The sequence below is a fragment of the Lissotriton vulgaris genome, chromosome 10 (assembly GCF_964263255.1).
Source record: "Lissotriton vulgaris chromosome 10, aLisVul1.2, whole genome shotgun sequence".
In the NCBI taxonomy this organism is placed as follows: Eukaryota; Metazoa; Chordata; class Amphibia; order Caudata; family Salamandridae; genus Lissotriton; species Lissotriton vulgaris.
In genome coordinates, this window is record NC_141698.1 from 651,439,937 (window position 1) to 651,512,025 (window position 72,089).

Below are 72,089 nucleotides of genomic sequence, written 5' to 3' on the forward strand. Positions count from 1 at the left end.
CCCTCCACGACAAACAGCACAGGCCACAGGCTGCGGTGGAACGGGGAGATAAGCGGTGCCCTAGGACAGTAAATGCAGTTTTACTAATGTGCCCACAATTAAAACAATATACTGTGTGAAATCGTACTCATTAAGCAAACAGTACAAGTGATACAAACGGCGATTTTAAAATGTGTACACAGAACACGTACACAGAACATAAAAGATATTGTTGTCCACACAAGACCACAGAAAAAACAGGGGACAATCAGAGGACATTATGGGACCTGCTGACAGTCAAGGGACACTATCCATATGGAACTTGTAATGTTTGCCCGCTTACAGCACTTACCAAAATGCTCCAATTGAAGAACCAACAGTGGACACAAAAGAGACACACCAATTGTAATACAAAAAAATGTGTCTACATGGTGAGATGTTCTTGTAACCTACTGAACATGGGGATGACTTCTAGAGCGGTAAGCACAAGGGTGAATAAGCACAGTAGCAACATCTGGTGCATTAGGAACACAACCAAAATGAGCAGGCACTACATTGAAAAGGGACATACACCAGACCAAGTCAATTGGACCATCGAGTCCAATCCCCTTTAGACAACAAAGACCCTTTTCCAAAACGAGCAAAGATGGGTCCATCACATCCAAACGAATGCCCAGGGTCTTAACGATGAAATACCTTGGATTGAGGTACTATTGAAACCAAACTCTTGACATCAACACCACCAGTGCAACACTACAGTGATGACTATGTTAGCAGACCTCTCAATTCTTAAAAACACTATGAAAATATTCAAGTTGCACTACCCACCGCAAAATGATGCACCAACTGTAAAAACTGACAAAGAGGACACTGATGTGCCGCAAATAACACCAATAAATGCAGTAACCTTTTATTGTTATTCATTAGTCGGCCAGGGATACTTTACTTACAAACATCTTTAGAAAGAACCCACCCCAAGATGGTGACCGAGATGTTTCCCATGCGCGCCACACTAAAATAAAATATACATATAACTTTATGCACAATACATGCATCGCCTCCCTTTGAGAAATATCACCATGTCAGCTACACATAAAAGCTATCAGCACACAAATATCCAACACCCCGAGAATATTCCTCATACGAGCTTAATATAGAGTATACCACTCTAATGTGGCACCCTTATTAACAACAAAAACTTGCCAATCTATCTATTGATTAAACAATTAACGCGCCACCCGGAAGCAGGCTACTACTATAAAATAAGACAGGGTTTTCACTTCTCCACCGGCGGAGACAGCGAGAGGCACACAGGTGACACAAACCAGATGCATCAGGAGAACAGTGAGTAACTAAGAAGTAGGATCGGTCCAGGACAGATCCTGCACATGGCTGCACCCCCTCTCTTCATTTGAAAAAACCAGTTGCGGGTAATACCTTAGAGCCTTAGGAAGCCCTTCAAAATGTCACATGTGGTTTTCTGTTTTCTTTTTCATTACAGCTCTCAAGTGACCCTCACTGATCTCATGAGATCTTACCCTACCTACTAAGGTTTGAGATATATTATCTATGTATTTGTGCATATAAACACAGCATCTCGAGGTTTGCTATCAATGGTGGGGCCCAACAGTATTAATTACCTAGATTTAAAAGGTTCACGAGCCTACTGGATAATAGAACCTTTTCACTGTTGAATTTTTTTATTTATTTATACAATTCACATCTACTTGATAAAACCAAGGCATGTTTACAAATAAAAATACTGATACAGAGAGCAACCCTGACATCATTCTCTCAGCACTAATCATTGATCTTATGTGTCTGTCTGTCACTTAGCTATAACTTCCCTTCTAACAATTTCTAGAATGACCACAGCACCTTTAGCTCACAAATATATAACACGACAGTTAGTAGTAATGATAACGCTACAAACTACAAGCACCTTGCCCTCCAATGGAGAACCCAGACCGTAGCAAAACTTCCATTGGTATAGATACCCTAATGGTAAACTGTATCTTTGTTTCTTGACTCTTTCAGTTTCAGAAGTTCTACTCCCTTCATTTATCCAAGGACACACGTTTTTCGGCCAACTGTAGATACAACTTTCTCACTCGGTCCTGACGAAGCGCCCTGGATCTCCCCCTGAGACCATTAAAACGCAAAACATGTTGAGCAGAACATATGTCCACCAGGGACATATAGTTACCCAGCTACAAAGGGACTTAATACCCCTTAAAGCAGCACCATACACTTTGTTTTAATAATGACAGAGGGATCATCTTAATAAAAATGTATCCCTCTCCCTCCAGCCATTTTTTAATACACCTTCTAGGACTTCACTGCCACTTACATTACGGTGCAGCTGTCTCTAATTTTGGCAGCCACACCATTTGATTTTTGTTTTTAATTCTGGCACCAGGAAGCATCAATAAACTATGGTAGGCTTACCTATTAGCTAGTTATAAACTTCCCCCACTGTTTAGACAGCACTGCAAGACTAACACACAATCGCTCACATTGGATTTTAGTAATACCCCTTTCCTCATTAAAACATCCCCGAGCTCCTCCCTCGCAGCGAGGGGGTTGTAGCCCGCCTCACGGCTAGGTTTGTGACCCGAAGAGGTGTCCCCATGATGATGCATGACACCTTTGGTGTGTGAGGGAAACCGTCCTTAAAGGGGAAACCTCCCCCCCCTTTTCTCACAGCCCTGTTTTTTCCATGTTTTCCTCTATCATTGGGACAGCCAGTAGCCCATTGCTCGGACCCGATGGCTTCTAGTGTTATTTGATGTCTAAATTGGGGAGAGTGCCCTCGCTGGTCCATTAAATCTCCTCCAGCCCCCATTGTGTATTGCAGGGGTCCCCAAACCGGTCCTGGAGGGCTGGATCCATGCCAGATTTTTCGGATATCCCCATTGAGATACATGTTCCTTTTTTAAAAATCTGGCATGGATCCGGCCCTCCAGGACCGGTTTGGGGACCCCTGGTGTATTGTATACTTCTTTTCATTTCAATCACCCCAGGAGCAGACTAAAATGCCTCGAGTGGCCTGAGCTAGGCTTCTCAAGTGGCTCGGATGTGATGCTCCTTAAGAACCGGTGCACCTTTACATATGCCATGTGCAAAAGGGGTCTTGAGGGCCCAGTGCCGAATTTATATGGAGACTAGCAAGGGGCAACCACAGTAGAGCGGACGCCTGGCAAAACGCACCTACAGAATTACATTTATCGTTAGCGATGCTAATAAGGAGGAAGATGAATACCTGTAATGAAGCAGCAATAAATTAGTATCGGACTGGACCTAAAACCTTTAAAAATTAAATGGATGTCCAGCCTCTCCTGCTGGCCCCACAGTGCTCTTTGTTAAGCAAACGAGTACAACAATGGCAGGAATTTTCCCGAACTCAGTTCATTACAAGAGATATGTTCTATCTATTTTAAATTGTTTTTTAAATGGTAAAATGTAGTGGTATCTGAGGTGTCGTGAGATACAGTATTTTGCCTCGGGAGTGGAAGGAAGTGTACTTTTGACTCCATGAGCAAACCGGTCAGTAGCCACTATAGTGTGATACGGGAATATTGTGAACAGAATATCATCTGACACACGATGGTCTACTAAGAAATGTTAATCAAAATATTGCCCCAATGGATTTAATAACAAAACATCTGCAGCCAATGGGAGAATATTTTTTAAACGATAATAAGGATGCAATAATTATGTGAGACCATATTTTATACACAACATTTTTGAAATGCAACTGTATTAATACCAGACAAAATAACAATAATTTGTTTCTTGCACAGTGCTTGCTGCCATAGTTGTGTGGCTTTGTAGTGCAAGAAATAGGAGTTATTCTACTGAAAATCAGCTATACTAGATCTTGCACCTAATGCAAGAAGAATGCAGGGGCTATATATAATTCTGCACATACTATAAACAGTTAAAGATAAGAAAGTTTTTGGAACAGAGCACACATGTGCTGAATAGATAATGGAATGAAATCCGAAGTAAGTTGCTCCTAATAACCAAAATGCACAACCAAACTCCTTCATCATTGGCATAATCACGTAATGTCATGGAGTCGTTTTTCTCTCCTCAAAAGAAGAAAGACAGCTATATCACCAGAACGTAATATTCTTCCTTACTTTTCCCACCAAAAACGACATTCGTTTTCAGAATGTGTTTATTTTCTATATATAAATGATGCTCTTTCCTCATTGTGTTATTTTTCGACTATCTATATTATTCATTTCCAGGTGGGTGGGGGTGGGATGTTGCATGTTATAAACAAGACAGGTGAGCACACAGTTTGTATTTTAAGTACTCGTGTCCTATTGCCTTCATTTTACTTGTTTAACATGTTACATCAGGGAACCTGCGTATATTCAAACAGAGTTTTAGATCTGTCGAAAGTCAACTTACCTGAGTTTTTGTTGTACGACCTCATGTGTATTTTTATTTATGTGCATTTTCTGTGTTTGTGTGTGTGTTTTCTAACACTCACCTGGGTACTGTCTGTGGGCATAAGGCTGAAGTTGTGTGCATTTTTCTCTTTCTGCATCTAGACATATCACACAACAACACAGGACACACAACAAGACCAGGCATCCGCGATGGGATGCCTGGTCTTCACCTTGGGGATGCCCAGTAGGGGTTATCTCGCAGGGAAAGCCAGGACGGGTTCCCAAAGCAAGCGCTAAGAGACCTGTCGGTGATTTGGCGCTATATAAATCGAATATAACATAACATAACATCATAGAACAAGATATGGTAATTGCAACAAGGAACCTAAAACAAACAAGATCAGTTGGCTTACCAATGCTTGTTTGCCAATGGTGAAGACAACTTTAATCCCTCGGTCTGCTGTTTTGAATAATTGGGTTGTTATGACTTACAACATTGCACACCAACAGTTTGTGGTGATGCAAAGGGAGCACACCATGCCTATATTTGTTACTTTCCTTCTTGGACTCTGAGATTCACACCTCAAAACTGGTATTTTGGAGCGCATTGAGTAATACACATAAAATAGCACTCATGCACCTCTTTTGACTTTTTGATGTCAATATCTGTCTAATATTTAATTGTGATTGACAGTTTCATTTTAATTATCGAGTTCGGATTCTGTATTTTTGTTTCAAGGTTTAAGATGTACTGTATTTCGCATGTCTGTCAAGAGACTGAATGAAGCCAGATTATTGTAGTTAGTATTACCATGATGATGATTAATATTATTATTATTTGTAGTAATAGAAGAAGTAGACCATCATTATGGTTGTAAGACTTTTTTTCTAGGCATCATGAATTTGAGTTTGGATGGCAGTAAATCTGCTTTCTGTTGTGATGGAATTTTATCTCCCACCAAGGTGGCAGGAGGAACAGCTGTGATATTTAAAGTTCTGTGCTCAGGTGATGGAAATTCCTCTGCCTAAGTTACTGAATCTCCCATCAAAAGATCCAATTAGCGGAGAAAACTCTGTTAAAAAAAATCTACTAATGGCCATTTCCGCAGGTGCGTGTGGGTACTGGCATAGCACCCCCAAAGTGTGATTACACTGTGATATATGTCTCAATCAATCAATCAATCGATCAATAAATTTATAGAGTGCGCTACTCACCCGTGAGGGACTCAAGGTGCTGGAAGGGGGGGGAGCCGCTACTGCTCGAAAAGCCAGGTCTTGAGGTGTTTCCTGAAGGTGAGATGGTCCTGGGTCATTCGTAGGTGTGCGGGGAGGGAGTTCCATGTCTTGGCTGCCAGGTAGGAGAACGATCTTCCTCCAGCGGTGGTTCTGCGAATCCGTGGGACGGTGGCGAGGGCGAGGCTGGCAGAGCGGAGCTGGCGGGTGGGAGTGTAGAACGAGAGGCGGTTGTTGAGGTATTCGGGGCCCATTTCGTGGATCGCTTTGTGTGCGTGGGTGAGGAGCCTGAATGTGATCCTCTTGTTGACGGGGAGCCAGTGCAGGTTTCTCAGGTGGGCGGATATGTGGCTGTGGCGAGGGATGTCGAGGATGAGTCGTGCGGAGGCGTTCTGCATGCGATGTCTAATGCCCCTAAAGTGGTGGGGGCTGTTTTCTAGCAGGCTACGGACACACACAACAATTACCATTTTTGTAAATACTGCTTCCCTTTAATGGTAAATATTTCTTAGAATTGTCTATTATAAGGAGGTGGATCCCCCACTCTACATAGAACAACTCACCCAGTACCCTATAGGGTGAAGTTACTTCTGTACCATCATGGAGTGGGTCACACAATCAGCAGCAATGCTGCTAGGGGTATATCTAACTTTATCCACTCTGTAAAGAAAATCTGTTATTGTTTTGGTGGATTTATCACTATTACCCTCTTCCACGTCAAGGCCAGAATTCAAATAACAATATAATCCAATACACGTGGAAACTCGTGAGCCTACTCTGCTTGCCCTGGGACTATAGCAATGTATGGAGAACGAACACATTGAAAGCACTACACAAACTCACAGGCCCTGTTAAACGGACAACAATGAAACTGGAAAGGTAAAAGGGGAGGAATAACGAGCCGGCAAAAATGAACAAACATGAAGCAAGCACAGGCTAATGGAAGAGAAAGTGTAACACAATGTCGAAATAGGAAAAATTATAATTGGTTAAATTGTACACAACAAATGCTGCGGGCCAGGTTCATATTGAACACATGCAAGGAAACAAAAACTTCAACAAATGCAAGGAAAAAAAATACTTCAAAGAGAGCAAAATGTGCATTTGAAGAGCAAAGGGGCACTGAGAGTTGTAGGCATGGTTTTTAGGGCTGTAAATGGGGTAATACGAGTTGACAACTCAGTACGTGGAAATGGGTTCTGGTTTAGGGCTCAGCCCGTGCACCTGTGAATCAGGAATGCCTGTATTTGAGCTCCGGCCTCTCTACCGGCCATCTTTCTCGTGTCATGATATCTTCATTTTTCCTAATGTGTTATGCCACTAAAATGACCTGCAGATTTCAACCCAAACATGGCGGAGGACTCGGACTGTTTCCAAATAACCTTTAACTGTAGCGACTCCTTCACATGGAGAAATGAATGTTCAGTGAAGTAGAATTTTTTTTTAATGATTATAACATCTTGCATCTTGCTTCTACTTCTATCTTTTGTTTAGCACCTCATGGGTGATTAGCACCCATAGCATATTGGTATAATATATCAATGTGAGGGCTGCTTGTTCTCACTAGAGCCTCTGTTGAGGGCCTTAAAAGTTTCGCTTAGGTTTGCTCATCACCCTTCCTCTGTGGTATTGCCAGAATTTTCTGCATAATCTATCATTGCCACAGTGTGTGTGTGTGCGTGTGTGTGTGTGATGGGAACTGAGGGGCATATTAGCAACAAATAGCGATATTTATCGCTAAATGCGCTTGGCGCATTTTTTTTATCCCTGCCTATCGCCGGATATTATCACAGAGATAACATGCTAGTAGGAACGTTTATCTCTAATGCGATAATATCCGGAGATAGAGGCTCAATGCGTGAATATCGCTGAAAATCCAGCGATATTCAGGCATTAACTCTAATGGGGACTTAACCTGAATATCCACCTCCCATTGGATAAACAGGTTAAGCCATGGTCTGAGCAGGCGTTAGTTTCTGGCGATAATCGCGCTTAGCGCAAATTTTTTAATCGCACAGCCTGCCTTGCTAATAGGTGATAGCTGTGTTAGCGACTGAGTCGCTAACAGGTTGGGTACGCCCACATTGCATGTCATTAGCGATAAATATCGCTGACATGCAAAGTGGTGCCCATACCGGTCGCTATCGCCAAAAAAATGGTCACTAACTGCTGTTAGCGACAGCTTGCTAATAGGGCAATAAAATTATTGCCGCTTTAGCGGGAAAAAGTCCAGCTAAAGCATCGATAGTGCCCTTGCTAATATGCCCCTGAGTTCTTGGAGTTATTTTATGTCTCGCACGGTAGACTTGCGTAGTTGGTGCTTGGTTTCTGGCCTGGTTGTCCTTTGCAATCACCAGCCAGAGAAATACTTTACCTTATAGGAGTAGAGGAAGACTTTGGGGGTCTGAGGATCACGAACCCAGTTAAAGGATTAGCCTAGTCAATTATTCACTCAGCAGATATTTCCTATCTAAGGATTAATCCAGTCAATAATCCACTTATCAGATATTTTCTACCTTCTAAGGGAAGTGTACAGTTTGTGCTGTTGTGTTGCCACCTGAACTGTGAACGTGTGCTTGAGCTAAATTTGTGGGCTTTTTGTTTCTGTATGCAGGAAGCTTTTGAAGGAAAGAATTGATGCCATTAATGCATGGTTTACGTTGCCTTTGAAGAAACCTCTGTCCCTTGCCACTTGTTGCTTAGTAGTGAGATGTTAACATGAAGCTCGTTAGCGAACTGAAAGTCAGTGCAAACCTGGTCAGTGCATCTGTATGCATAGTCCCCGTTACACAATCAGACGAGTAGTTTCACATTAAGGAGCAAAGAGCCAGATGTACTAAGGTAAGTGTTTGCGATTACCAAATGGCGAAAATTTGGTAATCGCCAACAGCAATGTATGTTTAACAGATTTTGCGTTTTCCAGTGGGTTGCAAATAGAATTACCTCATTAATATTCATGAGGTAGGGCCCAGGTTGCGACCTATTGGGATTGCAAAACTCACAGGGATAGTGGCTTGCTAGGGTCAGCAGACTGCCAGGTCTGTGATTGCTTTTCAATAAAACAATGTATGTTTTTTAAATGCAGTCTATTTTCCTGTAAACAAAAATGGGATGCGTTTTAAAATAAAATACTAAGTTTTCTTTTAATTTTCTAAAAGTAGGCAGTGGTCCGTGGGACCAATGCCTGCTCTTAAAAAATGTTTTCCAAACATTCACGAATAGGAAGAGGTTCTTTGGGGGCCCCTTCCCATTTACGAATGGGTTACCACCTACTTGAAGTAGGTGGTAAAATGAAAATGTTTTGCAATTGCATTTTGGTCACAAAACATTTACAGATAGCACTGCGATTCGTTATGAGGAAGGGACACTCTAAACACACCATTTCATAATACTGAATCGCAAACCCAATTTGTGATTCGGTAATAGGTTATTGAATTACAAATTGGGCCTTTGTACATTAAAAAATTCATTCTTTTCGTTTGCAAATGGCACTATTCGCAGAATCGGGCTTTTTGCAAACGAAAAAAAGCTTTGTATATCTGGCCCAATGGTCTTAGTCACATTACACCACTGTGAGATCAGGGAGTGACATGCATGAATATAAGTCCTTAGATCTTTCACTTGGTGTTCTGCATTACAACAGAGGGTGCTGTGCTGGCTACCTCAGTACCAAGTGCTGGTAGCTCAGGGTGTACCCATCCTACGCCCCTTTCACCTTTTTTGAGGACTTGTTGTTGAGATTTGAAGACTGTGGTGCATATTAACAAGGCCAGGCGATAATTATCGCTAAAAGCACTTAGCGCTAGGATAATTAACGCCAGCCATCTCTGAATTTTATTCCGGAGATAGCATGCTATTGGCAACGCTTATCTCCAAGGCGATAAAATTCAGAGCGCAAGCTGCCAATTGTGAGATTATCACTGGAAATACAGCGATAATCCCACAAGGTTTGGCGATAGCTTGCTGATAGGGATAGACATACTTAGCCATGATATCCACCTTACATAGGATATCATGGCTAAGTCAGAAAAATACCAGACGTAAAAAAGCAGCGTCACCGCGGTTAGCGCTGCTTTTTTTATCGCTTACAGGGTTAGCGATATCCTTGATAATAAGAGAAATGTCACTTAGCGACATTTCCCCTATTATTTTACTCTGCAACGCCCCCTTTGCATCTCATTAGAGATGCAAGGGGAAGCGTAGAGTAAAAGGGTGCTAACATGCGAATTTGCGTGTTAGCACCCTGTTGCTGATAGGGCGCTAGTTTTATCTCTGCTTTTTTGGCTTTTTTTCTAACTAAATAATGTATATTAATCAACAAATAATTATTAATTTATCAATTAAAAATAACGTACTTCCCACCCTTCCCACCATTTACAACTATAAACACCACAACACACTCCTAAAGCTAATGACACAATTACCATAATTAATTTCCCATTAAATAATTAAAATTAGTTAACAACAAATGAATTAATTCATGATAAATTACATTACACATTTAATGCTATAACATTGCAACTAAACAAATATTAATAAATAAAAAATATTCAATAAATGTAATATAATTAAATTACTTCCCACCATACCCCTTTAAACCCACAACCAGAATATGGAACTAAAAATGAAAAATTCAAATAAAAAAAATTAATAACTACTAAATTGTTAACAAATATAATTAAAAAAAATCTTATAAAAAAACGTCCATCACATACATATAAAATATATACTAAAATACATAACATTAATTAAAAATCGATATTTTTAACAACGATATTTTTGCAAACGATATTAAACACTTCAATATTTTCAACATTGATATTACTTACCTAAAATTGATATTCTTGACCACGATATTTTGTCTGTTAATATTTCTGACCCGCAATATTTTTACCTCGATATTTGTGCAAGTCGATATTTTTGCATCAATATTCTGTCTCTGCACCTGTTCCCATAGGATAGATTGGGGAGTTCTCTTATAACATCTTTAAAAACATAACTACCCCTGGGAACAAGATAGGAAAAGAAAGTTTGTGATGACTGAACTCAGAATTTTAAGGTGCATCTTTAGTGTGGATGATTTTTACATTCTGTGTCTGAAAATACCACTTTTAGAAAGTAGTTTATTTTCTTGCTTAGCCATTCGGTGTGCCTCTGCTAGGATATGGATTGACTGTCTGGGTTTGGAGTGTCAGGGGCTGGGGAGGAGCAGTGGCTCCAGAGAGCCTGATGAATCAGGGCTGGGCTGAATAGACCTGGGCTGCATTTAGAGTAGGTGGAGGAGATTTCCTTTGACCTGAATGGGCCTGGTCCGCCTTCCATAATGCTGTCTCCAACTCCTGCCAGGCATCTGCACCAGAGAGGACAGAACAGGTTTTGGCTGGGCACAGACACTTTCTGCCTTCAGAGAACAAAGGCATTTACTGTAGAAAAAGAGGGGCTCAGACCCCATAACTTTAGACTACTTTTGGAATCAAGAGGAATCTTTGCCAAAGAGAAGAGTTGGAGAAACTGAGGAGAAGTACTGCCCTTGCTGTGTGTCTGGGGTTGGCCTGCAGTTGCTCTTTCTGCAAGGAAAGGAGAAGGTCTTTGCTGTGTTCTGTGTCCCCTGCTTGAGGAAAGTCTCCAAGGGCTTGAGTAGAGCTTGCCTCCTGTTTTGAAGTCTCAGGAAAACATAGACTTCACCCCCAGCTCCCCTGAACTTCCTTGATGGGAGTTCTGACCTGCCAGGAGTGCCTGTGACTGTTTGGGGGCTTCTGGAGGTTGTTTCTGCTGCTGGAAGCTGAAAAAAACGTAACAACAAGAAAATTGATGCATTGCTCTTCTTGCAACAGTTTTTCTGATGCAACGCCGTGGTGCAAGAAGAATCTCCCCACACGCCACTGCTGAAACTGACGCAGCGCCTGTCGCCACTGCAAGAATCAACGCATCGAGGGATTGCAGCTGAATAAATCGACGCAGCACCACTCGACGCTGCCGCATTCCAGATTTCCATGCAGCGTCCCTGTGCAGCAAGTTTTCCCCGAGTCATAACCCGCGGATCGGAGTCATCTCAGAATCGGCGCATCGCTTCCCCTGAGTCCAGCGGAACTGTCGCATCGCTTCCACAAAGGTCTCAGGAATCAAAGCATCTCTTTGTTTTTGGACGCTTCCCATTGCTGTGGTTGTTTGGCTTGGTGAATTTTGCCGCAACGACAGGTACTTTGCAAGAAATAACACATCTATAGTTTTATATGGACTCAGTTGCTAAAACCTTTTGAAAGTCATTTTTCTTAATACTTGTATGTTGGATTTTTGTCGTTTTGGTCTTGTTAAGTTTAGATTAAGATGCTTTATTTTTCTAAACTGGTGTGGTGTCCATTTGTGGTGTTATCACTGTGTTACTGTGAGTGTTGGCACAAATACTTTACACATTGCCTTTGGGATAAGCCTGTCTGCTCGTGCCAAGCTACCAGGGGGGTGAGCAAGGGTTATCTAAAGTGTTTATCCCCCTTACCCTGACTCGAAGCAAGGGTCCCTATTTGGAAAAAGGTACCTACCTCTGCCAACTAGAGACCCCCATTTCTAACAACTTGAAATCACAAAACATTGTTAAATGTGCAGTAATGCACATAGTGCACATTTCTAACTGCTTTTACATGAAACCTACCAACACACCAATTGTCAAACACAACACAAAGGTGCACCCCTTTATATTAAAACAAGAAATAACTGGTCTGTATCCTTAGAGTTTTTCTTTTAGTCTCTTCTTATATTCACAATATTCTTGTTTTTTTTTAAAACACAGCTGATGCGTTTCATCCAGTAAAGGACTTCTTCGGGGCATGAAGGCAAGAAACCGGGCACTCTCAATAAGTATCATCGTCGGAGTATCCGCTGTGGGTAGGTTTGTAAGAAGTATTTACACAAACTTATTGCAGCAGGAATGAATATCACGGAGATAGGTATTCCTCTTTAGAAAAAAGAGAGAGTCCAAGGTATGATAACACCTTACTAAACCATTTCAGAGGCCACACCACGATAGACCAGAGACCGTCTTTGCTCTACAGGAGGCGCTTTTGGTTTAGATCATAGCCGTACTGAGGCTGATAGGGTGATCACTTCTGGCCCTCCTTATCGTGGTGTGGCCTCTGATATGGTTTAGTAAGGTGTTATCATACTTTGGATTCTCTCTTTCTTAAAAGAAAAGACTAAAAGAAAAACTCTATGGATGCAGACCAGTTATTTCTTGTTTTACTGTTAAGTGGTGCACCATTGCGTTGTGTTTGAAAACTGGTATAATCCTGTATTGGATTGCACCGTGGCAGTGCATTAACAGTGTGCACACATGAGTGATGTGGGATTCCAATTGAATATATAATAATTAGGGATAGCGGGTCATGTGCAAGGCCTTTACAGGGTACACTGTCAACAGCTTGTTCTTCATACTACCAACACACCAGTCTAAGAAGGAAAGTAACACTTTAAAAGGAGGGCACAGGAACTTAGAAAACTTCCTGTGAATGAAAAAAGCTAAAATGTGTAAAATGGATTTCAGTAAGACTATACAGTAGAAGGTACACTACAGCCCACATTTACAAACTTACTTGTGGATGCTTGCATAATACAAAGTGGTGCTTCTCGACACAATGCAGAACAAACACTGGTGTAATCAGCTTTTGGGTGCAAAGGGATTTTTGCACTGAAAGGGGCTGCAAGTGTAATACTGAACCACCACTGTATTGACTAGTGTGAACCCTCTGATAATCTGTAAAAAGTGGATAGTAAGGTGTGGCAACAGCACAAACACCCCTAGGAATCCATGCAGAGCTAGATTAGCTAAAATCATGCAATGTAATGTGGTCTAACTTTGTGTGTAATCTTAGCGCCAAATGAAAATAGTTGGAAACACTGGCCAAAAGGATATTTCAATGAGTAATTTTCACAAAATTCCACATATTGTGTGGTGAGCTATCTGTGCACAGAGGTATAATGGAGGGTGTGCTTTGCATACAGAACTGACTCAAGTCTGCTCTGTTTTGTGTTGTTGTCAGAATCTCACTTTGTATTTCTGCAGGAGTGTCAGGATGACATGAAGTTAATTCCCAACCTCACTCTTGCAACAGGAAACCCAACATTAGCCAAGGTTTATCAAATCCGAAGGGGAAGAGGGGATGGGAAGAGAGAGAAAACAATGTACCATGAAGGCGTCTCTGGAATGCAACTGTCTATGTCTGCCGAGTGAGGCCCTTCCTATAGGAGTAAGTAAGAGTGTATGAGAGACAACCAATGTGTCTATATGTGCATTACAACTTTTAAACAATCTTACATATGTATACCTTAATGAATCCTCTCTCAATCCTGTTGATAGATTGGAATAGAAGGCCCACCAGTAAGCCAGTGCTGCTCTAAAATTAAAGACAACATATAAATAAAGGAAAAAACAACCCACCAGGCACTGAAGGTAAGCCTTATTGATATTTGCTACATACCTATCATTAGATTGTGAGTCAGAAAATGTAGGTCCCACCCAGGACTCACAGGGCATTACTTAGGGCATTCATTAATTTCATGTTAGTCCGCTAGTAATTATTTTTAACAAAAATGTGGATCAAAAGAGGAGGCAAAAATACAGGACCTTTTCTATAGAATATGGAAATTGAAAACTGTTCCTCCAGATATAATGTCCAGCACATTCACTAATTAGCCTTTGATTTTAATTTCAGTCTTTTATGCAGGAGTAAATATAGCCATGAAATCATGAAAGTCTCCCTTGTTTAACTTGGAGAGCTCGGAATGTCAGATAAGTACATTTTGAAACATTTTCACAACAGCGCTAAGCACGTTAGCTTTGCTTTATAGTCACCAATACTTTAAATTTACTTTTGTTGTCTTTTTTCTCTTTAGGTTCTTTTGTTAGAAGTAATGTGCAAATGTCCGCGTAACTTTACAGGAAACGTTAGGGTGAAAATGAAGAGAAAAGTTGACGCCTTAGGAAACCCAACTAAGAATGCCAAGGACGACTCAGTACGGAGGGGTGACCCGGAAGTAAGGTGAGCGAGAGACCAACAGCAGGAAGCTGCAGGCACGTAAACACTAGGGGCCAGATGTAGGTAAATCTCATTTACCGATTTTTAAATACCGAATTTTACCGATTCGGTATGTCAAAATCGGTAAATGGGATGTAGGTACCAACATCTGTATTTTTTACCGATACCTTGAAATTCGGTATTTACCGATTCGGTAAATACCGAATCGGTATTTGCTATTGAATCCTATGGGCCTTGAAGCCCATAGGATTCAATTCAAATACCGATTCGGTATTTACCGAATCAGTAAATACCGAATTTGTCAAGGGTGCAGGGGGTGTCACTTTGACACCCTCTAGCACCCCCAAAACGGGCATGTGTGCAATGTGGCACACAGACATGCCCTAAGGGCACGTCTGTCTGTCACATGGCACATGTGTACATGCAGAGATGTGCATGTACACAGGAATCGGTATTTTACCATGGATTTGTATTCCATGGTAAAATACCGATTCTGAAAGCCATGTGCCAATGGAAAATTGGCTACCCACATTGCATTTTCGGTAATTTTACCGAATCGGTAAATTTACCGATTCGGTAATAACGATTCGGTAAAATTACCGAATATGTCCCCCTACATCTCCATAGCCCTTTACCGATCGGAAACGGCCGAAAATCGGTATTTTCGGCCGATTCCGATCGGTAAAGGGCTACCTACATCTGGCCCTAGAACACCAGGCAGCTTCTTGCTGTGTCTGCTCGCCTGTTATGTGTTTCAGCTCTGCCTCTGCCGTGCCCCCTGGCCGGATCCCGGCAGGCCTGACAGTTGTAGTGCAAGTGTAAATTGTATTGAATATTTATCATTGTTCAAACTAGTTATTATAGCTTGTTCATGACCAATGACATCAATGTTGTGCTACATGTAGCAAATATTGTGATGTATAATTTTTTGACATTCATCCTCATAGTTTTGCATTGTATGAACTTTGGTAAATCTGAAATGCAAAACAATAACAATGGTGCCGTCTGGAAGGATTTAAGCCTAAGCCTAGGCCTCCTATGTATCTAACCCAGTGTCTGATGATGTCAGAAAAGGGGTTGCGTGGGTAAAAGATGTATAACTCCTCAATATCCGCCATGAATAGATTAGCCAGGTCTGGAGCGAAGCCAGCTCCCATGGCTACACCTTTCGTTTGAAAGTAAAATTGGTTGTCAAATTGAAAGTAGTTCTTACTTAGTGGTAAGTCAGTAAGTTATGTTATGTTATGTTACGGAGAGTTTTGTATAGCACTCAGCTACTCCGTGGAGTGTCCTGGCACTTAAAACCCTCGGCGGTACAGATGGGTGGGGAACAGAACAGAGCACCTACTGAACAAAGAGCCAGGATTTAAGGTCCTTCCTCAATGCTAAAAGATTGCAATTTGTCCTGAGAGACAGAGGCAGAGCGTTCCCCAACTTTGGTGCCAGACGCTTGAAGGAGCGGCCGCCACACCAGGCACGCCGAATCGCTGGTACAACTGCCAAGGCCAAAGTAGATGACCTGAGTGACCTAGATGGCTGGTAGAACAACATCCGTTTCCAGATGTACAAAGCACCTGTGCCATGAAGTGCCATAAAGGCCAAAGCAAGCTCTTTAAAAACAATGCGCTTTCTAATTGGAAGCCAGTGGAGGGTATTGAGAAGATCGCTGGCACTGGCTCTCCGATTAAGGCGGAAGATGGCACGCGCAGCAGAGTTTTGGACAATTTGCAGGTGAGTTAGGAGGAATTCCGGGAGGCCAAGATACAGCACATTGGCGTAGTCCAGGCGAGAGCCTATCAGTGCCTGCACAGTGACTCTTCTGTGGTCCAGCGAGAGTAGGGGCAGGAATTTCCTGATCATCTTTAGAAGACCAAAACATTTGCCCACTAGGCCCAGAACCTGAGGTTTCAGAGAGAGGCCATTGTCAACCTGTACTCCAAAATTTTTGGCAACCGCCGTGTCGCTGGAAGGGGGAAATATGGCCGCGGGCCACCATGACTTCCACCTCGGGTCCGGAGGGCACCCTAAAAACAGCACCTCAGATTTATCGGAGTTACACTTGAGGCTGTTTCACTGAAACCAGTCGAATACAGCCTCCAGACAGCCTCTGATGATCTCACCATCACAGTCGGAGCCCCTGTCACACGAGAAAAGGAGCTGGGTGTTGTCAGCCTACGACACGATCTGAGCTCCATGGGCCTCCGCCAGTGCCACCAAAGGGGCCATATAAATGTTGAAAAGCGTTGGGCTCAAAATTGAGCCCTGGGGAACTCCCACCTCCAGTGGCAGCACCGTAGCAGAGAACGGGGGGGGCCCAGACCGTTTGTTGGTGGTCAGCTAGATAAGACTCAAACCAACTATACACCGACCCCCTCAGACCAATCTCCCGGAGTCTTAAAAGGAGACGGCCATGGGGGACGGTGTCAAAGGCCGCCGAGAGATCCAACATCACAAGCATCGCTTTGCCCCCGGAGTCCAAGGTTTCCTTGATGGCCTCCGTGACTTCTAGCAGAGCTGTCTCAGTGCTCATGTTAGATCGGAAACCCGACTGCGTATGGTGCAGAATATTATGCGTCTCCAGAAAGGTGGCAAGGGTTAGATGGAGATGTTTCTCCACAATTTTCGCAAATGCTGGCAGAAGGGAAATGGGTCTATAATTTGCATGGGCCGTGGGATCCAGAGTGGGATTTTTCAGGAGTGGCAGAATAAGAGCCTGTTTCCAGGGCTGTGGCACCACCCCTGTGCTTGGGGGAAAGGTTGAGCACCGGATTGACTACGGGGTTGATCACATGAGCAACTTTTGCAAGCCATTTGGCAGGGCAGGGGTGAAGAGGGGAGCCTGATTTTAACTTCGTAAGAAGGTCCAAGGAGGCCTGAGAAGTGAGGGGCCGGAAGTTCAAAAGAGAGGGCCCCTCAGCGTCTGAAGATAGTATAGGTCGAGACGCTTCCTGGGCTGTGACCACACCAACAGCAGAAAAAGAAGCCTGGATGGATTGAATTTTACTGGCAAAGAAGTTAGATAACTCAGTGACCCAAAGCTCAGAGTGCGAGCTTCTGGGGGTACACCAGGAGGGAGAAGTGAATTCCTTCACTATCAGAAATATTTCTTTACAAGAGTTAGTAGCTGCCTCAATTCTTCTTGCCAAGTGATACTTTTTTTCTGCGGTGATGTCATGATGGTAATCTTTGATGGATTCTCTATATGCTACCTTAGATATGGAATCATAATGCCGACGCCATGCCTTTTCTGCTTTTTTACACTGCCGCCGCTTCTCTGCCAGAGCTGAAGAAAACCAAGGAGCAGATGCTCGGGAGGAATTTATACGGTCGGCTAGGGGTGGGGCCAGTACATCAAATTGCTGAAGCAGCCAAGTCTGCAGGTGCTCCAGATCAGTCTCTAGAGCGCCTGTCCGCTGGCACGGGTAGGAAAGTAAGGCCGGCGCCAGCATGTCTGGAGAGACACGATGGAAGGCTCTGACATTCTGCATTTTGCGGGCATGCCCACTAGAAGAGACTTTTTTGGAGTGAGTGATCTGAAAGTCCACTAAATAGTGGTCCGACCACAGAACTGGCATGAGAGTGGAAGTGTCAATCGGGATGGTTGAGAACACTTGGTCCAGTGTATGACCCTTGATATGTGTAGGGGCCGAGATATATGGGATGAGTCCCAATGAAGCAGTGGTGTCACTGATCTTGATGCTGTCTGCTATATCCTCAATATCCATATGGATATTGAAGTCACCTAGAAGCAGGCAATGCTGTGATCTTATGCATAGTGCAGAAATTACGGAATGGAGCTCCTCGTGGAAAGAGCCTATAGGGCCTGGAGGCCTATAGACCAGGAGCCCCGAACATGACTGGTATGGAGACAGGGAGAGAGAGAATCCCAGAGTCTCGCATCCGTGAATGTCATCCGTGTTTATAATTGAACATGCAAAGCGCTTATCCACCACCATTGCAACCCCACCGCCCCTGCCTTTGGCTCGGTCTTTCCTGAAGATGACATAGTTGGGGGGATCGCTATGGCTATGTCCGGGCCCGAACAGTTACCCAACCACGTCTCAGAAAGAAAGAGACAGGTGGGCTTTATGTCTGTCAACAGATTGAAAACGTCCAGTGCATGCTTCCCTAGGGACCTAGTGTTTAATAGTACACAGTTACTTTTGTTGGGTATGGACTTGGGAATAGAAATGGAGCCTTTGCCTGGTAGCCATCTCAGGGCAGCGTCTTTTGCCTTTGGGTAGTTTAGGAAAGACCGTGCAACAGTTATTCACCTTGTCTTTAAGAGCTAAGAGCTCATCCTGGGTGTATGTTAGCATTCTAACCAACTCACCGACCCCAACCCCGCCCTCACCCGTCTGTCTCCGATACGCTGACGGGCGCAGACTAGCTTTCTTTTGGCGCTACTTAGGCGCGCCCGCTGTTCGCGTCTGCTTGCCGGAGGCAAGGTTGCTTCGTTTTAAGGCATCGCCGGTGCTAGGCAGAACCACTAGTCTGCCACCCGGCGCGCCTGCCTCCTCCCAAGATGTCCGCAACAGGCGCGAAGCCTACACGTCCCAGCACCCCCTTCAGCACCAAAATCGGCTGACAAATGGGGGTGGGGTCGCACACTACTCACACACCGGCGGAGTGGGGCGACACCGCCGGTGTGTGAGTAGTGTGCGACCCCACTCCCATTTGTAACTTTAAAGCTCCCTTGAGCAGCGGGCTGACGAGCCTGGGATCCCGCACCTATGCGCCGGAGTGGTACTATACCTGGCAGATATTGGCAGCCATCGGCAACCCCAGAACACTGCCTATCCCTGCTGATGAGGGGTAATACCCCGAAACACGTGTCCAGGGATGGCGAAGACAGCGAAGATAGCAGAAGATCGAAAGATGATGCATCGCAAACACTTTCCTACATTGACCAGAGTCCTTAGGGGCGACACCACCGGTGTGTGAGTAGTGTGCGACCCCACCCCCATTTGTAACTTTAAAGCTCCCTTAAGCAGCGGGCTGACGAGCCTGGGATCCCGCACCTACGCGCCGGAGTGGTACTATACCTGGCAGATATTGGCAGCCATCGGCAACCCCAGAACACTGCCTATCCCTGCTGATGAGGGGTAATACCCCGAAACACGTGTCCAGGGATGGCGAAGACAGCGAAGATAGCAGAAGATCGAAAGATGATGCATCGCGAACACTTTCCTACATTGACCAGAGTCCTTAGGGGCGACACCGCTGGTGTGTGAGTAGTGTGCGACCCCACCCCCATTTGTAACTTTAAAGCTCCCTTGAGCAGCGGGCTGACGAGCCTGGGATCCCGCACCTATGCGCCGGAGTGGTACTATACCTGGCAGATATTGGCAGCCATCGGCAACCCCAGAACACTCCCTATCCCTGCTGATGAGGGGTAATACCCCGAAACACGTGTCCAGGGATGGCGAAGACAGCGAAGATAGCAGAAGATCGAAAGATGATGCATCGCGAACACTTTCCTACATTGACCAGAGTCCTTAGGGGCGACACCGCCGGTGTGTGAATAGTGTGCGACCCCACCCCCATTTGTAACTTTAAAGCTCCCTTGAGCAGCGGGCTGACGAGCCTGGGATCCCGCACCTATGCGCCGGAGTGGTACTATACCTGGCAGATATTGGCAGCCATCAGCAACCCCAGAACACTGCCTATCCCTGCTGATGAGGGGTAATACCCCGAAACACGTGTCCAGGGATGGCGAAGACAGCGAAGATAGCAGAAGATCGAAAGATGATGCATCGCGAACACTTTCCTACATTGACCAGAGTCCTTAGGGGCGACACCGCCGGTGTGTGAGTAGTGTGCGACCCCACCCCCATTTGTAACCAAAATCGGCTGACTTGGTGACGTACACTCAAGGCAAGGCAGCGCAGCATAGATAGCACAACAATGAGGGGTGAGTGACAGATTAAAATGAATGAATAAGTTGCAAAGGAATGAACCAGGTTGCTACTTGTCCAAGGTAGACCCTATGACCCTGACAGCCTCCCTTTGGGGTATATTTGTGTAAATTATCCAAAGTCATCCAAATTTCTGCATTGTCAACCAAGTCTACGTCTTTAAACAGTATGGTCTAGGCTTGATGACATACGTTTTGAGGAAAAAGTCAATGTTTGGCACAAGGGTTCTAGGATGGAACCACACCCTGAAACTATATGGCGACCTGGGGGGTTTCATCACCTCTTTTAAATTTTGGGGAGGGAGTAAATGACTAGTAACCTTTGATTGTCTGTGCTAGGAAGGCATTGCTCATTTTTATTTTGAAAGTCTTGTTCAATTCCTTTGTGTGTTAGATCCCCTATAGTAATCTTGATTTTATTTGTGGAGACTAATGAAACGCTCATATAGCAGGACACATGTCATGCATGTCAGAGTTAATAAAAGAGAATAAAGATCATTTCTTCTCCTGCCTGGATGTAGATGTAGATGTAGATAACCCCTCAATTATTTCCGCTCCTACCTTGATCTCTAAATCTTCTAATCAGCACACAAGTAAAGGTATTAGAGGTAAAAAACAGAGGCACAAAGGGACTTGATTAAGCAGCTGCATCAACAATCCAAAATAGTTGAATGTGTTATAAAATGGGGATTAAAGCTAGCTTGGGCAAGTCTAGTGCAGGCTGCTGAATCCAAGAATAATACCCTATTTTGGAAGACTATTAACAGCCCCTTCCGTAAGGATATCTCGACCCCTTGAGAGCTCAATTTTGGTAGATGTATGAGTGGACCCCTTTCTCTCGATTTTTGCACCTTCAATAGATTTAGATCAAGAGGAAGAGTTGTCAATGGCCATAACCCAAATCGGTATCACTTTCAGTCTTAAAGAGATCCAGAGACCCCCTGCTGAATCGGCACCGGGCAAAGAACCTGGTCTAGACAAAGTCCCTATTGATGTGTATGAATATTTCCTGGATCTTTGGGCCCTCCTGCTTACAATTGTCTGTAATGTAGTTGGGTTGGGCAGAGTACTGCTTACTTTGTCTGAATCCTTAATTATCCCTATATTGAAGAAAGGTTCCAAACAAGACCCGAAATGTTACAGACCTATTCACTGCTTGACTCTTCTGCAAAAACATTAGGTGGGGTCTTATTGGAAATACTAAAGGACTGGGCAGAGGAAAATAAAATATTGTAAAGGGCACAGTACAACTTTAGAAGGGCAAGGGACTTAGGGTCAGTGGAACAATGTCTTAAATGAAATATCCTAATGGGGAAGTATCAAGGGCCGAAGCAGGCAATTTCTACATGTGTTTCATGGACCTAAGCAGTGCTTTCGATATGGTGAATTATAACATACTATGGAAATGTATGACAGCTTTAGGGGATCCAAAAGACATCTTATCATTACTTGCCTGAATGTATAGCAAACTAACTGCAAGAGTATGGTATGGATTGCAGGGCGAACCAACTAGATCATTTATGCTACACAGAGGAGTAAGACAGGGGAATGTTTTAGCCCCATTTCTTTTCTCAATATACATTAATGCAGTAGTTCCGAAACTGTGCGACGCAGCACCCTGGTGCGACGCAAAAACCATCCAGGGATGCCACGGCTGCAGCTGCTGAGCAGAGTGCATCGTGAATTACACCGGGTTCTGGAGTGCAGGCCCAGTGCGTTGTGTCTGGTGACCACTAGGTGGTGCACTTGCTGCCTTTTGAGGACGCACCGGAGAGCAGGAGGCATTAATTCAGTGACCGTGGAGCTTTCAACAACAGCAACTAAAAGGGGCAGAGAGGAAGAGGAATGCCTGACAATTAAAGAGCTGTGGTTCATTTAAATTCATAGAGGGGGAAAGTGCGAGCAGTTTTTGCCCATATTTAGCTTAACAAAAGTGAGCAGATGTTTTGATTCTCGCATTAGAATACAACAAAGTAGGTATTTTGAGAGTTCATTTTAAAGCCTGCAGTGACCCCTGCAAGAGAAATTGGTGATGTTTAGCTGATGCAGAACATGGTAAAGATATAGGGGTTCATTATGATTGTGGGGGGATCGCCACCGCCCGCATGGCGGTGGTGATCCGCCCGCAATAATCCTCCGCCTACTCTGAATTCTCCCCCGCCACATTACCATGGCGGAGGGGAGCCCAGCAGACATAAAGACCATCCGCCGGTTTTCCGCCCGGTCAAAGAGTCGACCGGGCGGAAAAGCTCCTAACATGGTGGCGGTGTCTTGGAGACACTGCCATCCATATTAGGATTATGGCGTGGACATGCCTTTCTGTGGCGGCATTACGGCCATGGAAAGGCAGGTGGGAATTGCTTGTGGGGCCCCCAAGGACTCTGGGAGGTGGGGGTGCACATGGTTTCCCTGCACAACATGCCTTCCTGGCATTGTGGCGGGTGGTGGTGAGTGCACCGCCCGCAACAATGTCAGGGATGCAGGATGCGCCCGCAACTGTGGCGGGCGCATCCTAATGGCCCCATAGGACACCCACCCTTATGGCGGGCGGTCCCATTTCGGGATAGGATGGCGGTCGGACAAAGTCCGCCCACCATCCTAATGTGCCCCATAGTCTTTAAAGTGTAAACATACGCATTTTTAAATCGTTTTTCCAGCTTGCCTTTCCATGTCAATTCTTGCTTGCAGGAAACTGGTTTGGAGGAGAAATATTTTGTAGGAACTGAGAAGTGGGCAGTTATCACACCATAGAGTTTCTTCTTTAGACAGGGGTCGTCCAATGAAGTCCAGGATCTGCCAGGAGATATAACTGACATGGTATCTCAAAGCTGGCTCTCTTGTTTGTGCACTTGCTGACTGGGCAAGTGCACCCACTCCCCAGTCCCTAAACCTTCTCTTTTCTTCATATCAGTCACCCCTATGGTAGGCCCAAGGGTAGGGTGCATTGTAAGCATAAGGTAGGACAAGCCCTGGTGTGTGTGGCATGTCCTAATAGTGAATTACAGCCATTTTCGTTTTTCTCTATTGCAAGGCTACCTGTTCTCCATAGGCCTGAATGGGCTGTTAGAGTTATTACATTTTATAATCCTAATTGTCTCAGAGAACATGGTAGAAATTCGAGTTTAGTATGCCTGAACTCAGAATAATAAAATACATCTTTTAGTAACGTTTATTTTAATATTCTGTGTTTGCAAATACCACTTTTAGAAAGTAGGTATTTTCTTGTCTAACCATTCAAACTGCCTCTGCTAGGTTGTGTATTCCTATGTCTGGTTTTGTGAGTGACAGGGCTGGGTAATTCCAGGAGACAGGCTGAGTCACCCAGTGGTGAATAGAGAGATCTGCATCTAGATGGCAGGAAGGAGTTGCAGCTGAACCTTGAATAGGGCTGTACCTGCTTTCTACAATGCTGGCTCCACCCCCTGTGGAGCAGCTGATGTCTCTGCCCTGCACACTGAAAGAAGAGAAGGAGTCCTGTAAACAAAGTGCTCCAGGACTGTACTTGCCTTCCATAATGCTGGTTTCACCTCCTGTGGGGTGCCTGTCTGATGTTTCTGCCCTGAACTGTGAAAGGAAAGGAGAATTCTGGTAAACAGATTGTGTCAGAACTGGTTTGGACTGGGCAAAGGCCCCTCTCCCCTCAGAGAACAAAGGATTTTGGGGTATAAATATTGGGACCCTGATCCCATGAAATTAGATCACTTTTGGAGTACAAGAAGAAACCTTTACTGAGGAGAGGAACCTGTAAAACTGAGGAGAGACTGTAGTGCGGCTTGTGGGAATTGGCCTGCAGTGGTTGCCTTACTGCCAAAGGAAGGAGAAAGGAACTTTGTATACTTTGCTTTCAACTTGTGAAGGATCTCCAAGGGCTTGGAAAATAGCTTGCCTCCTGCTGAAGTCTCAGGGACAACAGACTTCAACCCCCAGCTCCCCAGACTTCTTGTGGAAGTGCCTGCTTCTGTTTTGGGCCTTCTGAGGAACGGCGTGTTGCAAAGATCTGGAAGCACGACTCAACGACTCAACTCAATGTCGCAACTCCAAAGTAGGGTGTCGCCGCTGCAACTGTCGCACCGCACCGCATTGGAGAGAAGTGTGTCGCAACGACGAGGAAGCATGTCGCCCCCGCTGCTGCTGCCGTCGCAACTCCAAAGGAGGGTGTCGCCGCTGTAGTTGTTGCACTGCACCGCATCAGGAGAAGAATCTCGCAACGAGGTCTGAGTGTGTCGTCGTCACTGTGCCTGTCGTCGCAACTCCGAAGGAGGGTGTCGCCGCTGGAACTGTTGCATTGCACCGCATCAACCAAGAGCACCTCGCATCCCCGAGAAGCGCGCCGCCGTCGGAGCTGCTGCCGTCGCATCTTGGATGTCGTCGCTGTAGTTGTCGCATTGAGCACAAGCTTCACGCATCGTGCAGAAGAGCGTCGCCGCTGGAGCTGTTGCTTTCGCATCGTAAGGGTGTCGCCGCTGCAGTCCACGCATCTAACCGAGGACTTCTCACATCCCCAAGAAGCTTGCTGCATCTGGATGATCTTCACGTCTTTATTTCTTTGTATCTGAACTTTGCCGCATTTCCCATCACTGCAACATTGCTTGTCGTGGAAGCACAACGCAACCTAAGGGACATTGACGCAGAGTGTTGCATCTAAGAACTGAACTGAACTAAGCTTAAATCTACCATCTTAAAGTTATTATAGTGTGTATTTTTGTTGTTTATGGTCTTGTGGTAACTCTATATAAAGTCTACTTATTTTTTATATAAAACCTTTGTGGTGTCCATTTGTAGTGTTGTCACTGGGTTACTGCATGTGGTCACAACTGCTTAACTTACAACGCCTCTGAAATAAGCCTTGACTGCTCGTGCCACGCTACCTAGAAGGTAAGCCGGGGTTATCTTAGGAGTGTAATCCCCTTATCTTGACTAGAAGAGAGGGTCCCTATTTGACACAAGTACCTACCTGTGCCAACTAGAGACCCCCAAATCTAACATTGGTGGTGGCGGAAGGATTCTGGATTTGCATTTTTGACTCATGTACAGTGACTGGTGAACACTACTTAGTGAGTGCAGACCATAATGATACCACATACTTTTTGGTAGATTCCTTTTTTGATTTTTGTTCTATTTTTGAAAGTTGTCTGAGACAGTTGTAGTAGAGAGAGCAGAATCCATAGCCTCTGTTGATCTTGAATGGGAAGAAGAGAAATTGGAAAGCTACAAAGTTGCATACCTGAAATTCTTTTGCAAAAAGTTCAATGTTTCCACTGCTGGATTCAAAGAGAAGGAAGAATTCTACAAGGCGCTGGGGGCCTGGGTAGATGCAAGGAAAACTCCTGAGATTGAGGAGGATGTCCTGTCAGTTGTGCACCAAGAAGGGCCCTTGGGCCCAGGAGGCAGGAAGGCACCTTCCCCCGCAGGTAGCATTGGTTCTAACAAAAGTCTGTCTCCTGAGGAGTTGGAGGACAGAGAGAGATCATGAAGGCATGAAATGGAGATGACCAAGTTCAAGGTGAATAGGCAACTAGAATTAGAAAAAAAGAAGGTTAGATCTTGAGGAAAGATAATGCAGTTTGAGCATGAAAAAGTTTTGAGGGAGTTGGAGTTTAAAACCAAAAGTTTAGAAGTTACTCCTCTGGTGGTAGCGTACTGTCAGTTCATTCAGAAAGTAGAGTGTATATTCCCAAGGATGTGGTGAAAGAGTTTTACAAAAATGATGATATTGGTCAGTGGTTCAGAGATTATCAGGTAGCCATGTCTTCCCACCGGGTCCCTGAGAGAGATTGGGGAGCGGGGTTGTGGGGAAGGTTCCTTAGTGAGGGGCGGGATAAATTGCCTTCTGAAGTCCACAATTCATACAGCCACATGAAAGATGCATTGATGTCTAGATATGGTTTGACACCTGAACTCTACAGACAGAGGTTCAGGAAATGTAAAAAGCTAGAAAACAGTACTTGGGTTGATTATGTCACTTTCTTTTGCAGAGCAAAAGGATGGTTGGGTAAAGGGCAGCAAGGTTAATGATTTTCAAGGTCTCTTTGATTTGATTGCATGGGAGCACTTGTCTGATAATTGTTTTCCAGAGCTGCGCCAGAATCTTATAGATAGCAAGCTGACTAACCCTAGGAAGCTTGCTGAGGAGGCAAACCACTGGGTGAGACCCCGGGTCCACAAGGGTCACATGGGAGACTCAGCCAAAGGTGGGCAGGGTCCCCGGCAGAAGAGTGGGGGGGACAAGGGTAAACTGAAGGAGTTCCGCAAAGGGCCCCAAAGTAGTCCCCAAGTGAACCCCGTGAAAGGTCCCCAGCCTCCCCCTGATAGAAAGCAAGGATCCCCTACAGGTAGTCCTGTTCCCCAGGGGCCCCTGACATGTTACAAGTGTGGTGATCTGGGTCATAAGGCGAATGATACCAGGTGCCGCCTGTTTGGTAAACAAGCACCCACTAGTGCTACGCCCCAGCAGATGGCTAGTATAGCCTTGGGGGAGAAGATTGATGTCCAAGGTAACGGATGTCAATAAAGTTTTCCCCTTTGGGTGAACTTAAGAGCAAACCACAGTTTTATACTAGACATACAGAGAATTCACCCACTTTAACACAATAAGGAGCAGTAAATGTTAAACATGAATCAGTCATACAAAAAAACGTATACATTTTATTTAGGTAGATTTAAAAGCAATTTAAAAAACAGAACATTGTAACACATCATAAATTCATTACATAAAAAATGGGACAGTACAATAATTCCAATTAAAAAGGGGAGAAAAAGAACACCAGTTTCAATGAATTGATGAGATTTACTCCAAGTTGTATATTAAATTCCACAATTATAGGAGTTTCTTATCTCTATCACTTAGTGCTTCTCCACCAAAAAGTGCATTGACGCGTTTCGGTTATGGCAAATGAATGTTCAAGGCCAAAAACCTTCCTCAGGATTAAAATAATAATATCCCACTTAAACCCAATATCTGAAAGTAAAAATACACAAAATAAGATATACAACATATGACTGTCTAAATTCAACATAAGGACATGTTATGCAATACTGCTCCTCAGAACAACTAACATTCACTACATACATCTGTGGATTTTGGTTACATAAATTTTCATTATACATTCAAAGTGTCACCAGGACCAACATTTCTGGTCTTAAACCCAAATCATCTTTTACCCCCACGCTGGCGATGGTTGGTAAAAAACATAGAAGCTTTTGAGACTGCAGTGGAAAGCGATATCCATAATATAGTGTGTAAAGCAAAAAAAACAAATGCTTATAACATCAGCATACAAGAGAGATCTGCCTTAAATTCCTTAAAAGATGATAACTCCCTTACTATTAAACCGGCGGACAAGGGAGGAGGGATTGTCCTTTTTAACACTATGGATTACGATAGAAGGATGTATGAACTCCTCGAAGTTAAAGAACACTATATACGCATCAGTGGCAGTAGTATTGCTAAAGTATCTAAAGACTGCTTAGATCTTTTGAATGAAGCCAAAACTAATAACTGGATATGCGATGAGGAGTTTAAGTTTCTTAATAACAGTGAACCCAGAATTCCGGCTATATATGGCCTACCAAAGGTCCATTAGGACCCAGTGGATCCTCCTATGAGACCGATAGTGAGTAGCATTGATTCCCTCCTTGAACCGATTAGTAAGTACGTTGATCACTTCCTAAGACCTATGGTTTGTGGTCTCAAGTCCTATGTGAGGGATTCTGCCCACATGATATCGCTGATAGAAGGAAAAAAGGTCTGTGGAGAGACTCAGTGTCTGGTTACCCTAGACATTGAGTCTCTCTACACTAACATTCCCCAAAGGGATACAGTACATGTCATCGAGGAATTATTAGAATCCCAAGATCTGGGCAGAGCAAGTAAGGAGTTCATCGTGAGATGTATTGAACTCATCCTGTTTAATAAATTTTTTTTATTTAAGGAAGACTTCTTTAAACAACTGAAGGGTACCAGCATGGGGGCCACATGTGCCCCCAGTCTGGCATGCCTTTACGTAGGAGCATTTGAGACCAAACACATTTACAATGAGTTAGCGCCTTTTTATGAGAATGTAGCGGGCTGGTACCGCTACATTGATGACATTTTTTTGTGTGGGAAGGCTCAACAGACATGCTGGAAGACTTTCTTAGGTGGCTGAACCTTGGTGACTCGAATCTAAGATTTACGTCATCTAATAGTACATCCAAAGTGGACTTCTTGGATATTACCATCAAAGATGCAGAGGGCATCGTGGAGGTTGAACTCTATACGAAACATTTAGCCAAAAATACCCTATTGCATTTTACAAGTTTTCACCCCAAAACTCAAAGAAAGAGTATCCCATTTAGCCAGTTTCTGAGACTTAGACGGAATTGTTCCAATTTAGATGATTTTTATAAACATTCTGAAATCCTGAAAAAGAAATTTAGAGATAGGGGTTACCCTAAAAAACTCCTTTCACACTCCCTGAAAAGGGCTAGGTTTTATGACCGGGAGGCACTTGTCAATAATAAAAATGGGGAGAAAAGAGAGAAGGAACCACGCAAAAAGATTGTCTTTGTCAGTCAGTTTTCAAATGTAAGCAATCAAACCAAAAAAGTCTACTTATTTTTAATATAAAACCTGTGTGGTGTCCATTTGTAGTGTTGTCACTGGGTTACTGTATGTGGTCACAACTGCTTAACCTACAACGCCTCTGAAATAAGCCTTGACTGCTCTTGCCACACTACCTAGAGGGTGAACAGGGATTATTTTAGGAGTGTAATCCCCTTATCCTGACTAGAGGAGAGGGTTCCTATTTGTCACAAGTACCTACCTGTGCCAACTAGAGACCCCAAATCTAACACAGACCCTTTACTCATTTATCAGAATTAGCCATTATGTGAATATTATTAAGATGCAGACTATGCACCTTTTCACTCTCCTTTGTTTATGTGTAATTCGGAAGGGGGTGCTCTGTATTTTACTTATAATTTCACTTTGACATAATTTGCGTTTACTTACACCTGAAAAATGTTTTTAAAATGTTTTTGGAGGGTGATCCTCTCCAGGCCACTCCACAAACACGGCATGGTCTCGCTGTAGCCCCAGGGGACACATTTTCTGTCACACTCACTACAGGTGGTGACAATATATAAAACAGAAGGTGTTCTCAAACTTAAAGAAAACACTAAATTTCATCTGCTATAAAACCTTATTATGGATTAAAAGAAGCCACATGTATTTTGCATAATTCCACCCACTCACTTACAGAGAACAACTTAGATATAATCCTTATTTTCACATTGAAGCCTACCAGACAGCGCAGCTGTCTGTTTTGCAAAAGACATCTTGGGGACATTCTAAAAGCTTCCCTTTGAATACATTCCACCTATTGCTTACCATTGGCTTTGTAACTCACATTTGCTTGCTTTCTATTTACTAACGTTTTTTTTAGGCTGTCTAGCTTGAGTTTGTCCCTCTAGTGGAGCATTGCCTCTTTACTGTATCCTTCCGAGTGCTCCCTTCCTGTAAACAGGCGTCTAAATCTTGTTCTTATCTTCTCACATTTGCTGTGCATTTAAAGACACAGGTCAAATTTCAGGCTCTGTCTTGCAGGGAGCTTTTAGTTCAATCTTCTTTTTCTGACTTCAAAGTGAGAGGATTTATGTGACAGTCTTGCTGTGAAAGAACAGCTTTTTTCTAGCATGCAACAAAATTTAAATGTTTGTAAATAAACTGTGCAGATACTTCAGACTATATCAGAATTAGGAAAGCTCAAATAAAGCTCATTTTTTGGGATTCTGAAGTGTGGTGGAAACAAATATTTTAATACGATAAAAACAAATCAATACACTAGATGATAAGATCACCACACATTATTATTTGTGTGCTGTATACTTTTATCAGTAAAACTGCATGTCTGTGCAAATAAAATGGTCATTTCAATTGAAACTGTGTTGTCTGTAATGGCAATGCACTACCACACCATGCATACTTCCCTTTACGTGACTCCACTCTACTCTGCACTACTTTAAGCCACTGCACTTTACTCTATACCTCTCCACTCTACGCCACTCCACTCTGCGTCATTGCACTCTACTCTGAACCACTCCACTCTGTGCCATTGCACTCTTCAATGCTTCACTTTACACTCCTCTACCACCACTCTACTTTATGGCAATGCACTCTACGCCACTTTGTTCCACTGCACTTTTTGCCACTGCACTCTATACCACACCATTCTAGGCCACTCTACTCTGCACTACTCTACTTTGCAAAACTACACTCTGCTACTGCACTCTACACCAATATAGTGTATGACAATACACTCTACTCTGTACCACTCTACACCAGTGCACTCCAGGCCAATCCACGCTATGCCAATCTACTGTTTGCCAATGCCCTCTACTCCGTGCCACTCCACTCTATGACACTGCACTCTACGCCAATTTAGTATTTGCCAATGCACTCTACTCTTGACCACTCCACTCTACGCCACTGCACTCTACGCCAATCCACTCCACTCCACTTTAATATACTTTGCACCACTACAGTCTAAGCCACTCTACTCTATACCACTACACTCAATACAACTCCACTCTGCACCACTCTACGTTACTCTGAAACAATCCACTTTATGCCACTCTACTCCACTCTTTGCCACTCCACTCTATGCTGTGCTACTCTACTCTACGCCACTGCACTTTACGTCACTCCACTCTGTAGCACTCTACTCTATGCCACTCTACTTTAAACCACTGCATTGTACACCAATGCACTCTACACCACTCTACTCTGTACCACTCCACTCTACGCCACTCTACTTTAAACCACTGCACTGTACGCCAATGCACTCTACACCACTCTACTCAAAACCAAAGCACTCTACCGCAATCTTCTCTGCGCCACTGCAGTCTACGCCACTATACTCTACTCTGCAACGTTCCACTCCACGCCACTCCACCCTACTCTCCACCACAGTACTCTACACCACTGCACTCAACGACAATGTACTTTACGCCACTGCCCTCCAGGCCACTCTTCTCTGCACCACTGCTCTATGTGACTGCACACTGAGCCACTGTAGTCTACTATGCACCACTCCAAACTAAGCCACTGCGATATTCCAATCAGTGACACTCCACTCCATTCTACTTTACGCCACTCCACTCTACATTATATCACTCATGCTACACCACTCCATTCTTTTCTATGCCACAAAGTTTAACCCATGTTGAACAATAGCCACACTGGTGTACAACATTGCCAGAAACACATTGGCAAAGCCAAAAGCTCTTGCATAGGCGAGACCTATTGCATACATGCTAATAGACTGGATGCAGCAAGAGTCTCTCGATGTTTGAGCCCAAAAATTGCTTTATTTTGGCAGTCTCCCACCTGAAATTGCCTCTGCTTCAATGGAAGTCAATGGGGGGTCTTGGGCCAGAACTTACCTGAAGGACGCACGCCACACGCAGCCTCTGCCCCTGGGTCCAGGAACGCTGTAGGTCTCGCCGCAATCACCATCCCACGGCGGCTGGAGACTACAGCTCCCAGCGGGCTTTGCGTGAACTTCCGGTTTCCCGCTGCCTGCGCGCCCGGAGGCGCTACAAAGGCGGGTCAACCCCTCGGTGGAGCGGGGGTCTTGGGCCAGAACTTACCTGAAGGACGCACGCCACACGCAGCCTCTGCCCCTGGGTCCAGGAACGCTGTAGGTCTCGCCGCCATCACCATCCCACGGCGGCTGGAGACTACAGCTCCCAGCGGGCTTTGCGTGAACTTCCGGTTTCCCGCTGCCTGCGCGCCCGGAGGCGCTACAAAGGTGGGTCAACCCCTCGGTGGAGCGGGGGTCTAGGGCCAGAACTTACCTGAAGGACGCACGCCACACGCAGCCTCTGCCCCTGGGTCCAGGAACGCTGTAGGTCTCGCCGCCATCACCATCCCACGGCGGCTGGAGACTACAGCTCCCAGTGGGCTTTGCGTGAACTTCCGGTTTCCCGCTGCCTGCGCGCCCGGAGGCGCTACAAAGGCGGGTCAACCCCTCGGTGGAGCGGGGGTCTTGGGCCAGAACTTACCTGAAGGACGCACGCCACACGCAGCCTCTGCCCCTGGGTCCAGGAACGCTGTAGGTCTTGCCGCCATCACCATCCCACGGCGGCTGGAGACTACAGCTCCCAGCGGGCTTTGCGTGAACTTCCGGTTTCCTGCTGCCTGCGCGCCCGGAGGCGCTACAAAGGCGGGTCAACCCCTCGGTGGAGCGGGGGTCTTGGGCCAGAACTTACCTGAAGGACGCACGCCACACGCAGCGTCTGCCCCTGGGTCCAGGAACGCTGTAGGTCTCGCCGCCATCACCATCCCACGGCGGCTGGAGACTACAGCTCCCAGCGGGCTTTGCGTGAACTTCCGGTTTCCCGCTGCCTGCGCGCCCGGAGGCGCTACAAAGGCGGGTCAACCCCTCGGTGGAGCGGGGGTCTTGGGCCAGAACTTACCTGAAGGACGCACGCCACACGCAGCCTCTGCCCCTGGGTCCAGGAACGCTGTAGGTCTCGCCGCCATCACCATCCCACGGCGGCTGGAGACTACAGCTCCCAGCGGGCTTTGCGTGAACTTCCGGTTTCCCGCTGCCTGCGCGCCCGGAGGCGCTAATAAGGCGGGTCAACCCCTCGGTGGAGCGGGGGTCTTGGGCCAGAACTTACCTGAAGGACGCACGCCACACGCAGCCTCTGCCCCTGGGTCCAGGAACGCTGTAGGTCTCGCCGCCATCACCATCCCACGGCGGCTGGAGACTACAGCTCCCAGCGGGCTTTGCGTGAACTTCCGGTTTCCCGCTGCCTGCGCGCCCGGAGGCGCTACAAAGGCGGGTCAACCCCTCGGTGGAGCGGGGGTCTTGGGCCAGAACTTACCTGAAGGACGCACGCCACACGCAGCCTCTGCCCCTGGGTCTAGGAATGCTGTAGGTCTCGCCGCCATCACCATCCCACGGCGGCTGGAGACTACAGCTCCCAGTGGGCTTTGCGTGAACTTCCGGTTTCCCGCTGCCTGCGCGCCCGGAGGCGCTACAAAGGCGGGTCAACCCCTCGGTGGAGCGGGGGTCTTGGGCCAGAACTTACCTGAAGGACGCACGCCACACGCAGCCTCTGCCCCTGGGTCCAGGAACGCTGTAGGTCTTGCCGCCATCACCATCCCACGGCGGCTGGAGACTACAGCTCCCAGCGGGCTTTGCGTGAACTTCCGGTTTCCTGCTGCCTGCGCGCCCGGAGGCGCTACAAAGGCGGGTCAACCCCTCGGTGGAGCGGGGGTCTTGGGCCAGAACTTACCTGAAGGACGCACGCCACACGCAGCCTCTGCCCCTGGGTCCAGGAACGCTGTAGGTCTCGCCGCCATCACCATCCCACGGCGGCTGGAGACTACAGCTCCCAGCGGGCTTTGCGTGAACTTCCGGTTTCCCGCTGCCTGCGCGCCCGGAGGCGCTACAAAGGCGGGTCAACCCCTCCGCGTCGCGGGACGCACGTGGGCGACGCCGGGCGGAGCCCGGGCAGAGGGCAGGCCGTCTGTGGCCGTCCGGGAACGCCGAGGGACGGGACGGGCCACCCCCCTTGGTCCCTCGCCTCTGACACCACTCCTAGGTACTGCACCCTGGCTATAGGGACCTTGCATAGGGCACTGGAGCCCCTGAAAGTTACACGCTAAACCACCACGGCAGCACGCAAGAGGTTTTGCTGAACCCAAAGCCGCACCTTGTTGTGGCGACAAGGAAAGAGACCAAGGAGGAACGATGTCCACTCACCCTAACACACGCTCGAATGGGACCAAGTCAACCAAGAGAACAACCCCTAAGACAACAAGGGGGGAAATAAAGGAGGCTGCCCACGCAAAGGTGAATAAAACTTCAGCAATTGACTTAATGCTAAAAAAAGTCACTGGGGAAATTGAACGAATGGAACGGAGTTTATCCTCCTCGCCAAATCTCAATGTCATATCTCAAACACCCCCTAGAGACGTACTACTAATTGATAGTTTAAACACCCAGGGCAGTGTGTCACAAACAAACTATGACACAGTGGATGTCCCTTGTGCGCAAACCTCAGGGCTAAAATCCCCTGAACTTATTGACACGGCCCCCCGAAAAGTAAGGAAGCGAGTGGGGAGGAATAAGGGTCAGCAGAGGCAGAGGAAAGCACCCCCAAGAACCAACTCCCCATTAAGCCTTAAAGAATATAATCCACATGAAAATAATCCCCGAGTTGACACTATTCCCCCAGGGTGGATCGAGATAGTAGTAACAGACATTAAAAAACAGCTAGAATCCTTCATTGCGGCACAATTAAAACCCATCATAAGTAAGGTGGATAAAATAATGTGTGAGTTCTCCAAACAATCTAAGGCATTAGAACACGCACTCGCAAAGACTCCCGCTGACCAACCACAACCGACAGTGGAAACCATAAATGATAAGGTCAACACAAAGAGGGCCCAAAATAACAACTGCGTTAGCCATGTCCTACAGGCTATATACCAGATTCATGAGGCCCCCCAGCACTGTCCAAAACCCCAAAGGGGACACAAACGTTAACCCTAGAGGGAGATATCAACAAGGTGCGAATAACACACAGAGGGAAAAACCTCCCATACAACCACTAATGCAATGGAGACAAGACGAGCGCCTGCAGAGTGAAGGGAATTATAATCACTGTCACACAGACTCTGATCCCTTTTATAACACCAATACTCAGGCACCACACTTAGATTTACCCCCCGAGGCGAATCCCTTGGTAATAATCTTTGCAGGGGTCCCAGAAAATAGGCCTAACGAGAGAGAAACACATCCACAATTGCTCCTAAAAATCTCTAGATGGTTGAACATCCACAGACCCTTAGATAATGGGGAAAGAGGAGAGATTCTAAGTGTAAGAAGGGTAAACTGGGTTGGGAGGAGAAAGAAAGATATCAGAGGTGACTGTATAGTCGCAAATTTCACGGACACTAGTCTGGTAGAGTATATCCTAAAGAACTCCAACAGGAACCAAACCAGCACGATTTGTGCCCTCCCACTTGGGTATTTCTACCCAAGGACACGAAACAACAATCGTGGGGAGGATGAGGGAGGATGGACGCTGGTTAGATCACAGCGCCCACACAGACCTAGACTAGCAAGCCACCTAGAACAGCCCTATCCCCAGCGTGACTACCCTCAATGGAGAAACAGATATGCCCCATTTCAATCTTTAGAGGATATAGATTGACTCAAAATCACTCCCTCCACCCAAGAGAACATAACAGGAAGCCTGGGCACTAGTAGCTATCTCGGCCCACTAGTAGGGAATACAGGGGGGAGCGTGGAGAGTATATTAACCAGGGGACTAGACTCACCCCGCCCCCAAAGGGAAAAGGAACATACAACTAAACTAGATTTCCCATTAGATGGGACGGAGAGAGCAACTGAGACCCACATGGCAAGAGGTAAAGAAAAGCGGGAGGGCCTGACCATCCTATCCTGGAATGTCGCAGGGCTGGAAGCCAAATTAAAAAACAAGGAATGGCTAGAATTTATCAAATGTTTTCATTTGATAGCGCTCCAGGAAACATGGGCAAGAGACTCGGGCCCATGTCAATTGGAGGGCTACAAATGTTTTTTTAAACCCGCACAGGGCACAAACTCGGGAAGAGCTAAGGGAGGACTAGTCCTATATGCAGACTTAGACCTGAAAGGCTCCTGGTCATTTACCGATGGTCCCTCAGATAATATACAAGCAGTTAGACTTACCCATCAGGGGGAGTGTTTACTGTTTGTGAATTTCTATAATTCCGGTCCAGTGGAAGGAAATTTCCCAATCTTAGAGCAGTTGGAGACCTGTTTAACCAAGGAATTAGATCAAAGGGTGACGGGGCTTGAACCAACTGTCCTGTTAATGGGGGACTTTAATTGCCATCTATGCCCCAAATTACTCCCCTTAACTCCTGATTGGTCAGCTTGTCCTTTAGAAAAGGGCCCACACTTTACACATACCAAAGAGGGTACATTACTGATGAAGTTATTAGATAACTTTGCCCTTGCAAAGGTCATGGATTTATCCACTCATAAGGCAGGCGAATCCCCAATACCAACATTTAAGGGCAAAGGCGGGGGTTCTATAATAGATTACGTTATGATATCCGCCTGGGCTAGGGAAAGGATCATAAATACCAGGACAGAGTGGAGTCCCTTTAGCGACCACAACCCCATTATAACAGAAATTAAAGGGAATGATTTTATTAAAAAAGTACCAGGGGTGATCCAACAAGCAGAAATTCAACCAACAGATCAAGGGAGACGCCTAAGGTGGTCACTGATCAACCCCCAAGACTTTTATGTAAAATTAGTAAATGAAGGGAAAGATCACATAGAGACCTGTCTAGATGCTACAATAGAGGGCAGAGGAGTAGTAGAGGCGTTTGAATTCTTAACCAAAATCGTAGAGAAACTCCTGACAACCAAGAAGCCCATAAACCTGCAATCCACGCCCAGATGGTTTGATGCTAACTGTTCAAAAGCGTTAAGAGACCTAAAACATAGCCTGAAAATGATACCAAGGGACAAAAATGAAATCACTTGTTGTAGACAAAACTATAAAACCCAGATCAAGATCAGAAAAAGTACCCTTCAAAAAGAAACCTGGGCAGACTTACGGGAGGCCGGTGAAAACAAGGACTATATCCAGTTCTGGAAAATCATAAATAAACCATCTTTTCACGATTCAAGCTCCCCAGTCATTAGCTCAAACATTCTGCCGGAACAATGGATTGCCCATTTTAAATCGCTGTACAATCAGCAGGATGTAGACATTGGTGACGGAATATGGAGGGGGCCAAGAGCGGAAAAACTCGAATTATCCTTGGATGAAGTTCTCAAGGCAATACTAGGGTTAACACGAAACAAAGCCCCGGGACCAGATGGAACCCCCCCCGATCTTTTCCTGAGTAACACGGACCTTTGGGCCCCAATGGTAATGAGAGTACTGAATGCAGCCATCAAAACGGGCCTGCCGAGATCATGGTCCACTGCGGTGATTGTCCCGATTTACAAGAAAGGCTGTAGGGACAGCCCGCAGTGTTATAGACCAATCTCGCTTATCGACGTCTCTGCCAAGGTACTGGGGAGGGCACTCCTTAACCGTCTACTGGACTGGACTGACACCCATAACATTCTGGTGGATACCCAGTATGGGTTCAGAACGGGGAGATCAACCACCGATCAGTGCCTCAACCTGTACCTGCTCACCGCCAAGTACACTAAAGCGTCTGAAGGTACCATGTATATGGGGTTCATGGACTTAGCAGCTGCGTTTGACAATGTCAACAGAGCCAAACTATGGTCGATCTTGTTCAACCTGGGAATCGACCCGGATCTTATTAACATCCTGAGGGAACTCCATTGGAACACCACTGCCAAGGTCCGCTACAGCGCGGGGGAGGTGAGTACCGATCCCTTCCTGTGCTCGGGCGGGGTAAGGCAGGGGTGTATCCTGGCACCTTTTTTGTTTTCCCTCTACATAAACGGCCTGGAGAGCGACCTAATAGCACTAGGAACTGATTGCCCAAAGGTGGGCTTACGCCATTTGCCAGTACTCTTGTATGCTGATGACGCCGTCCTCCTAGCCCGGACGGCGGTCGGACTGCAACTTCTAATCAAGGGTTTCGCAGATTTTATGCGGAAATTGGACCTATCTGTAAATATGACAAAATCCTTTACCATGATAGTGGGGAAAAAACCTCAGAAGAAATTCGTATTTAAACTAGGGGATCATGTTCTGGACAGTGTCAAAACATTCCCATATCTGGGTCTCTTATTCGATGAGAAACTGAAGTTCGCCCCGTTGGTAGAGGAGAGGGCGAGGAGACTTGTCTCAGCAAATGGAGCCATTTCAAATTTTGCTCGCCGAATGGGAAGGTGGTCCCCTGAGCAGGTGTTGACTCTGTACAGATCTGTCAGCATGTCAAAAACCATTTACGGATCTGAAGTCTGGGGTTTCAGAGATGCTCAATTAATCCAAAGTGAGGAGGAGAAATTTTTTAAAAAACTGCTAAAACTTCCGCTGAGCACCTCCGCTGCAGTAACACACAATGAGCTGGGAATATCATATATTTCAGACTTGATTAGACTGAGACCTATACTGGCCTGGATCAAAATTTGGCTAAACCCCAACGCGGAACTATCCAGACAGATTATCCAGGATTGTTTGACAAAAGAAAAATGCCTCCAAATCCCCTGGCTGAAATATATTAAAGATACCCTGGGGGAAATAGATGAACAAAGATTATTTTTGGACCCATCCCTGGTGGACATATATACCAGTCACTCTGTACAAGGGCAATTGCTGGATAAATTTGGTGGCAGGAGGAGGGAGCTTGACTCTATTAAATCCTCCGTAGTTGCTCACTCGCTAGTCTCGAATCAAATTGGCATGGAACCTTACCTCTTTTTATTGTATAGTCAGCATGAGAGGTTTTTAATGACTCGTTTTAGGCTCAACATGTTGCACCACAACTTAGCTAATCCATCAGGGTTTACTGCAACAGTTGAGCAGAAGGGTGCCTGCGGCTGCGACAATAGGTCTCCGCAGGACACCCTTCATTTTGTATTATTGTGTCCTTTTTTTAAAACACCTCGTCAAAGATTTTTAGTAGGGGTTTTAAAAGACTCAAAAATCACCCATGCCAAATCTGCTTTATTGTTTCTACAAAGAGCCACCGAAATGCGAACCCTATGTGCTATTATAACTTTTCTTAAAATTGCTTTTAAACTGAGAAACACTATGGGCTGTTGAAACTGGTAGGCAAGGGAGATACCTATCATGTGATGCGGGGCTTTTGTATTTCATCTGCACTTTGGTCCTACTACTCGCAAAAACCCTTCTTTTTTTAAAAAAAAGGTGATGTCCCTTTTTCTTCCTCTTTTTAATGATATGTTGCTAAGAAAGTTTGTGATCATGTTTTTTACTGTGATGTATTTTCATGATGGTTTTTAACCTTCGAAATAAATAGACAAACTGAAACTGAACAATGGGGGAATACATTCTCTCAATAGTTTTATTTTTGTAATCTCCCACTTTTCTCTTCGAAAATGTTGGCAAGTATTCTGTTGGCTTTGCCAGTGCTTGTTACATTTTACATGCTACTCACGTACACATGGCAATCGACTATTTTTCCTGCCTCAAAGTTATCAGGGGAAATCTAATGGCGTCTTCCTGGTTTACTTTGACGCCAAAGTTTTACCGCTTTATGGTGCATCGTCGAGGCAAAGTCTGTTTGACAAAGCCAGGGCGCTTCAGTGGAATGGGCTCCCGGAGCCGCCGGTCACGTGACACCTGATGATCAATTTCTAGTGTATTTAAACAACGCGATTGCTGTGCCCAGTGGAGACAGCACGACAGCGACGTTAAACCATCACCCGCCAGATAGCAGCCAGAGCCGGGCCCATTAACCAATTTTCAGGGCGTGTTTCCTTTGTACAAGTAACTAATTAGTCACCAATTTCCACTCTCAACACGTTTTCCTTGAGGAATTGAGAAGAGATTACATGACGTGGTGATAAAGAAACGAAAACGCGCAAACATTCTAGAGGGGAAAAAAAGCCTCCCTTGGCAGCAAGGCAGGAGAAGCCCCTCATTTTGTTTTTCACAAAAATTCTTCATGGGAATCAGAAAGCCTGAAAATAAGAGTCGATGAAGATTGCAGTTGTATGATGCAAAGTGACGCGCTGTCAAATGTGACAACTAGCTGCGCATTGCATTCTGGGACATGTAGTTACATTTTTAACAATGTAAGTATGGAATGAAAATATCAACATTCACATTTCCTCCTCTCTATGCCTGTTCCTTCCGTCCAGATTTACAGAGGGTGGCCTAACTCTATCAGTCAGCGTAGGGAGTGGATCTAAAAATTATAAAAGAAACCACAAGCATACTAAGGCACCTGCAGAGTACATTAACATCTCCAGCTAACTATAAACATAATCTGTGAGTCTATCTTTTCAATTCTTTCACCTCCATCATACTTCTAGACTCTATTCAGAGTCGGGCTAACTGTCATGCCTCTGCTAGCAATTCCTCTACTGGCAGAAACTTTAGACCTGCGGGTTTCTCGACTTCGGGCCTTCAGTATCAGTACCTTAGATTGTCTGCAGTATTTAAGGTAGATGTCCTGGCATAATTTTTCAGTTAATTTATGTCCGACTCTACCCTTTTCTTGCAAGATGCAGGCATCCTTGTATTGAATTTGCATTTCTATAGAGGGTAGTACCCTGAGGAAGCTTTAAAGCGCTTTACTCTAAGCAGCATGCTTACTTATGGGATAGAATGATGGTTGTGCTCTGCTGAGACAGACAGCAATTTTCTATGCGGGTTATTGGTTTAATGTTAACACTTGTTAGACAAGTCATTTTCTCAGTAAAGTTGACGTTGGTAGGCGTCTACCTCAGCAAATCTTCAGTCCTAGTTGCTGTCGTGAGGGGCTCTTTGTTAGTGTTAGTGGAGTGGTCCTGGGTTTGTAAAGGAGGTTGTTGTTTCACCTGCCAGAGATTACACATAGTTCGCCCCAGCCGGTCGGGCATTGTTATTGGAGCGTTAATCACTGCTTTCCCGCGCAGGGCCTTGTTTCAGAAGCCACGAAGAATGTCCGTCTTCATTGTTGGCAGCACTGAAGGAACCACCATTTACAACGAAAAAAAACCCGCAAAGATACATAAAATGAAAGCAACATACCTTGACCGCTCCCTCTGGCTGATAGCCCTGCGCCTGGATTTGCTCCAGCCGTAAGCTTTTAAAATGTTTTATGAAGACTTAAGACACAGACATAGAAGGCAGACTACGAGCAGCAGGCTTTAAAGAAGTATCCAGCTGGTTGTGTACTTAAGGATTTAGTTTCTAGCAGCTAGAAGATGAAACATCTACCCCCTCCCCATAGTCCTTGTCACAACATGCCCTGCTACTACATTTTGTAAATTGCAGACTTGGGTTACCAGAAATAAAAGCAGACCTATTGTACAAATAATCCTTATTTATACTGCCAATTACAGTCCTGCATGTGTAGACTATAAAGGCAGGAATGTGTACAAAAACTACCTTTCCTCGTCTCTCTCGCCAAGTCCATTGGTGCGCCGTCTTTTTACACATCTTTTCAACTTTTCACAAGTAAATATTACGCAGACAACATGGATATAAACTCGCGCTTTATTTGCACAGAAAGGCACACCTAGAATTCCAGCCATATTTGTAGCGAGCGTTCATGAGTCACATACTCCTTGCACTACCCTGGAGAATTCCCACAGCTGAATAGAGACTTTTTTTGCAAACAGTGATCCCAGTGAGATTGGACATTCTATCGTGACCATTTCTAGGAGGAATCAAATTAGAATAAAATAAGAAGGTGTGAAGAATGCTGTCCTATGAAAAGACTTCTCAAGAATGTCCTGCCATATTCTTATTATAGCCATGAAGGCGCCTGTCTACGCCTGGTAACATATTTTCAACCTCTTTCCTGTAGTATTTCTGTCTAAACTAATTTCTAGGATATTTCTTTTGCTTGGGTTACAGTATTTATTAAAGTTGTATTGTATTTGTTATAGTGTGCTTGTGTTTATGGTTTGTTCTACTTTGCTCCTCTGGCAGTGATTAGGGTTTTGCCACAGGACAACACTCAGTATGTTGCCACACTATTGGAATGTGAACAATATCGAAGTTTTAATAATCAATTGGGCTCATATCAGCTCTGCGATATAAAAAATCAACAAATCAACAAGGTAGGTAGATGTGGAGTTAAAAATAGTAAACCCATACTTCCTTGTATGTGCTTATCTTGACAATATGTTCATTAGCCATATTGTCGAATAGATAAATGTGGAGGTCGATTTTGTTGGCATCGATATTGTGACTTACAACTGTAGGGCTGTTGCTTGAGGAAACTCTCATGACTGGTCTGAAAAGCAGAAGTGATAATTCTATGCAGGCTTTTGAGGAAATATATATATTTTTAATAATAATGTGTGAAAAAATAACATTTAAAGGAAGTATCCATGAATGAGACTGGTTCAATGAGAACAACTCAACCTTAAATAAAAGACAACATCCTTCCAACCACACATAACGCTGCAGTGTAGTTCCTATATTGCCAATAGGCTCTGCGCAAAGGAATAATATATACTGTAGTTTAGACGTAGGACTGAGGTCTACTAGGTCTCTACCGAAAAAATTAAACTTAATAGTGAGTGCCAGCTAGCTCAGAGGTCACTAGAAACTTTCTCGAATTCACAAGAAGGGATTAGTTTCTGACAACCGCATAAACATGACAACTTTGTTTCCCCAGAATAAGAAACGTATCTCTAGAGTTGCGGAAACAATAGATAACTATTTAACTCAGTCAATCGTGCATGCTTCGTTTCACCAGAGATGCAGAGAAATAGAGAGACAGGCGTTTCCAATAAAAGTATTTATTGAAGAGTCTTCTTTCTCAAGCATTGGAAATGAACTGTTACAATCGTAATACTGGTTATAAAGTACAATGCATATAATACGAACAGTATTATAAAGTAGTACTGTAAAAACATGATATGGTTTCTAAGCCATAAAAGTGCATAAAATGTATAAAATACATACAGTAATAAATAATGACTAAAAGTACTCAACTGGTGCTTCTAAAATACGCCTACCCCGGTGACCTAACCTAAGTCTAGTACGAGGGAGGAAGTAAGTGAGAAGTAGCCTAAGTTTAGTAGTTCTCTGCCAGGAATCTATTCCAAGAATTCTCTAAGAGGTCTAATCAGCTCCGTACCTTGGTTTTAGAATGAAGGAGGTCTTGTATCTCTCTCTCAGGACTCGATTTCCCAGATACCCGCAAGGGTAAGCCGGAAACACTGGAGCTGGATTTGTTGGCAAGGGAAAAGACAGCGTCTCTCTCAGTGCGTCAGCTGGAGGGTCGGCTTCCTTCGGCACTTGCGGCTGCAGGGCGTCTGGCAAGTAGATAGTCGATCTGCTCCAAACCACTGTATCTTTGACTGGACAAACCTGGGCATATTTATACTTTGAAGGTGCCGAGTTAGACGCATGTTTGGACTTAATATCGTCACTCAAAGGTTAAATTCTTGGAAAACGGCAGGAGTTCTTGGAGAACTTAATATTCAAGCAGGGGGAAGTTCCTAGCTGCTGAAGGCGGGTTTTTCCAAGAAATCGTTGTTAATTCTCGGAACTTAGTGGAAGTAGCCATGCCGTATTTGGGCTGTATGGCTTAGACCAAATAGGGTAGTGATTTCTATGCCTATATAATGATATGATAAAGTATACCTATATAAGGGCATGAATTGGGAAAATTACACTAGGGGCCTAGATTCGATTACAGCAACGCATGGTGTTGCATATTATCCGAGTGAGTAAGCATCCCAGCACCTCACATTGTGGGATTAAGGGCTATACACACTGCAATACAATACAATTTGAAGACAGCCTCTATGTAAACATCTCCAGGCACTGGTGAAGTATTGCCTATGTATCAGGAAGCCAGAAGGACAGATGAAAAAATAAGTTTAAAAACCAAATCCAAAAGGTGTGATTATTGCTGCAGCATGAGGGGCACAGGTTTCCCAAGTTTGATGCATTTAACAAAAAAACACTTTTGTTCAAACTCCCGCTAATAGAAAGCCACAGGGCCACAACAGGTCCCCTTTCCTTTATACAGGTATGTCACCTTATCAACTAGGTAGGATGGTGCAAAGTGGAAAATTTCCAGTAGACAAATACTTTTAAATTTAATATGATCTTCAGCCCTTGCCAGTGAAGATGTTTGTGGCTGTGAAAAAATTATTTTGTCACTCACATTCAAGAGTACTTGTAACTTAGAGATTGTGGTTTTTCACTACATCTGATATTGAACTATAAACGTACATACTTATTGCATCAACTACATCGACCTAACCACTACACTACAAGGTAAGTCTAAGAAAATGAATGTGGAGCTAAACATAGTAAATCTATGTTTACCCTATGCATATAGTGGTCGTTAACATGGTGGATCCAATATTTTGACTGTGATATTTGCTACATTTAGCCTTTGCTGAGTTGACTGTTCCACCATTGTGGTGGAATAAACACCCCTGCTGCACTTCAAATGTGGCTTCCACATTTAAATATTGCATTGGAAGCTGCTATTGCCAGCAACATTGAAACAGCAGAAGGAAAAGGAGTTCTGTGGCAGACTAGATCCCTAAATCTACAATGTGATAACTGTAGCCCCTTGAACCTCACTCTTTCATATGCCTCCTTATTGCTCTCTGACTTTACCTGCTTTACTCTGGCCCTTGCTGCTTCCCTCCTCACACTGTCCCTTCTCATCGCCTAGTGGACTGAATGTGTACACTTAAAATGTAACCCCCAGCATGGAGAACATTTCCAATCAATTCATTCGAAATATTCCAGATGCGCTGGAAGTTTCTTCCTGAACATTATAATCCGGCCCCCTGATAGCTCTGTAAAAAATTGCTGTCCATGGATTTTCATTTTGGATCATTATAGAAGTAATTTAGCTTAGGTAGACATTGCTAATCTGGGCTGAATTTTTCTGGACAACATTTTAAAAGCCTGGCGGATGTGTTGCAGTAATGATACAATATTTCAGAAACCATGAGACCTATATTCTTCATTTTGGTGTCAAAACATAGGTTTTGGGGGTCAAGTAGTCTTATAGAAACATAAAATAACTCATCAGGGCAACCTTTCTGCCATTTTCCAAATTGTCAGCTTTAATAGAGAAAAAAGAGACATTTATAGAAATGAAACAAATAATAATTGTTTTTAATCCTTTTATGTATACACAAAACAATGTTCATGATCTGAATATGAAAAAATGTGTTCACTTTATTTGTTTCAGCCATCACTCGGGGTACATTTGTAGAATGTTGAACATTTGAGAAGAGCATATCGACCGGGACCTCTTTTTGTACCACAGGTTTTGCAAGTACATGTACGTGTAAGTTGTGTGGCTAGAGGCTTTCGAAAATGTGTAGGTTTTAGTGTCCCATTATTATCTTCCCAACCAAATTCCCACAGATCTTTGCCTTCATTTGCATGATCCAAAACATTTGCACATCTTCTGATGAAGTAGAATGCACTTTTAATTTGTCCACACAATGATTATGATGTCGGTGAAAGGTCACCTAGCGGGACTGATCTCTTGAACTCAATGTACCAGAGATCGTCAAATGTGTGACAGTCAGAACTTGTTTTCCACACATGCACAAAGTATTTTTCTACTTCTTTAAAGTTACATACTTCTTCTGTCTCAGCAAATCCCTTTAGAAACTTCACAGGTTCAGCAGTTAATGCTCCAAGCTTTGTTCCAATGTTGCTCAAAGCCTCTTCACCCGTAAGAATATGTGCCTTGATAAGAACACTGGGCACCTCTGGGTCAAGTTCATTGTACAGAACATGAAATGGGATTAAGTGTCTTTTCTTGCCTGTTCCATAACATATCCATAACTCTGATAACTGTTGATTTATGAAGTTGCAAGAAATCTAAGTAGCACAATAATAACATCTGTGTCATTTGACAGTACAATGTCGTGATTGGAACCATATCGAACAACCCACTCAACATGTGGCACAACACAGAGAATAGCTTCCTCCAATTTTCTGTTAAGTTCTTGAACAATATAGCCCAAACCGTTTGAATATATCTATGCAGGCACCAACTCCTCATTGACAATCATTTCAGTTTTAAAAGTTGGAAATTCAGCTATCCCTGAAGCATCAGCAAAGTTTTGAGGAGTTAACCTATCCAAGTTAACCTTGTTTGATGTTAATGACCAGAATTTATCAAAGTTGCAGAGGTATAGGGGGCGAAGTTTTGAAGCAGACAAGGCAATTGTCAAAACCTGTAGATATTTGTCTGATTCTCTCACATTCTTTGAGAGATAGTTCAAGATAATTGTTAAAGACAATTTGCAGTTCTTGCAAGGTGCACGCTGATTTTGATATCTGTAGAACAGTCTAAACGGCCTCTGCACAGTTTTGAATGGATGAAATCTTGACCATTCGCAATTGTGATATATAGTCCACAACAACAGCAGTTTTCAATGAGGACACCTTTTCTAATTGAAATTCTTCAGGTGAAAGTTTTTTCTCAAGCACTTGTACGAGTTTGTGCTTCACTGCTTTGGTTGCAGAATCTCCATCAAATAATGCGTTTGTTGGAAAAAAAACATGCAACAGAATGTCCTTGATAAATTCACCCCTTACTTTTACCACATCCATTTCTCTATCAGGTTGCAAATGTTGTTTTTTGTAACCTGTTTCATAGTGGCTGGTTGGACGAAACTCTTACTATGACAATTTTGGACGAAACTCTTACTATGACAATTAAAGCATAGAGGTTTAGCTTTAGTGATGATGCCAAACATCTTTTTCTCTTTCAATACAAATATCTCCTGCTTCAGTGCTGCGTATAGTTTCGATCCATGTTCCAGGATATTTAGTAGTGACTTCATATTGTATCCGCATATTGTTTGGTCATGTAGATGAGTAGTCACACAGGCTTGGTCATTTCAAAGGGGTTTCCTAGATGCTGCATGAAATGAAGAAGGCTGTCAACATGTTTATTACAACTCTTTACAAAGATTGTGGGAAGGGTTTTATGACCTGCTCATTTATTTACACCATTGTCCAATTTATCTTTACCAAGTCTCTGAAACCACAGTATTTTAGGGTGCTCACATGGTGTTGCAATACCCACCCACCAGGATATGACTCATCTAGGACTGGAAAGAGCCTAGAACAATATCCAACCAAAAAAAACAAAGCACACCAAACAATCGTAGCTATCATCCAACTTCCAATGATATGTGGTTGAGCAGGTAACAAAAGAGTCCTTCAGAAAAACTCCACCACAGTTGTTGAATCAGGTCCCATTGCTTGTTTTATTCCATTCCATTAACACCGAAATCAACAGCAGCCAACATATGTTTCAACCCCCTGGGCTTTCTCAAGGCTTGTATTTCATTTAATGAGATTGATTTAAGTGTCTCAAGTTATAAAACTGCAGTCAATGTTTCAAACACCTCATAATGGTTGCTGCTGTTACAAGGTGTTTGTAACATTGCCGGAATCAGAGAGGACGTATCAAGGCCCTACATTTGGGGAAGAGGGCAAAATTCCTCAATTATTCGTGATGAAAAAAATGGATTGTGACAGAAGTGAACACGTCTATTAAACGGTTGGATTTTTCACATCGTGTATTGGAGCCATTTATTTATTTATTTATTTATTTTGGCGATTTTTAGAGCGCGCAAATACCCTGGGGTGTCTCGGCGCTGTAGTTGCAGAACGACCTATTGCATATGACTGCAGTTTTATAACTTGAGAAACTTAAATCAATCTCATTAAATGAAATCCAAGCCTTGAGAAAGCCCAGGGAGGCAAAACGTACGTCAGCTGCTGTTGATTTCTGTGTTAATGGAATGGAATAAAACAAGCAATGGGACCTGATTTAACAATTGTGGTTTTCTGAAGGACTCTTTTGTTAACTGGCTTAACCGCAGATCATTGGAAGTTGGATGATAGCTACTATCGTTTGGTGTGCTTTCATGTGTTTTGGTTGGATGTTTATTAAAAAGTTCCCCTCTCTTTCCCACAAGTTCGTGTTGAGGAACCATTTCACAATGGTTTGTTAGTTTTGATTTTGTCATCTCTGAAAACATTGCAAATAGAAAGGACTTCATGGTAAACTAGCTGCCATGGAGCAACATGTTCACTTGTACGTGTCTGACCAAAAATTCCCTTGGAGCTTTTCCATGATCTCTGGATCGTCTGTTCCAGTTTCATATCAGAGCCACAGCATTGAACCTTCCCTCTCTGTCTCTCACCACAAAATGTCTTTTGAAGGATTTTTCTGGTGAGGTACGGTTATCCCACCTCTAGATTCTTCACTCTTTCAAATACCAGGACCCATATCTCAGGAAGTTTATGTAATCAAATTCACGAAACACAGTAATCAGTGACTCAACAGTCTTCAAATGCAGCTCCTGATCAACCTGTACAACGTTTTTCACTAGAGCTATCATGTGTAAAGCATTTCCCCACTTTCAAATTTCTGCTTTTGCTTCACATTCTGTGACAAACTCTACAAACTTGGTTTTCAGGTTATCTGATTTTGAACTGAGTGTATTGAACATTGCCTGGCTTTGCATTATCTCTTTTGAATGAAGTGAACCCTGTGCCTTGTTCACTTCTGAGATAAGATTTGTAAAACCAAATTTGTCATTCTTGTTCCAGAAAGCATTCCAATGCAAGGTTTCTTTAGCCTCAAATGTGATGACAAACTAACAAACAAAATTGCTCTGCTAATACTGACTAGTCAGTTTTGCTTCCAAAGATTTCAGCCTCAACAAGTTCAAGTTCAAGTTCAGGAATTTGTATAGCGCACTACTCACCCAGAGGGTCTCAAGGCGCTTGTGGGAGGGGGTGTATTATTTATCGAATAGCCATGTTTCCAGTTCCTTTCTGAAGGAGATGTGGTTCTGTGTAAGGCGGAGGTGGGTGGGAGAGAATTCCAAGTCTTGGCCGCCAGGTAGGAGAAAGATCTCCCTCCCATGGTGGATCTATAGATGCGTGGAACTGCGGCAAGGGCTTGGTTGGAGGATCTTAGTTGGCGGTTGGGTATGTAGAAGGACAGTCGTGTGTTGAGGCATTCGGGTCCTAGTTTGTAGAGGGCCTTGTGTGGATGGGTGAGGAGACGGAACGTTATTCTCTTGTTGACGGGGAGCCAGTGGAGGTCTCTCAGGTGACCGGTAATGTGATCTTGGCGAGGGATGTCCAAGATGAGTCTGGCTGATGCGTTTTGGATGCGTTGGAGTTTTTTCTGTAATTTGGCTGTGATTCCGGCGTAGAGGGTTTTTCCATAGTCCAGTCGGCTGGTGACCAGTGCGTGGGTGACAGTCTTTCTAGTCTCGGAGGGGATCCAACGGAAGATTTTTTTGAGCATGCGAAGTACATTGAAGCAAGAGGATGAGACTGCGTTGACTTGTCTGGTCATCGAGAGTGAGGAGTCTAGGATGAAGCCAAGGTTACGTGCGTGGTCTGTGGGTATAGGTGCTGTGCCCAGGGCCGATGGCCACCATGAGTTGTCCCAGGCGGAGGGAGATGATCCTAGGATGAGGACTTCCGTTTTGTCTGAGTTAAGTTTTAGTCGGCTGTTTTTCATCCATTCGGCTACTTCTTTCATGCCTTCGTGAAGGTTGGTTTTGGCGGTGTTAGGGTCTTTGGTGAGGGAAAGGATCAGCTGGGTGTCGTCAGCGTAAGAGATGATGTTAAGGTTGTGTTGTCGCGCGATGGATGCGAGGGGACTCATGTAGACGTTGAAGAGGGTGGGACTGAGAGATGAACCTTGTGGTACTCCGCAGATGACTTCGGTGGCCTCTGATTTGAATGGGGGAAGTCGGACTCTCTGGGTTCTCCCGGCAAGGAATGAGATGATCCAGTCCAGGGCTTTTCCTTGTATGCCGGAGTTACTGAGGCATTGTATGAGGGTGCTATGACAGACTATGTCGAAGGCGGCGGAGAGGTCTAGTAGGATGAGGGCAACTGTTACTCCGTTGTCCAGTAGTGTTCGGATGTCGTCTGTCGCTGCAATGAGGGCGGTTTCGGTGCTGTGTTTGGCTCGAAAGCCAGATTGAGAGGAGTCGAGGGAATTGTTGGATTCAAGGAAGGCGGCGAGCTGGTTATTGACGGCTTTCTCGATGTCTATGCATTGTCTATGTCACATCCACTGAGATAACTTCCTGCACACAGCAACACAATTTTTGTCATGTGAAAAACACCCATCCTTGGATAAAGATCAACAAATTCTACTGGATTTATCATAAAAATGTCAGCTACAATATGGAAAACACCATAATCGCAAATAATTGGCAGGATAGGCTGGTCTTCAAGCTGAGCAGGCACATTTTGGATTTTATTTTTACAGCTGTGTATACTGCTGCGTAGTTTGTAACCGGAGATGATAATACTAGTAAAAACCGAACCTTCTTCATTGGGAGTTCTGGACGATCATAGCAAGAATTCCAGCCCACAGAGGAACTGGCTTTTCTTCATCCTTTAGTCCGCACCGAATAAGCAATCAAATAGATCCCCCCGAATCAAGGAAGACAGTCACATATGCACTCCTAACCAGCAGACTGGACTCCTGAAATGCCCTCTATGCTGGCATCAACAAGTCTCTACTCTGAAAGCTCCAGACAATACAGAACACCGCAACCAGATTCGTCCTCGGCATCCCTCGACACAAGCACATCAGCCAACACCTACGGAACCTCCACTGGCTCACCTTCGAGAAGTGAGTCGCTTTCAAGATACTCACCCACCCCTACAAATGCCTCCTCAACACCGGACCCCAATACCTCAACAAGAGAATCGCATTTCATGTACCAAAAAAACCCTCAGATCCCCCAACCTCGCCCTTGCCGAAAGCCCACACATCTGCACAGCCAGAACAAGGGGAAACGTCTTCCCCTACATCACGGTCAAGTCCTGGAATGAGCTCCTGATAGACATCAGATGAGCCACCTCCCTGAACACCTTCAGAAAGGTTGTCAAGACCTAGCTCTTCAACTGAATGGAACTGCTGACCCCCACCCCCTCCCACCGTCCCAGTACCTTGAGACCCTTATGGGTGAGTAGTGCACTTACGATTCCCTGATTGATTGATTGATACATTCAGTTAAATCAGCTATGCAGACCACAGCATCAGGTTGAAGAAGATCCATGTCCTCAGCTGCTTTGAAACTTTCTGGTAGACTGGGATGTGCTGATGGCTTGGAGTGATTTTGTACATGTTGGCAAGGCAGTTGGGTTATAAGTTTGCAGCTTCGCTTGTTTATACCTACAGCTACAACAACTTGTTTTCCAGCAGCTTCTTCATTGGTACAGTCTTGAAAAGCAGCATTGGAGTATCATGTGTGCTGGATTTTCCTGACAAAGTAGATCTGTTTCCAAAAGCAAAATTATCAAGAGGAGCAATTGTAAATCTTTTCCTGTCAAAGTGACTTGGAAGTGGTGTGCTGTCGGATTCACAAGATTTTACAGCATGAGCTGCAAACAAGTTCCTGCTTTCTACTATGTCATTATAACCTGCTCATGCACCAATCCTATTAATTGATGTGATTAACTCTCTACTTTTGCACTTGTCATAGATTGATTGGGAAGTCATCATGTGTAGCGGAGTTTTCTTTTTGCCGTAATGTAATTAATAAAACATGATCTGGAAAAGACAGTACATTTGCACAGCAGAAGCCCGTCTGTTCAAGGGATTGTCTTCCACATCTCTGCGTATATATTGAAAGCCATCATCAATGCTTTCGGCTTCTGTTCACAACTCAAGAACTTTAGTTTGTAACAGTTTTGCTGATGATGTAAAAATGTTAAGACAACATCAGGCTTTCTTGTTGACTCCAATGATTTGTTGAGGTCAGGGGCATCACAAAATTTGTCATTAAGTCCAAAATCTGAATCTTTCGGGACGTTTCTTAAAATATTTCCTGATAATTTTACTCCATCCTGTGATCTTATTTTGGCAGCGAGAACTGCAGGAGTCAAATTAGCTGAGAACACCATAAGTGACTCTTTCTGTTTGTTAGACTGACAAAAATTAATTTTTCCAATGTACATTCTCACCAGAAAAATCTTAATTTCACTATTATGGATCAATACAGTTTCATCAATGTTGACCATTATTTCTCTGTTGTCACTTAGTGTGAACCCATAGCCAGCACTCAAGAGTGGCTTTAAAACCTCAGTTGTTTTTTCAAAGATTTCAAACTTAATCGAGGGCTGCCGGTTACGTTGCTGCTGGGAGCTCATTAAACATTCATATTTTCAAATGTATGCTCGCATGCTGTTTGGGTGGGCATACAAATCTGCTGCAAATACATTCACCTCGCTGTTTAGTTCGGCCACTCAGCTGAAAACTGATTTTTGGAAAAAAACAGCTGCAGATAAAAACATACTTGCCCTTTGAGACTCACATACTATGTACTTTGTTCTTTCATCAATCCCTTTGGCCCTTGTTCTAGCTAAACCACAGATAACACATTGAAGAGCCTCTGCTTTCTGTGCAGTGCTTGGAGGTTGACGAAGAGTAGCCATTGGTGTTCTAAATGGATTGTCATCAGGTTTGGCTGCCGTCACATTCTAAGAAGATTAGCATTCTTGTTGTGATTCACTGTTTTCTGCTAATTTATGACCAACTTTTTCCAGGCTTTTTTTTCCAGTGTATACAACTTATAGCACTTGTTGTTACAATAATAAAATATATGATCCTATTCACCAATGAATTTCAGTCTTTTGAGAACTTTGTCTTGCCATATTTCTGCAGCATCTCAAACTCTCTTCTGCACAGCAGCAGTTATTGTTAGCTTTTCTTTTGGATTAGTTTGGCATATGACAAATTTTTCTTTGTTGAAGGAGTCCTCGATTTTGTAGTTAGCAACACTCCATCAGGATGTAAAGATCCTTTGCTACCACCTGCTTCACTCACGTTTACCAATTTGAATCAATGGAAAACCTGAAACAAAAACAATATTAAAATAAGTTACCAATATGATGGCCAACACACATTATTATAGAGTCATCAATTTGGAAAATGGTGACAAGGTTGCTCTAAGGAGGTATTTTCTGTCTCTATAAGACTACTTTACCCCCAAAACCTATGTTTTGAAACCCCTATGAAGTACATAGGTATCATGGTTCCTGAAATATTACGTCATCTCTGCTACACATCCACCATTTTTTAAAATGCTGTCCAGAACAATTCCACCCGGATTAGCAATGTCTACCCAAGCTAAATTACTTCTCCAATGATAGAAAAACACAAATCAAAAATAAATATCCGGACAACAATTTTTTTAAAGAGGTATATCAAGGGTTCAAGACTATTAAGAACATTTCAGAGATTCCTGTAAAAGATCACCATGATTTACATGCTGGCCATGCATAGACGTGATACTACTCACAATGTGTCTACTTGTGCAACTCTATACAGAGTGATCACTTAGCTTCCACTTTCAGCAGCATCACTATTCCCCAATGGAAGTCCTTACTGTGAACCAACAAAAGCTCCTCCTCTGGTTCTTGTGCTTTCCCCCTACTTTCTGAAAAGGGTAATGTGATGCAGAGGAGGCAGATTGGATGGTATCCTTTTCTGGTGAATACCACACATCATCCTCCTCTCAGTGATGCTAAAATTGCTTTATAATTACTAAAGGTAAGGAGTTTTAGAAGTTACTTTTGGAGCTGAATATGACAGCAATCATGGCTCAGATTGAGCAGAAATAAAGGGTAGGATTTTTCTTTCACAAAAGACTTATAGGAAGATATGTTTTGGCACATAGTCTACATGCGCTTTCATGGAAAATGCTTCACAGAGGAAGAGCACAGATTTGTTTTTTACATTGGTCAAGGAGATGTTCTGATACAAAAAAGTGAAGAAAAGCCTCTCAAGTTGGACTTGTTAAATTGTGCAGGGTTGCCAAACGATAAATTTGTCTTCCCTTCCTTGACTTGCATCCCAATGCTGCACATCCAATATAAACATACACATAGCTTGGGAAAGCTGGTATTTTGTGGTATTGGTTGGAAGTAGTTAAATCTTAACAAAGATTGATGGAGTAGCCCTGAAGAGCTCCACAACTAAAACTCAGGGCAGGCAGACCAGGAAAATTAAGCACAGACTTAGACATGGAAATTGATGAGGATGAAAATATAAATCTTTTGCATGGTATGCAACTGGACCTCAATTGTGAATAACAAAGAGAACCCTTAAATAATCAGTAATAACTGGTACCTCACACAACATTGCTTCAAACGTATTTATCCGATTATGGATGGGTCATATTGGAGCTGCTAGGTGGAAGAGGAAACAATTGAGTATATTTAATGATCATGTTAGACTATGGATCATTTCTGAAAGGCAATTGTGAGAAATTGGGCTGTTGGTTGACTGGGGTGTGAACCACAATCCTTGTCAGGGTGAGGCACAGGCCAATCCTAAATTAACCTGTGCTTAACCCTCTGGTACTTTGGCACAGAGCAGTCAGGCTTAATTTAGAGGCAATGTGTAATGTATTTGTGCAGCACTTCAAAAGCAATAATGTGAAAAACATGACACAAAAAGGATACCACACCAAGTTAGATAAATAGAGTAAAATGTAATAAATAAAACAGAACAAAAATGACAAAAAACAATTGGTAGAACCACAGTTCTGAAGGTTCAAAGATTTTAGTAAAAATAGTGCCAAAAAGCACAAAGTGCCAACTAGGGTTATCTTGTTGCACTAGACCGGGTCAAACTCACACTTTCAGGCCAACTGCGATGAAGCGCAGATTTGCTAGAGTCACCAGGTTGGGCCGGCTGAGGTTTACCTTCTGAAACACATGCATAGAGACCCCTTTGCAATGGAGGGGGCCACGAGGAGCAGGGGGAGTGTTGCAGGAGGCTGTCACATGGCATGAAGAGCAGGCCAGGTGTCGTGGGTGGATGTGCTGGAGCTTCATGTTTGGGGCCCCCACATGCAATTGATGCTGTAGCACAGAGAGGCTGATGCTGGAGCTTTGCTTTGATTCACAGAGCGACGATGAGGTCTCAGTGTGAATGGGCCCGTTAACAGTTACAAAGAGTCCAAAAACTTGAAAACAGCTCCCTGAGCATCAAAAAGGGCCCAAGACCTGAGAGGTATCACTTGTGTGTCAGGAATCTACTACAGCTGGGTCAAGGGGCTAGTGCAAGATGTTTATGTCCCTGAAGCTCAAATCAGGAGGTCAGTATACTAGCCTTTAGAGTCACTGCGGTGTTCTGGGTTCAAGGGTGAAGTTACAGGTCCATTTCTCTTCTCACCCAGGCAAGGGGTCAGCAGGTCAGCACAGCAGGACAGCAGTTCCTTCAGGTCAGAAGTCCAGCAGAGTGGCCCTCCTTTCAGCAGCACAGCCGTCTTTCTTCCTGGCAAAATAACCACAGGTCCAGACGAATACTGAAGAGTTGGTGTCTGAGATCCACTATTTATACCCAGTTTTGCCTTTGAAATGGGGAGAACCTTCTAGTGGCATGCCTTTGAAGTGCACAGGTGCCCTTCATTTCCGGCCCTGGGTCCAGTGGGTATGCAGCACCTTTGTGTGTAGACATGACATAGCCTATTCATGTGTAAGTGGGGCTAGGCCCAGCTCCTTCCTCCGATCCTGCCAGTAATGGGCCATCCAGTCACACTAAGCTCCTCATTGTGTGTGGCTGTCTAGGAGGAATACACAAAGCCCAACTTTCACCCACACCCAGTCATGAAACCCAGAGACAGGCTGCAAGTGCCACATGGCTCAGGCAAGAAAATGCCAACTTTCTAAAAGTCAAATATGTGGTTGTTCGCGCACAGCCTTGAACCTCACACTGGGTAAGACGATTTAGTGTGTACTGTGGGTGTGTACTCTGGTCTAGTATGCTCCAATAATATGATTCTTGCATACTGGACATTCGGGGGCGTCCCCTCAGGCACAACCTGGTCCCTTTATGTTCTTGATTTTCAAATAAATATCGATACTTTAGAGTTTTAGATCACTTCTTCATATTTATTGCTTCATATGAACTTTTTCCTTCTTTATATTTTCATGCATCTTCATGCACATATATAATTACATTCTCTCCATGTTCCAATGCATTTCGGGTAATAAACCCTTCATCAGGGAACAACAAGCTGTAAAATGAAAACTGTGTATCACTACATGAGGGGACGTTGCATGAAATTATTCACAACGATCTCCATGTCCTAAAAAACATGTCTGGTATATCAGAACTGTGATGTTAATTGTATATAGTATGGGAGTGTTAATCATGTTAGTAGTACTGTGATGCTACAAGTGTTCAAAGTTGTTTGGCCTGCGACTAGAACAGAGTAAACAATTGCCGTGTGGTCAATTATGTGTTTAATCTTGGTGATACCCGTGAGTTTTACCTTTATGTCACTTCAACTCGGTGAACGCCTAGAGAATTAAGGACAACTACTTAAATCTAATGATTTCCGCGTTCTCTACGGCGAACACTATGTGCAATTAGGACAGCAAAGGCTGTCGGGCGTGACATATATTAATAGTGCTGATATTGTACGTTCGTGCTTTAAAACTGTGATTAACGCGTTCTCTTCAATGTACTCGGTGAACGCTTCATGCAATAAAGTATCTATTATACTAATATAGAGCGTGCATAACAAACGTTCCAAGTTGGCAGTTTACTTACAGGAGTGAACGCGGCTTCTGCGTGCTCCGTTAAGCTGATCCTTCGCTGTGTTTTTCTGTCTACTGGGTTGTTAATAAAGTGTCATTCAAGAGGTAACCAACAGTGACGACGTACACTCCCATACTATATACAATTAACAACACAGTTCTGATATACTTGACTATGGACTTACAAGTAAAGTTAATATGGCAATTGGGTATAAGAAAATCCTAACATCTTACAGGAGAAAGCACAAGCACTTTAGAACTGGTTAGCAGTGGTAAAGTGCACAGAGTCCTATAGCCAAAATAAACAATTTAGCAAAAAAGTGGAGGGTAAAGGCAAAACGTTTGTGGGTGACCCTGCAAAAAGGGCCTAGTCCAACACAACCCCCATCGAGCCAAAAGCTAGGATGGATTAATCAAGCCCTTGATGAGCTTCCCTGCTTAGGCGGGCGAACATGAAGGAAGGCCCTACTATGCAGAGGCACTTGGTAGTTCTACGCTTCTCCAAACTCAGTTTGATCCCTCTGACTGTACTCTCCTGGGGCACTGAACTGACCCACGGGTAGCCCTTCTCCTTGTCTGTGACCCCATCTGTGATGCACCTAACCTTAATTTGCTCACAGATGCCTCCCAGTACGGAGACAGTCCCACCATGGCCAGCAAAGGGATGTGGCCCATTCCACCCCTTGGATCAGACTTCTGTCCCCAACCTAGGGAACACTCTGCCCATAAGAACAACAATCAACAGAGCCCACTGACCGCTATCAGTGTCAAGTGCCAGACCACAGGCCATCCAGGGTTATCTGACCTCTGAGGTTTCCCAGAGTTTTAGGCAATAGCACAGGGTGTTTTGTACCCTATCTCCACTCTACCTCCCTCCAATGCAGGGATGGTACCCTGAGACTGGTCCTTCAGTCCAGGATCTGAACCCTGAGCTGAATAGGAGCATTTCCATGGTACGGCTACCGCTGAGAAAACTGGTGGATGTGCAGCAAAAGTGATGCTAGGCTGCTTTGCGGCTCGTAAATCAATGCAAATCACCCTTGTGTTGCATTTGAGTGCATCAGGTGCCAAAAATCCATTAAACACAACATATTTAAAGAAAAAACTTTCCTCATTCCTCCAAAAGTAGAGCTGGAGCAGGCAGCCTCCAGGGCAACAGCCCCAATAACTCCAGCACTAACCAGGTTGTCTAAACAGATCCCCAGGGGAAGAGGAAGAGTGGTTTTAGTGAGGAGGAGAATCAAAATCTGATAACAGAGGTGGCAAGTATGAACATCAACTATTTGTCTCCTCCAAATTCCTATTAGTGAAGAAAGAGGCCATTTGGCACTCCATAGTAGACAAGATTACCAGTGACGGGGAAGCTAAAAGGACAGTGCCAGAGTGTAAGATGTGCTGGCACGATTATAAGTGTAGGACCAAGGCAGGCATGCAGACTAGTGGAGGAGGACCTGAGGACCAGGAGGAGCTGACCTCCTTGGAGGAAGAGGTGGCAGCAGTCATCCCAGCAAAGTTGGTGGCTGGAGTTCCCAGATAGGAAAGTGCTGGCTATGAGGACCATCAAGATCTACTGGGTAAGTGGCATCAAGGGAAGGATGGCCAAAAATGTTATGCTCTGCAGCGCAGAAAGCAACTTGTAAGTTAAAGGGATGGAATTGCTCACATGTCTAGTCATATCATAGAAATGTACGTCAAACTGTCCAGTCACATGTTGCACAACCCAGTCCAGCTCCAACAGGTTTGTCCAGTTCATGTGTAATATGCAGCACCAGTCCAGGTTCACCTTTGTATCCTGGGGCTTGTAGTGTAACATTAGTGATCAGGACTACAAATCCCACACTACAAAGCATAAATTCTGGCCTGGAACACAAAATCATGTCTGGACTCGCGAGCCCTGCTTATTCTGTCCTTTACAGTGCATGCACCCTGGCACTACGAGGTAAGTGTGTCTGACTTTGGGCCGTGCAGCTGAATCTGGACTGCAAAGCAATAGAATGAAATGGGGTTGTCAGAGGATAAACTCCACACCCAGGTGTGGGGCATGTGCAGTATCATCACATAGCAACATGTGATGAGCCACATGTATGGTCACTAGAATGAAACTACATTGCATGCAGCTGTCCCGATGTGCAGGGTGGGAGCACACAGGTGTTGCGGTCATGGTAGACTCACCCTAACACCTGTTGAGTACAAATTCATACTGGGGGTGGTGGGGAATGCAAGTGGTGCACACCAGATGACCATGTGTGTTTGTTGAAAAGATCAATGGTGTGTGAGCCCAGTGGTGTCCTGGTAGTGCAGTGCAATGTAGGTATGGCTGAGCACATTGAAGTTACACTGTGTCTGAATGGAGAGGCATTGCAGAGCAAGGAGGTGAAAAGTGACTTGTGTGCTTCAAGGTAGCCTGAGCAATACACACACACCTCTGTGTCTGATAGTGTCACATTTGTGATGCAGCTGGGAAAGGATGACATAGAAGAGGGCAATGGTGTACTACATCCTAAATGTGATGTGTACCGGGGTGAAGATGTAGCACATGTCAGAAGGGAGATAGATAGAGAACTGTCTTACCATGCCACATATGTTGAAGCAGGAGGATGTGAAACAGGGAATCGTGTAGTGACAAGTATAAGGTAGGTTGCCACAACCATGGGCAGAATTCAGGGATGGTTGGAGGGTAAGGTCTATGGGCGTAGTTTTGTGGCGAACCTGGGCAGGTACATTTCACTAATTATCATCACTACTAGCATGTGGGGTACAGCTTGACCCATAGTCCTCAAATACTGGCAGCCATGTTTGTCAATTGGATGTGGTGACTCATATTGTTGGTGTTGGTGTCACATGAGAGCGAATGTATGATCTGGGTTCCATCCATGTGTGACAGTAAGTGGTGTCCCTGGGTCTAAATGAGGATGTCTTCTGGGGGCAGAGTCAGCACAAGAAAAGGAATCCCTACAAGCTGACGAAGAGAAATTGTCTTTAGCTGCCCAAGGAAAGGAAAAAGATTTAAATGCGAGGCACAATAGGCCTTATTGTTAAAAAGTGGAACAAAAGAACCACTGACAATAGCTGCACAAGTCGTGTAAGTACTTCTCATTTGATTTGGTAATGAAGAAAGCCCCATAGACCCAGCTGGGCGCAGTGGGGCTGAAACATGTCGGCCTGATTTTAACCAACAGTATAGAGGATCTAGTAACTTGATCCATATCTACACACCAGCTTTTTTATTTATCCTGAATCATCTTTTTTGTAATAAAACGATTGACTTGAAATGACCCAGAGATTTTTAATTGACATCCTTTTTTGAGCACTCAAAGACACTATATCTGGACACTACTACGTATCCAGTGGTTACCTCTGGATGGAGGTGAGCATACAACAAAAAAAGACCCAATGATGATGCACCAACGCATCGTAACTGGCGGTGAACCAAGATATACCTCCTACCAACTAAGTGCGTGTATGAGGGTTTTTTATTAAGAGAACAAAACCCATGGAAACGTAGTTACAAGTGGTTCATTCTCCCCCATCTTGATTTTTGATTCTAAATGAGGATAGCCAGAGGCGTCATGGACATGTGCAAGTCAAGTCAAGTCAGAAAATTTTATATAGCGCACTACCTACCCAGAGGGTCTCAAGGCGCTTAGAAAGGGGAGGAGGATTACTTGTCAAATATCCATGTTTTAAGTTGCTTTCTGAATGCTAGGTGGTTCTGGGTGAGGCGAAGGTACGCGGGGAGTGAGTTCCATGTTTTAGCAGCCAGGTAAGAGAAGGATCTGCCACCCATGGTGGTCTTGTTGATGCGAGGTACAGTGGCGAGGGCTTGGCTGGAAGAACGTAGTTGGCGGGAGGGGGTGTAGAAGGACAGTCGTGAGTTGAGGCATTCTGGTCCGTTGTCGTAGAGTGATTTGTGTGCGTGGGTTAGCAGTCGGAAAGTGATTCTCTTATTGACGGGTAGCCAGTGGAGGTCTTTCAGGTGACCAGAGATGTGTTCGTTGCGCGGGATGTCTAATATGATCCTGGCTGAGGCGTTTTGGATTCGTTGGAGTTTCTTCTGGAGTTTAGCGGTAGTACCTGCGTAGAGGGTGTTTCCGTAGTCCAGTCGGCTTGTGACAAGAGCATGGGTGACTGTTTTCCTTGTTTCGGTGGGGATCCAGCGAAATGTTTTCCTGAGCATGCGAAGGATGTTGAAGCAGGATGAGGATACGGCGCTGACTTGTCTGTTCATTGAGAGTGAAGAATCCAGGATCACGCCTAGGTTCCGTGCGTGGTCTGTCGGGATGGGTGCTTTTCCAAGGGCTTCCGGCCACCAAGAGTCGTCCCATGCAGAGGGGGATGTACCTAATATGAGGACTTCTGTTTTGTCTGAGTTCAGTTTCAGACGGCTTTGTTTCATCCATTCGGCAACTTCTTTCATTCCTTCGTGTAGGTTAGTTTTGGCGGTGCTGGGGTCATTGGTGAGAGAAAGGATTAGTTGAGTGTCATCCGCGTAAGAGATGATGTTGAGGTTGTGTTGGCGGGCGATGGCCGCGAGGGGGCTCATATATACGTTGAAGAGGGTGGGGCTGAGTGAGGATCCTTGTGGTACGCCACAGATGACTTCAGTGGCCTCGGACTTGAATGGTGGGAGGCGGACTCTCTGGGTTCTTCCGGTGAGGAACGATGTGATCCATTCAAGTGCTTTTCCTTGTATTCCGATGTTATTGAGGCGTTGTAACAGGGTGCTGTGGCAGACTGTGTCGAATGCTGCAGAGAGGTCGAGGAGGATGAGGGCGACTGTGTCTCCATTGTCCAGTAGAGTTCGAATGTCGTCTGTTGCTGCGATGAGGGCGGTCTCAGTGCTGTGTTTTGCTCGGAAGCCAGATTGTGAGGAGTCGAGGGATTTGTTGGCTTCGAGGAAAGCGGCGAGCTGGTTGTTGACGGCTTTCTCGATGACTTTAGCCGGGAATGGAAGGAGCGAAATGGGGCGGTAATTTTTGAGTTCGGTGGGGTCCGCTGTGGGTTTTTTCAGAAGGGCGGTGAGTTCAGCGTGTTTCCAGTTTTCCGGGAAGGTGGCGGAGTTGAAGGAGCAGTTGATGACGTCTCAGAGGTGCGGTGCTATGACGGAGTCTGCTTTGTTGAAGATGTGGTGAGGACATGGATCTGTGGGGGATCCTGAGTGGATGGAGTTCATCAGGCGGATGGTGTCCTCAGTGAAGATTGGGTTCCAGTTGTTAAGGATGTTCACGGGGGGAGAGTGTTCAGCAGATGGTTGGGTGGGTTGGTCTCCGGGTTGGTTGTCGAAGCTGTTGTGGATGTCTGCAATCTTGTTGTGGAAAAATGAGGGTAGGGAGTCCAGAGGGCTTGGGAGGGGGTGATGTCGTTGGAGTTGGCCGAGGGGTTGGAAAATTCCTTGACGATGTTGAAAAGTTCCTTGCTGTTGTGGGCGTTGTTGTCAAGTCGATCCTTGAATGTTGTTTTCTTGGCCTTTCGGATTAGTTGGTGGTGAGTGCGGGTGGCGTTTTTGAAGGCGTCCTTGGTGCTAGGGGTTGGGTCTTTTTTCCAGGCCTTTTCAAGGGAGCGGCAGAGTTTCTTGGACTTCTTAAGATCATCGTTGAACCATGAGGCCTTCTTGTTGCCAGGTTTGCTTTGACGTTTTTTCAGTGGTGCTAAGGTGTCGGCGGTGTTGGATAACCATAGGGTGAGGTTAGCGGCGGCTTGGTTTGGGTTAGAAGAGTGGGCTGGGGTGTTTAGAAGGAGCGATGTGGAGATCTGGTCGGTGGTGATTTTGTTCCAGTTTCTTTGCAGAGTTGGTTGGAGGTGGTTGGTGGGTTTTGGCTTGTTGTAGGTGAAGTGAACGCAGCTGTGGTCAGTCCAGAGGAGGTCCGTAGTGTGGCTGAAGGAGACATGATTGCTGGAGGTGAAGATGGGGTCAAGTGTGTGACCTGCGATGTGGGTGGGGGAAGTGACTAGTTATTTAAGTCCGAGGTTGGTGAGGTTGTCCACGAGGGTGGAGGTGTTGCGGTCGTTGATCTTTTCAAGGTGAAAGTTGAGGTCTCCCAGAAGGATGTAGTCTTTGGAGGGGAGCGCGTGTGGAGTGACGAAGTCCGTGATGTCTTCACTGAATTTTGCGCGGGGTCCTGGTGGTCTGTAGAGGAGGGTGCCTCTGAGTGTGGTCTTGGGGTCGATGTGTATTTGGAAGTGAAGGTGTTCGGAGTTGGCGAGGTTGGCGTCAGAGCTGGTTGAGATGCGGATAGATTTCTTATGTACGATAGCGATTCCTCCTCCTGTGTGGCCGGTACGGTCCTTGCGTGTGATCTTATAGTCTTCAGGGATGGCAATGGTGATGTCTGGGGCGGAGGAAGCGTTCATCCATGTTTCTGTTAGGAAGGCGACGTCTGGAGAGATGGTGTCTAGTAGATTCCATAGGTCAATGGCGTGTCTGTGGACCGAGCGGGTGTTGAGAAGGATGCATTGTAGGTGGTTGGGGTCGTGAATCTGTGGTGTGGTCGTAGCGGAGATGTTGTCGGTGCCGCTGAATTTGCAGGAGTAGCAGGAGAAAGGTCCATGGGTGTGTCCAGGAGCGGCTTGGACGCAGTTGGGGGCACGACCGGGGTTAAGGGCTAGGAGGGTGGTGGCATCGTAGGTAATGCGGGAGGGCTGGGCAGCGCGAGGGGCAGGGGGTCTGGCGCTGGGCGCGGGCTTGGCGCGGACGGGCGTAGACGGGCTTACCTTTGGCGCACCTTCGGCGAGGCCGTAGCGCATGGACGCTGCGCGTGGGGGCATTGGCCATAAATGGATGGTGGAGGGGGCGGAGCGTGGGAGGGTCAGCTGGGGGTGGGATCAAGGTGTGGGAGGAGGTGTGGGACGTCACAGCAGACAAAATGGCAGCAACAATAACAACAAATGCTGCGAGGGGCACGTCGAAATTGGCCAAGATGGAGCGTTCAGGGGACAAATAAAGCACAAGTTTCTAGTGGTACAAAGCGCTAAGGTACCGATGGGGGCGCTATGGATTGTGCAAGCAGATAATACACAGAGCCCAGAGCGAGGGATTTAAAAACGGCAGGAAGCGAGGTAAAGCCCACAGCAATTAATACACAGTCAGTAAGGTGAGCCCAAGCCCCGCAGTGCGCTACGTACATATTCCCCCAGTGTAGCAAGGTTGCTAGCTGTGCAGAGTTGTGTGGATGCCTGCGAACTATGAGCCATTGGCCACATGAATGCACATGGTACATGCAAGACAACATAACAATGCCGATTGGTGTGGTGTACTGTGTGAAAGTCAGACTGCAGGATCAAATCAAATACATGACCAAACCCACATAACTTTCCCAGGGAGCTGTGGGCTGAGTAGTGGCCAGTGGGAATGCATGTACCCTAGTGACTTTGTGCAATGTACACAGTAGTAGTGTCAGTACATGGAACCACTTCCAGTATAGACATCATGAAAAAGAAAACTATTCACTAATGCAGACGTGGACCTTACCTCAACTAACCCGCACAGGCAAGGCAGGCTAGCAAGCTGTCTAACTGTATTGCAATGTGTGGTATGACACAAAGTCATCCTTGCCACACACTTGTTGTGTAAACAATGCAGATCTGAAAGAAGAATGCAGTGCAACTTGGCCTCAATTCCTACGACTCACATATGTCCTACAAATCAAAGTTGACCTGTATGTCCTACCCATCAATGTTGAACTGAAAGTGAATGACACTAAATTATATATGTCAACCAGATTACTCATGTCAACATCTAGCATAGATCACCATAAACATATCATTATTTCATTGCGGAGGGAAAAACAACACCTCCTGACCCAGCTGCCTGTCCTGGATGACCAACCTGCTGGCGATGACATCCTGCCCCTGTGGATGATGACCCCTTTCAACAATTCCTGGACTCTATTGAAACACCTTCTCCGGTTGTGGGGGGGAGGGGGGGGGCTGACAGCATTGCTGGGTCTCCAGATGAACTGCCTACCATGGGACATACCCCATCTGCCAGCCCAAATCCAGGCCTGGACTGCGAGGACCCCCAGGTTGTCTTCTAACAGCAGGCGGGAAGAGTCCAGTGTCAGCTGGTAGATGAGATGCAGGCGGAGATGGAGACCATAATGGGCACCCTAGAGGGAGTCCGTAGGTGCCTCAGTCCCAATAAGGACACATCTGAGGTAATAAGAGGCACCTGCCTTCCGCTCCATAGATTGGAACTGTCCCTTGTTGACATCGCTGGTGTCATGAGGCAGAGGCAAGAACAACAGCCCTACCGATGTGACACTAGTGAGGTTGCCACCAATCTTAGGGCTATACGCACCATCCTTGAATCTATGGAGCAGAAGCAAGGTTCCTATATTGCAACAGTAGGTACCTTCAACTGAAACATTGTTGCTTTGCTGACAAGCAAGAAGGCCCTTCTCAGGTCTGTGCTACCTTCCTTGGAGCCACATTTGCAGCCCCTGATGTGTGTCTGTGCCTCAGATGCCTCCGGCACAAACACCACCACCCTCATGGGAGGCACAGCACACATCAGAGGAGGAAGATGTGAACTATAACAAATTGCCAACAGAGATCTACCCAGTAACATTTGTCTGTGGATTTCTGCAAGTTTCCCATTGGACCTGTGTTAAATATCATGCCATCACCCTTGTCACTTGCTACTGTCTCCTTTTTGTATGCCCACTTGTTAATCTGATCCATTTGTGGACTGTCGATGGAGCCTACCTTGCCTAATGGCAACTTAGACCTCCTCCTCACTGGAATAGGCATCTCCTGAACATGTCACATGACATGTTTCTACATGAACTCTATCTGGACATCCTTCAGCTCTTAAACAATGTTGGGGTTGTTGCTGCAAGAACCGCTACTTTGAATCAGCCTATGAACATACCTGTACTATATATGCACTACCATGAACCTTTGTGTTGTATGTCTGCATCAGCTAGGACTAGATAGACCCTGGTGGATGTGCAGACCCAAAATGCACTTCCAACCATCTCAAGGTAATTGTGATACAGTCCCTATCACATTCTATTGTTGGACAAGGTCAATGCATCATGATTTTCCCAGCCATGCCATTATGTTATAAATTCCGTTGTACTACTGAACATCATGGCCTGACAATAAGCATCAGTAACTTGAGTGGCACACATTGAAATAGGCTAACTAATCACACAATTGCAGAACTGCACATATTGGGTCCTGTAGTGCAGGTGAGCGAATAACACATGCTCAACCATTCACAGATGTTTAGCTCAGTTATCATGACTATGTCATCATGCACATCTGTCAGCCTCAATGTTAACACTCAAGATATAATATAAGTACAATCATAATGAAAGGACTGACAAGTAGCAGTAACAAATGGTCGGTATTCTCCTGTTTTGCATCATACCTATGCCACTCAAGGATGTAGAAGCTCAGTGCTAAACCTTGGATATCATTAAGCATGAACTGCAAGTACTGAGTATTTGGGGTCCTTGGTCAAAGAAGAAATGGTGTTGTAAGGCACACTGGGAAATGTAGGGACATTGTGTCCCTTTGGCCCTGAGAGCCCACACATGCATTGAATGTGAGTGTAACCAACCACCCATGACGTCAACTGTACCGTATACACACATAACAATATAGAGGAGCCAGAGCACAGACCCGGGAACCAATCTACACATCCCCATGCCAAGAGGAGCAGTCAGACAATTGTCTTTTCTGACTTAGCAAGTAGTTGCACAAATAAATAGGCAGGAAGTGTAACACCACACAAGTACTCAATGCCAAGGTGGATACTGACCAGCAAACGATGATGACGTACTAGTACAATGGTGCAAGGGTGAGTGTGTAATTGGCAGGCAACAGTGTGTGTCCCAACAAAGCCATGAATTGCTACTATGGGGTGATAGACCCATCCCTATTGAACATGTAGCATAACTTACACATGCAGGACTTAAGTAGGTGTCTGTCTGGGTTGGGCTGTGCTTCCATTCACACAAAGAGGATAACTCACAGAGCCCAAAGATTGTTGACGATCCCTTGACTGACTCCATTGCAACATTGAGTGCTTCTTGTCCATAGGTGTCACACAAAGTTACACATATCTACAAACACTGCAGGGAATCCCAACATCATGCACCCAAATCAGCCTAAGCAAATATGACAACTCCTATGTACACAGTTGTAAAAGTAGAAAAAGATTTTTATACCGGAAATAGTTATTCAAAACAACTAAAACTACCTACCCAACCCTACCTAACACTATCTAATATAACCTAATCCGTGCGGTGAAGATTTACCGCCGGTGCTGGGCCCTAATAAAAACGGCCGTGGTCATGACGGAACAGTTCCGTCATGAGCACAGCTCGACCGATGCTCATGACGGAACCGTTCCGTCATGAGCATCGAAGGGGTTAAGCCTAAACTAACTTAACTTACCTATCTTACCCCAACTTAACACTACCTTAACCTACCTAAACCTAGCTCAATGTATGCTGCACATTTACCACAAAAGACATGTTAAACATCAACCCCCACCCCCCTTAACACAAGTAGTCACACAAAACAAACATAAACTACCCCTATACATAAACTAACTATACGTTAAAATGTAAAAAATATATATATATGATATATATATACATATATATATATACACACACACACACACACACGCACACACACACACACACACACACACACACACATACATACATATACATGAGGGTGAAATCATGGTGAGTATAAGAAGAAACAAAGACATAGATCACTCATGGACGCTGCTATATATATATAGCCTCAGGGAAACTACAGCAAAAACAAGACATCGTTCCAAAAAGCAGGAAACGCAAAAACAGGCGATGGAGAAAACACGCAGCAGCCCACAACGAAAAAACAAACATACAGAAGGTACAACAGGCGATAACAAATATGGCTTCAGAGGATAAAAACACAGTCATCAATCTATCAAACATGGCGTTAACAAACAAAGAAGAAGAGACTCTCTCATTGGGATTATCGTTTTGTAAGAGAACGAACTTCAATTATACACAGAAACAGATTGATTTACATCAATTCACAAGAAAACTGAAGCTCAATAAACATTTCTTTAACAGCAGAGAAAATATGACTATTGAAAATGAAAAACCAAATGAGGTAAACAATGAGTGGCGGATTGAAGACATGGCATTTATAACGGAAATGGCCGATTTGGACACAGAGGAAAGAGAGGGTGGACTATGCACACAAGAAGCAGCCCAACATGCCGGGCTAGTTACAACAGGCACCACCAAAACTCCATTTAAGCCAAGATCAACGTTCTGTCCAAATATGCCCAAAGACTCCATAGACATTTTTTCAGACAAAGTTAATAAGGATCTGAAAGCACTCTCATGGGAAAGTAGTAACAATTTTTCCAAAACAAACCAAAGTGAGAGGCGGGCATACAACAACATCATGATGAAAATCAAAGACAGGAGTGACATAGTTATACGTTGGTCAGGCAAAGGCGGGAATGTGGTGCTTTGGCCTTTGGACATGTATAATACCGAAGCACAGCTGCAACTGTCAGATAAAGAATGCCAGCAGAGAATAAGTACAACAAATATATCGACCATACAAGACAGATACAACAGGAGTCTGTATGATTGGAAGAGTGCAGGCATCATTTCTAGACAAGAATTTCAGTTATTGAAAACAGACTACCCGGTCACCCCTAACCTATACCTTATACCTAAGGTACACAAAAATGCGACGTGTCCTCTGGGAAGGCCGATCATATCAGCCATTGAAAGCCTTTTTGAGAATACCAGCCGATTCATTGACTTTTATCTACAACCTTTTGTGAAATCATTGCCTTCCTATACGAAAGACACTGGTGTCTTTTTGAAGAAAATCTGTGACATAAAATGGCAGTCTGATTTTGTATTTATGACACTGGACGTGCAAAGCCTCTACACGAGTATAAGGCATCGTGATGGGCTTAATGCAATCAAGTACTATTTAAGTAGCAGAAACATCGACTTGTATGCACAGACTCAAATGTTGATACAAATGGCTGAATGGTGTTTGATGAATAACATATTTACCTTTGACAAATTGTTGTACAAGCAAACACAGGGGACTGCCATGGGTACTTGCTTCACCCCCAGTTATGGTAATTTGCATATGGGCTGGTGGGAGGAGCAAGTACTCATGAAGAACTACACCGCACAAATGTCTGAGAATATGGCACATTATAGTCGCTATATCGACAACATTTTTGCCATATGGAGAGGCAGTGAGGAGAGCGCAAGAGGATTTGCTGAACATCTGAATGAAAACTGCTTGAATTTAAAATTCACATGCTCCACCAGTAGAAGCAGGATCAATTTCTTAGATTTAGAACTATTTGTGTTGGATGGCAGGATTCAATCTAAGACATACCGTAAACCAACATCAGGCAACACGATCCTCCATGCCTCCAGTTTTCACCCTGTAAGCTTGATTAACAGTATCCCATATGCAGAGTGCTTGAGAATGCGACGAAACTGCAGCACTGAAGAAACATATGAAGAATCTAAGGCTAATCTATTTAGCAGATTGACTAGCAGAGGGTATACCAAGCAAACACTAGAAGCAGCAGCAGGCAAGAGTGACACTAAAAATAGTAAAGATCTTCTGTTTCAAACATCCACCCAATGCACCAATGTCCAAACAAAGTACGAACACCCCACGCTTGATCACGGGGTACAATGCCTATCATAAACAAGTAAGAAAGATCATCTATAGGCACTGGCCAATAGTAAGAAATGACCCAGTGATAGGCAGTAAGTGTAACAAAGTCCCTCAAATTGCTTTCAGAAAGGCAAAAAAGCATGAAAGAGGAAATTTTTGTAAATACTCCATCCTTGAAGAAGAAAAAACCACCTTGGCTAAAAAGTAGCAATGGATTTTTTAAGTGCATAAAGTGCAAAGCGTGCCAATATGGCCTCAACATGACCAAAATAGATGTGCCTCACAGGAAACAGCCACTGGAAATTCGTGAAATTGCAAGACGGACTATGCAGTCTACGTCTTGCAATGTAGCTGTAAAAAACAATATGTGGGCAGTACCATCCACCCTGCCCGTGTGCGGGTGCTACAACATCTTAGAGCAATTAGTAACGATGATCCCACGTATCCGGTGGCTAGACACATAAACAAAGTCCATGGAGGTGATGTCGACAATATAAGATACTTTGTCGTGGATCATGTGAAGAGGAGCATAAGAGGGGGGAATAGATTACTTGCCCTACGGAGACTGGAATCCCGTTACATCATCCTCTTAAACACAAAGGCCCCCCATGGGCTTAACGCGGATGAAGCACTTAGTGTACATTTGTAAGGAAAAAATATCATTGTCAGTTAGTTGCCCATACGGACCCGAGCCCACATCCTTCGAAACAGTTGGATACATTAGCCTAAACATTGAGTTGCAAACATAGGCTTTTAAATCACTTTACACACATAATACACACAATGAGCAATTAGGTGGTAGTTGCACTTATAATTTAGTTTTGAAGTATATATGTTGGACTCTGTTATTTATGTTAATAGTAATGATGTATGACAACAATCGGATACTTACGTAGTGATGTTGTGTCACAAATTAACCTTATCACACAATGTTGTTTTCAGTTCCCCATTTGCCCACTTGGGCTGTATTTCTTTTGAACTGATATAAGTAAGGCATTAGGCCAGCATGCAATTGTTCAATGTGACATTCATCATCTATAGACTTATAAAATCATACATGTGTTAAAGTATTAACTTAATATATAATCTTGCATGTAATGTACAGCAGCCACCAGGTATATGCATGAGCCTCAATAACCAGGAGAAAATGGGTATTGTGAAAATAGTAATGGGTTTTAATTGTGATCCATGCCATGCATTAGAAAGAATGTATTTATTTTCTTTATTTAGTAATTTACACAGTGGTGAAACACAAATAGTGATGTGCAGAAACATTATAAAATCTTGTTGGCCATGAATGTAATGGTTACCATGGTTTCTGAGTTGCGACCGCCCTGCCAATCAGCAACGTGTTTGTACAAAAGGTCTTACCTTACCAGCATTCACTGTTGTGAGCAAGGCGGTATAGCCGTCGAAACGCGTCATATCTTTTCTTTTGTAAAATAAAACTTTTTCCTGAAATAGATCCCACGGAGTCAGCGCCTGCTTTGTACCGCCAAAACGTCAGGTTTGGATTTCATATATATATATATATATTACCTACTGGCGGTCGCCAGTAGGTAGTTATAGTTAGGATTTTTTTCAATGCAAAATCTCAAAATTCTATTGTGAATAACTTTGGCGTCGGTTGACAAATCTGCCTGAAAATTCCCTCAAATTTGCCTCGCGGAGCTCCGGTCCTTCTCTGAAAGTTTGGGGGGGATTCGTAAAGCGGGGGCCGAGATAAAAGGGGGGTCACAAAATGTGTTTTCCCCATGTTAATTTCCATTGGGCGGTCAAACTCACTTTTAGCCCGAACGGCTGAATGGATTTCCACCAAACTTGGCAAAATTGTAGGGACTGGTAGCCCGATGTGCCTTTGCTATGTCTCAAGATATGTGCTCCAGTGGATTTTGAGTAATTTAGGTTCAAAAAAATATATATATCTATGGCAGTGCCCCGGTACGCGCACCGGGGCGCGTACCGGGCGCGCTACGCGACTTGCGTGCGGAAAGCTGATTGGCTCTTGGATGTCTGTAAACATTCCAAACAGTCCGGAGCGGCCGCCATCTTGTGTCTCGGTAGGATCGAGACACAAGAGGTGGCAAAAACAAAGGGGGAATTGACCATAAGGGGGCAGAGTAGACCCCCCTGACCCCCTAGGTTTGATGTGGGGGCCATAAAAGGGCCCCGCGGGCCCCAAAAAAAGTGTTTTTTTTTTCAATTTTCGTGGCGGGAGCGCCCGGTACGCACACCGGGGAGCGTACCATGGGGAAAAAAGAGTGACAGTTTTAAAAAAAATAGCTGTTTTAAAAAAAAAATGTTTTTGTTGTTTTTTATTTTTTTATTTAAGTACCTACATGTAGGTACCAATGCAGAGACTTAAATTTAATGTACACCGTCTCCTCTGTAGATATCTTGCATGTTGTTATAGAAGTTATTGTGGTATACGGAATCCATAACATAGTCTGTCAGGAAAGCAGAAACAGATCCTTTAAGCACTCCCTGAGAAGTCCTAGGGGAACACGGGTAGTCTATCCTGCTCCCTTATGATGAAAAAGAGATGTAAAATACACATAGGAGACAATATAGTGGGAGAAAGGTAGTAACTATGAGTAAACTTAC